The sequence below is a fragment of the Dasypus novemcinctus genome, chromosome 4, assembly GCF_030445035.2.
Source record: "Dasypus novemcinctus isolate mDasNov1 chromosome 4, mDasNov1.1.hap2, whole genome shotgun sequence".
In the NCBI taxonomy this organism is placed as follows: Eukaryota; Metazoa; Chordata; class Mammalia; order Cingulata; family Dasypodidae; genus Dasypus; species Dasypus novemcinctus.
In genome coordinates this window covers 120,964,569-121,036,657 of record NC_080676.1, presented here as the reverse complement: position 1 = coordinate 121,036,657, position 72,089 = coordinate 120,964,569, and positions in this window count along the sequence as shown.

The following is a 72,089-nucleotide window of genomic DNA, read 5'->3' as shown; positions in this document are numbered from 1 at the left end:
TTTTTCTGTTAGTTTAGCTAAGACTTTGTCAATTTTTTAAAATCTTTCCAAAGAACCACTTTTGTTTTTGTTAATTTTTCTAGTTTTTTTTAAATTCTCAATTTCATTTATCTGCTCTAATCTTTGTTATTTCCCTTTTTCTATTTGCTTTGGGATTAGTTGGTTATTCTTTTTCTAGTTTCTCCGGGTGTGCAGTTAGGCCTTGATTTTAGTTCTTTCTTCTTTTTCAATATAGTCATTATGACTATATTGAAAATTTCCCTCACAGCACTGTTTTTGCTGCATCCCGTAGGTTTTATGTTGTGTTTTCATTTGCATTCATTTCAAGGTAGTTTTTGATTTCTGAACTGTTTTGTTTAGCTTCCACATATTTTCACCTATTCTGGTTCTCTACCCCTTAGTAATTTCCAGCTTCATACTGTTGTCACAGTAACTACTTTGTATAATTTCAGTCTTTCTGAATTTGTTGAGACTCGTTCTGTGACCTAAAATGTGGTCTATCCTGGAGAATGACCCATGTTTGCTCGAGAAGAATGTATGCACTGCTGTATTTGGATGTAATGATCTGTATCTTTTTTTTAGGTTTAGACCCTCTAACATATTACTTAAGGTTTCTGTTTCTTTATTGACCCTCTATGGAGATGTTCTGTCAAATGGTGATAATGGTCAATTAAAATCTCCCACTATAACTGTAGAGCCATGTATTTCTCCACTTAGTTTTTCCAATGTTTGCCTCATGTATTTTGGGGCACCCTGGTTAGGTGCATAAAGGTTTGAGATTGTTATTTCTTCTTGATTGCTTGCTCTTTTTATTAATATATATTGCCCTTCTTTGTCTCTTACAATAGTTTTCCATTTAAAGTCTATTTTGTCCAATATTAGTATCATTACTCTAACCCTTTTTTTTTTTTTTGGTTATTGTTTGCATGGGAAATCATTTTCCAACCATTCAATTGCAACCTTCTTGAGTCCCTGGATCTAAGGTAAGTTTCCTGTAGACAGCATATAGATGGGTCAACTTCCTTATCCATTCTGCCACTCTGTCTTTTGAGTGGAGTTTCATCCATTAACATTTAATGTTATTACTGTCAAAGCAAAACTTACATTAACCATTTTTTATTTAGGTTTATATATGCCATATGTCATGGTTTTTTTTTAGATTTATTTTTTATTTATTTCTCTCCCCTCCTCCTCCCAGTTGTCTGCTCTCTGTGTCCATTCGCTATGTGTTCTTCTGTGACTGTTTCTACCAGCGGCACTGGTAATCTGTGTTTCTTTTTGTTGCATCATCTTGCTGTATGTCAGTTCTCCGTTTGTGTGGCACCATTCCTGGGCAGGCTGCACTTCCTTTCACGCTTGTTGGCTCTCCATATGGGGCGCACTCCTTGTGTGTGGGACTCCCCTATACAGGGAACACCCCTGTGTGGCACAGCACTCCTTGCATGCATCAGCACTGTGCATGGGCCAGTTCCACACAGGTCAAGGAGGCCCAGGGTTTGAACTGTGGACCTCCCATGTGGTAGGCGGCTGCCCTATCCATAGGGCCAAGTCTGCTTCCCTATATGTCATGTTTTTTTTCTCTTTTTAGTCATTCTTATTAATCTTCCTTTCTATACTTTTCTCTAACACTCTCCTGTTTTTTTCTTTCAACCTACAGAATTCCCTTTAATATTTCCTGAAGAGCAGGTTTCTTATTGACAAACTATTAATTTCTGTTTATCTGTGAATAATTTTAACCTCCCTCATTTTTTAATAGCACCTTTCCTGGATACAGAATTCTAGGCTGGCAGTTATTTTTTTCTTTCAGCGACTTATCTTTTCTGTTAGCACCTTAACTATCCTTCTCACTGCCATGGTTTGAAATGAGAAACCAGGCTTAATCTTATCAAACTTCCCTTGTATGTGATGTATCCCTTTTGCTGTTTTCAGTATTCTCTCTTCTTCTTGAGTATTTGACAACTTAATAAGTACATGCCTTGCGGTAGGTCTGTTAAGATTTATACTGGTTAAAGTGTGCAGTGCTTCCTGAACATGTACATTCATGTCCCTCAGAAGAGTTGGGAAATATTCTTCCAAAATTATTTGCTCCAACAATCCTTTTGCCCTCTTTCACTTCTCTTCTCCCTCTGGGATTCCTATATTGCTTTTGTTTGCGAGTTTTGTATTGTCATTCAAATTCCTGAGCCCCTGCTGAATTTTTTCTATCTTTTTATCTATCAGTTCTACTTTCTGGGTGATTTTATATGTGGTGACTGATTTTTTTCATCTGCCTGTTCAAATCTGCTCTTCTGTGCTTCCATTATATTTTTGATTTCTTGGATTGTGCCATTCATCACCACTAGATAGGTTCTTTTTATGTATGTTTACAAATTCTTCACTAGGTTCCCCCAGTGTCTTCTTAATATCTTTTACTTCTTATTTCAATTCATTAATTTCATTAATGATATTTGTTTGGACATTCTAGATTAGTTGTTCCACATTTTGCTTCTCCTGTTTTTTAGTATTTTCATAAGACTGTGTCATGTCTTCCTGTTTCTTAGCATGGTTTGTAATTTTTTGCTGGTGTTTAAACATCTGCATTTCTTGATGGGTTTATTCAAATGGTAAGCTTCTCTTCCTACTCTAGAGTTTTATTTTGTTTTGTTTTGTGTCAATTTCCATCTTTGACACTTGGTTCTACTTATTCTATATCCTAGTATTTACTCATATTCCCTAGAAAATAATACTAAGACAATAGAAAATGAAAGAGAAGAATAAGAATTAAAAAGGTGGAATTTTAAAAAATGAAAAAAAAAACCACAATGGAATAAAATAAAAGACTGGAAACAGAGGGAAAATGACAAAAAAAAAAAAAGAAAGAAAAGAAAGAAAAAAGAGGAGGAGGAAGAAGAAGAAGACCATACAAGAGAAAGTAGAATGAAAGATAAGCAATGGGAGAAGAAAAATGAAAGAAAGAAAAAAGAAAGGAAGAAACTAAGGAGAAAAATGAATGACAAGAAAATAGGAAACAAAGAAGAAAAATAAAAATTAAAAACCCATGAAAATAGCCTTCCCTTTTAGGCCCCTAGGAACCATCTCAGCCTGTCAGTGCTCATGAATCAATTACCCTGCAGCCTGCTCTCCACAGGTAAGATAACCTGTTTTAGAGAATAAAATAAAGAATGGAAAAATAAAAGAAAATCATAAAAGAACAATAAATATAAAATAACATACAAAAAAAAATTTCAGTCTACAAGTTCTTTTTCATGAGATACTTGCTAAGTACCTGACAAACTTCTGGACATTCCCTGTATCCTTTCTCTTACAAGGTACTGGGGACCAAACCAGGAAACTAGTATATGTGAGGCAGGTGTTCATGTGCTGAGCTGCACTTACTCCACAGGTTAGGTAGGATTCTGAAAGCTTATCTGGCTCTTACCACCCTCTTTCCCCTCAGGTGAGGTAGGCTTGTAACCATTTGCTGGTTATCTCTCCTGGCTTCCTTCTTTGCAGGACTATTAGTCAGCTGGCCACCTATCTTATCACATATAGGTCCTCTCTCTCCCAGGGCAGCTGGGTGTGACAACTTGCCTGATCAGATGTTGCCTTCCCTCTCTATGGAGTTGCTTCAGTGCTGGGTGGGTCTTTCTTTTATCCTCTGTTCCACCTGCTCTATTTCCCCTCACTGTTACACTGCTCTCTGAGTTTGCTAATTGCCAGGCCCACACCTATTTGTCTGTCAGCTCCCACATGGATATGTCTGTCTCTTTCACTCTCCACTTGCTGGGCTGGCTAAGGCAGAGATGCAAGGTAGACTCACTTGGCAAAACTCACCTGAAGAGAAACAACTTTCCACTTGCTGCCAGAATCCTCTTCCTCCCACAGAAGAAGACTTTCTTTCCCCTCTCAGTTGGATGCAGTGAGCCAGGGGTTTTACTGAGGCTATTTGTCTTGATGTTGGGATGTATGTGCCATTACCAGCTGCTGGAATAAGCAACTCACAGTTTTCATTTGTCCTCTTTGTCTCTCTATCCCTCTCCTTCCTGGATGATTTGCTGAACTTTCCCAGTCTTCATTTCTATGTCTCTCAGACAGTTCGATATCAGAATGTATGGATAGGTTGTTTGAGCTTTATTTTATAAGTAGTGGTTTGCTATAAAAATGCAGTTTGCAAAATTTAATGATGAAAGTATTAGTTCAGGAAAGTGTCTTTGGAGTAGAGGGATGGGAATGGATAAAGCAAGTATGAATGGTTCTCTCAATAGGAAATAACAGTATTTTATAAGTGATATGGTATTAAAAGTAAGTGAAATTATTAAATTGATAGAGTATAGTTGATTACTGGCCAAGGATCTAAAGAACCTTGTGGATTCTTCTTAAGCAAATCATTTAAACATTTTGAACCTGTTGTCTCTTCAGTAATATGAAGAAAATAAAACTGCCTGTGATATCCCACAGCTATTGTGAGGACAAATGAAGACTGTGATTAAAAAGTCTCTTGGAAAATAAAAGTTCCAATAAAAATCAGCTGTCATTATGAGTTATAAATGTTATTGAACACTCGTGAATCTCTAAAATTACTATAACTGTTATTTATGTAATAAAACCAAGTTGCATTTTTCTTTTGAAACCTCATTCACTTTGTTTTCTTTTAATATGAAAAATGAGCATATGGTGAGATTTTCCTTTGTGACATCTACATGCTCATGAATATACACATACACACATATGCAGAGTTTTCTCTGACACATTAGTTGCCTTTTTTCTGGAACAACACACTTTTCAATTATAGTTATTCTTATCTGAGTATTTTTAGTCTCTTCATGGTCACCTGAATGACCCTGCCTTAAAAGTCTAGTGACATACTCTAAAGCAAATGAATAAGACCAAGGAACATGTGGACCACTGGTAAAAATAGTTTTTAAATTTCAGTAAATCTGCTTGCTGCATTTATTTCCACTGTGTTAAGTAAAGCTTTCCACTATGGTCATTAATCAATGTGGATGATGTATTATTACACCATGGCTATTCTGACATATGAAAGATTCCATATCCAATTAGCTGTAGAGGTTATGTCAGATCCCAAGATCTGGGCTTCTGTCCTTCTTCAGTTGTTAACAGACAATGTGACTTTGGGCAGGACTGTCACTCTCAAACTCTGTTGTCTTTCAGATGAAACAAGAGAATCAGGATAGAATAATTTTCTGATCTTACTAGCTTTAACATTTCATTTGTTTTATAGAATGTTATTTGTTTTGAATTCAAATCCTTTTCTTAACCTCTAGAGAACATAGAAAATCCTGGCAATATATACTAGAGGTCATTTGATTGTGAATTCCCAAACATTGACAAGGTCATGGAACTTATCACAAAATCACGTTCTTATCAGAGTGGGAAAGCAAAGGTAAAAACAAAACTTGAGAACCAGATCCTCTGATTTTCTAATCAGAGAAGGAAAATAGAGCTTTGAGAAGGGGACAATGAGAGCTTAAGTGAAAAATGTGAAGTATGTTCATGCATTTCATATAACTCTGTGCCAGCTAGGATTGGCACAATCTTAAAATCCATTGTCTTCTAGGTAAGACTATAGAAATCAAATGTTGAACCTAAGAAGAATTACAGAGAAGATTGATTGCACCTAGAAGCCAAGGTCATTTCTGATGGCATTTTAATTTTTTAAAATATAATGTGACTTTTTAAATTTTTCTTCATTTATTGAGACTTCTTTCTTTTCACTAATCTGTAGCCTTCGAAAAGTTATCCTATTCGTACAAGCACTATAAAAACATTAAAATGAATGACAGTCTTTCTAAGTGAATGGTGCCTGTCCAAAATTGAAGAGGGGCAGCAGTGGTGTTTTTTTCAGTATATTGGTGTTCTCTGTGGCAGGGCAGGTATTATAATTTTCTTTCAAACCTCTGATATGCAGTGATGTAGCACTTCTTAGATCCTTGTTTATAATGGAATTCTAGAATAGTTTCCTGCATGGATGTCAAGTCAATAATATGCCTTAAGCAATGATTTTCAATTCAAACTCAGTTGAATCAAAGTAGAAAGGCTCATGAAAGTGTCATCAGGATTGGAAATCAAGGGGGTTGGGGGTTAAGATGAAAAGTTTTGAAATAGTAGAAAATAGAGGGCAGGAATGAAATGGGGAACTTCTTACTCCAGAGCAAGGAAGATGTGTTTTTCATGTGGATCTTCTGGACACTTAAAAATGCTGTAAGAATTTTAAGACTACAGACTTGAACATACTAAAAATAATTTCAATTTTAAAAATATTTAAAATCTAAAGTAATATCTATGGAGTTCTTTGTTATTTTTTATGAATATTTAATATTCACAATTGTTTAAAAATTTTAGTCATTTTGCTTTTCATGGCACATTACAGTGGCAATGGTATTTATATATAATATATATGCATATAGTTGATTGAGCTTTGTATCATACCTACCACACACACACACACACATACACACCTCCTTCTCCAAAGAAAAATAATCAGTGCATTTTCAGACAATACATGCTTCAAGAGAGAATAAAAAAGTAAAAAGAAAATATACTGCACAACTCTTCTTTCAAAGTGGTTATAAAATATAATATTTTTAATTATCCTAAACCATTGTTTCAAACTTTATTATCAAATGTGAAGTTGAATTCATTTATTATTTCTATTTTGCAAACTTATTATAAACCAATATGAAAATCTTGCATTTCAAAAGCAGGAATAATGTTAAATTAGATCTTATGAATTCTTCATGAGATTAAATTTAATGCAATTATTTTTAGGATTGCTATTTGGCAAATATGTTTTCTTAGATTTTCTAAGTTGTTAATATAATAAAACAACAACTCTACATATTTATTTTTTAATCAAAGATTTTTAAATGGTTATAGTATTTGAAATTGAATACTATAGCTTTTTTTTGCTAATATAGTCAAGATATTTTGGAGTCAGCTTTCAAAAAATGCAATGATTTAATTGGTTATTTTAACAAGCATTGACTCTCTTGATAAATAACTATAAATACATAGAAAATGTATACATATAACATATGCCAAAAATAGCAATTAATATGAGATACTTACCTATAAATATTCAACATAACGTATATAAAACTTGGATCCAAAAACCAGTATTCTTTTTATGAAATATTAATATCAAAAAATTTCCTGTTACCATTATTCCTCATATAAGTTGTATATTTAATCGTTATTAAAATATTTTCTACAATATCTTTCCTCCTTCTTTCACCTCTCTCTCTCTCTTTCTCCTTAGTCTACAAACACTAGGGTATGTATTATTTTTCTTCCCAAGAATTATCTGGTCATCCAGAAAATACATCTTTTGCAATTTAAATATAAAATCATCCATTTTGATTTTATAGCTATTATTTCTTTGAATTGATTTTAAAGATATAAAGGAAACAAAGTTTCCTAATTAGAATATGAATCTTTAGCAAGGGTTTGATACTTCAATGCATTATAAAACCACAAATATGAAAGCATGTTTGATTACAAATAGAAAATATTTTAAAATATTAAAAAATTTCAATCTATTATTATTCTTGGCTTTGTCAAATATTTTCTTATTGTATATTTTGTTACCATTGTCCCATATATTTGAATTATTTTACTCTCATTTTTTTTCATGACTGTTTTTCTCTATTTCATGGACCATGTGGAATTCTTCAAGTAAATAATCCCTTAAATATAAATTTTTCTCTTTTCTCAGATATTCCACAGCATTTCCTCTGTCACTGCTTCATACAGATATTTTTTCCCTTACATTTATTCAAATTTATATATTCTCTTACTCAGCGATAACCTTTTTCAGAGATGTATATAGTTGATTAAGTTTTGTATCCTATTAGTAACCAAATAGTTTCTATAGATCAGGTGCCCAAACCATGTGTTACTAAATAAATAAATAAATACATATTTGTATGTTTTCATTCATTACTCCTCGAGGCAGAGAGAAAATATGGACTATTTTTCCAATCTTTCAGTGTTTGTTGGTTTGTTTTAAAATTAGTAATGCCATTTAGACGTGAATTAAACAGAAGATAGGAAGGATGTGGGGAACTTCTCTTTACTCCAGAGCAAGGAAGATGTGTTTTTCATGTGGGTCTTCTGGACACTTGAAAATGCTGAGAATTTAAAACCACTCAAGATTAAAGAGTCAAAATGTTACTTGTTCTTCAATTCCATGGTCATGCCAAACAAACTTTGTGTTAATTTGAATTTAGAGAATATAACCTCTCATCTTCTTTTTCTTTTGTAACAGTAGAATTAGTTTTAATGCTCTAAGTAGCAACTTAAAAGAAATGAGTGGTACATCTATTTACCAGTATTTGCACCTCATTTCTAGAATTTCCCCTGTATTTGAATCAGTAGACCTAGAAAATAGGTGTATTTCCCTAAGAATAAAAGGTTCCAACATTGACATTTTGCATGCAATTGTAAAAGAGCTTGCTTCTAAAATGTACTCAATTGCAGTTTAAATCAAATGCACGCTGTTGGGTGCATTATATAACTATTCCTGATAGTAGGATATGAAATATTTGCATCATCAAGTGGCTTACACAGTATGACAGGTATTAGATGCAATCCCATGGAAATTTAGTGATAAAATAAACATGGATTTCATTCATTTTCTCAGTTTTAAACTTTAATCTATGAAAGCCGAAATTCTGATATTTGGAAAATAAAAATAATTTTATAATTATAAATTATGCTAGTGGAAATATTTTGGCAATGTGTTATTCTTGAACCCAATGTGTTGCATAGCCATTTTGAAATAGCCATCAGCAGGAAGTGGCATTTGAAAACATCAATATGACAATGAAAGTTTCATAGTGTTTATTTTGTTATCCAGGTAACACTGACAGAAAAAGGAAGTTTACAATAACACAAAGGATGAAATTGATAGGAAAAGAGTTCCAGTTCTAAAAATAGAAATGTATATCCCCCCTACAAATAATGGTGTGCAGCTTTTATAAATGCCCTTGTGACACTTTAGAGCTAGTGAATATTTGGGCTGGGATTTCATTACCTAAGGTGGCAAGCTCAGATGAAACTCACTTGTACTTTTCTATTTTTGTGTAAAATAAAAAATGCAGGTAGGAGTAAAAGTAGCATAAACAATAGATACATAATGTTGTCAAGAAAAGCTATAATTTGTGATTTTGAGCATTGTTCCACTCACCATACTTACACACTTTAAGTAATGAACAAGTTATATTGTTCAATTAAGTTAAGCATATTATTGAAGCCTCTGTAGGGTTATTATGTGTATATATATATATGTGAATTCTATCTAATGTTAGGTTCATAAAAACTACTTACATGCATTAATTTGTATGATTAAAATAAATGGGAACTTACAAAGTCTTTCCTATTTGATTCTCAAAATGAGGAAGACAAGGAGAATAATCGCTGTTATTCATACTACCAGCTAATCTAATGAGCATATTTATAAAATGGATCCCTAGATGAAAAAAGACAGTAACTGATCTGTTCTTAATCAAAATTATGAATTACATTCAATAAATTATACTATAAAGTTTAGGTGCAATTCTATTTATTTGATTAAATAACAACTAATGCAGAGAAAAAAGAATTGACATAGTAATTATAACACTCACGAAAATTATCAAAGAATTTGGAAATATAAAATAGGCAGTCTATTCCACCTCATAATTAGGAAATACACTTGTATGTATATATATATCAACTTTCTATTAATTGTATAAAATTGTATATTCTGCCATATACATGTGAGGTTTTGGAATCTACTTAAATAACATTGCATGATATGTTAAAACTTATATTTAGTGCTGACAATTGTCAAGATATTTTTGGGCACTCTTTCCTATTTAAAAAGGTAATTTAAATATATGGGCCATATTTTCAAAAACAAAGTGAAGAATTTATGCAATATAATAAAAAACACTTCTCAAATGTTGTTTTATGATTGCTTTATTTTCTGTCCTAGAAAACTAATATTATTCAAAACACTTTTAGAGGTGATTTGATATTATTCCATTTTGTCTGTAGTATTTAAATAAACTGACAACAAAGTACTTTTATTTTTTCTTTTCCTTGATATGGATTTTAGATGCGAAAATATCAAAACAGCTCAATAATACCTCCACTGTGCTTTCTTTGTTACTGTTTTAAAAATTTGAAGATAAAGGAAATTTTCATTTAGTATAGACAAGGTGCACTTTTATATTGTAATAATTTAAAAAAGAACTTACTTTGTTTTATATTTTGTGTGATCCAAAGTATAGTTTACAATTTTAAAAATTAAAGGAGGTGAGTAATGAAAGGAAGCTTAGAGCTCAAACAGTGTTTGCACCATACAGGCAGAAGTAAAAATTAGGTTTTAAATTCTCAAGCAAATTTTATTTCCTAATAGGATTACCTTTAAGCTATGCAACACATTTTTAATGAACATACTTTTCAGAAATTGAAAAAAAAATGCGGAAGTACTTCTCATGGGTTGTCAATATTATAAAATTAATATTTAGTTTATTTACTGCCCAATGTTTGTAAAAGGTTGTTGGATCTATCTGCATAAAATATGACTACCAGTCAAGCATGTCAAAGATTCAATTTAGGTTTCTAAATTAAACATAGAGTAATTTACTACTAGGGTCATGTGGAGAAATTTCCCTTTACCAATATGATTAGAGCGTTTTATTCAAATTCACTCTCACTGTGTATATTTACAAATTCAATAAAAGACTCAAATAACTGATAATTAGTGTAATCCATATAATCATATATATGACTAACAAATATAAACCTTTATCATAAATATCTACCAATAATATATTACCAATTTAATAAATCTTAAAAATAAATCATAGGATGAACCACTACTTAAAGAAGCTGAGGTTGATATATGCAGTTCTTCAAATGGGAGAAAATTTTATACTTGTGAATTTAATTGCAAGGCATTAATAGCAAGCTAGTTTTTTAACTAATTTGTAATGAATGTTAATGAGGAGAATGGGCCTTTACTACTAAAATAAGTCTTTGAGGATTTTAAAATTTTATTAAAAATACATGTAATGGCAACTTCTCACCAAAAGTATTGTATTCCCACATTTTTATTGATTCACTTATTCAGTGAATTTCTAACTTATTATCATAATTCCAATAAGAAAAATGTCTTTAGATTTAAGTATCAAATTTTCATTTAGTTTTTAGTATAAGCTTTTATTCTCCAGTGTTTATCATTATTTCTTTAAATGAAATGTCCTTCAAAAGAGCAATATTCCATTTTATTTATTTTGAGGAAGACTGAAAATCTCCAATTTATACCCTTTTGATTGCTATATTTACTTGGTTTCTATTTATAACTATACCTCATTGGATGACAGGTAGACTATCTTGGGATTTCAACTCTCTTCAGTGGATGCCACTTTGCAATTTCCTTCATTCATTACATATTAATGATGAAGTTAATCTTTAATGAATCTAAGTTTGACTGAAAGGTAATAGAACAACAAGTGAATGTCTTCTAACTTCAATTATTTCAACTGAGAGATGTGTAAATAACAAAAGAAAAAAATCTATATTTATGTAGGAAAAATGAGACCTAGGTGAAAAACAGAGTTTGACTTGACATTACATAGTCAGGAAGATTGCTTGGTCTATAAAGAGTTGTAAAATATGTAGACATAAGTTTACCCCAAATCTAGATAAAAGAAAAAAAGTATCAATTTTAACATCCTTGGAAATGTTTGCAGTATGGGAGTAATAAGATATCTTACCAGAAATAATTAAGGTGTAGAACTGAATTCCCAAAATCAAATCTTATTTTAAAAAGTCTGCTCAAGTCATTCTTCCAGGTCTTCAATATTTCAAATCTAAGATTGAGCATTGGATTTCCATTATTAGTTACTGAGACTTCCTTTTGGTTATTTCTCAAAGAGATTAAAAAACTGTGCAGTTCTTTAGTCTTAAGTATATTTAATTATAACCATTGATTAATTTATTAACAAGTGTATTATTCTGGAGACATTCAATTACATATTCCAGTACAAGCAATTTTTGATAGTATAAAGTACATTTAATTCTAACTGATGATAAGTATATTAACTAATCTATTTTAATGAAATTAAAATTATGCTTAATATATATTTCAGTGCAAGTGATTTTGAGTGCAGAAATGATCAGTTTTATGAGTAAGCATTATAATATTAAAACCGTAGAAAATGTTAAAAAATAGGAAAGAAATGTAACATATAGTCTATGAGTTTTTGTAGTTGTATAGATCATATGATGGAGTATAAGTGGTAAGTTTTTGTTCATTTCAAAATAACATTGAATAGGGTATTAGTAAAAACTAAGTGGAGAAGAGAGAGAAAAAATAGGATTTGCTTAAACAGCTCTAAGTCAGTTAGAATGGAATTACCAAATCATCTAAAAGAACATCAAAACAATAAAAATGATTAAAATTTTAACCAACACCTATAAATTCTGTGATGGTGGGAGAAGTGAAGTGACAAAAAAAGTCACTGAAGCTGCTCCAGCAAATAATGTTAAACTCTTAAAAGATATAAAGACAAGTAATTTATATAAGTGACAGCCTTTCAAATAGCAACAATTTTTTAAAAATTTAAATGGTAACACATTTTTCAAAAATTTGTTTGCTGTACTGAAAAGTTTGCTTTATTTAGTTTATAAAGTACATATTTAGTTTTAATTTAGTTTCCTGGCTGCTAGAGCAAATGCCGTGCAATGGGTTTGCTTAAATAGCAAGTATTCATTGGCTCACAGTTTTGAGGCAGAAACCCAAAAGCAAGTCATCATTAAGGCAATGCTTTCTCTGAGAAGACTGTCATTCTGGGGCAGGCTGCCAGAGAACCTTGATCTTTAGCATTTCTCTCTTAAGGCAATGCACGTGGAAGCCTCTCCCGGCTTCTTTGTTTCTCTTCTGGGGTTCCCATTCCTTTGACTTCCAGTTTCTGGCTGCTCCCTGTGGCTTTCTCTCTCTCTTTTTACCTTCCCTATAAGACCTTCAGTAATAGGATTAAGACTCCTCCCGATCCAGCTGGGGCACAGATAAACTCATCGTAAGGCCCTGCTTTGAATGGGTTCACACCCACAAGAATGGATTAAGTTTAAAGACATGTTTTTCTGGGGTATATAGCTCCAATACCCTACAGTCTCTTTACAGATATTTGATTTAATGCTATCCTGTGCAAGAGAACCTGTTGTACTAATTTCCAGGCTAAAGAAACTCATTCATGATTTGTGGATCAAAAGGGGGTGTGGTGGGGTGGGTTATTATTATTTCTTGCTTAAGCACTTTCAACTCCCTTGGCATTTGATTCATTAGATACTTATACGATCCTATAAGTTACTTTCAAATCTTTCAAAGTTAACTGAACTCTAACTAAAGTCAAAAGCATTTGTACACTCCTCTTTTACTGAAATGAAATATTAATCACTGGATCAAATAGCCTCCTATATTACTTATAAGCTTTGAAATTTGCTATAAAATTGTCACATTGTTTATTGCAATATAATTATATTTTCCATGATTGAAAATTCATTCTTCTTCAACCGGTTTTAGATGTCTTAAATTAGTTTTCCTTTCTTCTATAATATACAATTTATTTTTGAATAATTTTATATCAAAGACACAAATAAATGCAAATAACAACCAACACTGACCATAAAAAAATAATAGGAATAGAAAAAAGAACCTAAGAAAAATTATTAAATGATGTCAATACTTTTCAGTGCGCCAAAGATTTTTCTGAAAATGTTCTTTAACCTTATATTGTCCCACTCAAATTGTTCCCCTATAAATCTAATGTTCAGACCAGTTCTTCATGATGAAGTAACAAGGAACAGATATAAAATAGAAAAAGGCATAAATGAAACAACAGTTTTCAGACATTGGATATCAGGCAGCAAGGATTAGTATCTCCAAGAGAAGATAAGCAAGAATGGCAATCTCTAAAATAACCACTCCTTAATGCATGAACAGAGTTTCCAGGATGTGATGCAGGGAAAAAAACAAGTAGTCTTTCTGAGTAGAGACACAAAGTTCATAATTCAAGGAGACCAAGAGGGGTAAAAATTCCCAGGGTAGAATACTGGAAAGAAGAGAACTTCACATAAAAAGAAAGAGCTCTGGAAATTTAAAGGTTTTTTTCCTAGGCTTCAGCTGAGTACAGATCAGTGCATGCATATAATTAAACTACCCAAGGCCATGGAAAGACCATCACAAAGGATCAGGAATATGAACCTCTAGAAATCACACAGGGTTGGGACTAGGTAATTTTCATACTGGTCATAGTGGAAAGACCCCCAGAATACAGGGTAGAAGTTCCTACACAAATTAAAATTAATAGCTATAACCGAATTTTAAACAATACTATAGGGTACATTTGACAACATCAGTGGAGAAATTCCTTGAAAGATATAATCACTGAAGCTAAGCCAGGAATAACAAGAATAGACCAGTAACTATTTTTAAAAATTGAATTTTTGGTTAAAAAAATTTTCCATAAAGAATAATCTAGACCCAGATGAGTTTCCTGCTGAATTCTATCATATATTTAAGAAAAATATAATGCAAATTTTACATGAATCATTCCAGAAAATAAAAGTGGTGGAAATTTTCCCAATTCAATTCATAAGGCCAGAATTGCCCTGACCCCCAAACCAGATATAGACAACCCAAAAGAAAGAATATAGATACAGAAAGTCTTAACAAAATTTTACCAAATGGAATATAACAATAAAACAGCAAGACCAAATATGTTTTCTACCAGAAAAGCAATTTTGTCTAACATTTGAAAAAAATCACTGATTAGTGATTTAAGTTTAGCATATATGGAGAACATAAAATGATAAATTAAGACAGCACAATAAAACATTTAGACTGAGAATATGAATTTTAAGTTTGCTACAAATACTTGTTAAAGAAAATAGACCAGGGAATAAAAAGTCATTTTTCAATATAAACCTCAAACAAGTTAGGCATTTTTCCTTCTTACACCAGTTTGAATAAGTTCAGGTAGAATTGCAAGCAAAAAGCAACTATATCCATTGTCCGCAGGACTATAAATAATATGTTGACCCAAAAGGTTTGAAAATAAAAGCAGTACTCTGGAAAAGACATATTAGAAAATTACAAACAAAAACAAATTGTGTATCAAATTACTATCAGACAATATAGAATTTGGGGGAAAATCATTAAACAAAACAAGGAAGTCACTTTATTACTACATTGTCATCTATGGATCAAGCAAAGTATAATCAATATTCAAAAATTTAGAAAAATACAGGAAAAAAAGAAGAAATTGATTCAAACATATTCTTAGTAGAAAATATTACTTCAACTCTAAGTTCATAATAAATTAAATGGATAAGCAATGAATAAGCATATTGAAGTCATTAATAAAATAGTAAATGAGACAAAGTGAAATATATATTCCCAAATATTGTCTACTGTGATGGTTTGAATTCAGTGAATCCCAAAGAGATTTTTTTTTTTTAATTTATACATTGCTGTGGGTGTGAGACCCTTTGATTGCATTAGATTCTGTTAAGGGACCTTGACTAGCTCACCAGATTAGATTGCTTTGATTGTACTACTTCAGGAGGGTGTGACTCAGTTTGTGTCTCTACCCTCTTGCTGGGCATTGTGGAAAAGACAGAGAAAGGACACTGTCAATTGGACCCTGCCATGTAAGAGAGAGGATTGTAGGAAAACAGAGAACTCCCAAGAGGCTATTAGAAGTCCCAGAGTCTAGAATCAGTAGAGTGCAGAGGCATGGAAAGTGAGGAACTGGATGCACAGAGCAATTCAAGGCTGAGGAGATGAGTCATATGCCTGATAGCCCACGATAGAACTTGGGAAGAAATTGCAGCAGCTGAGACTGAGAAAGGAAGACCAGAAAGAGACAAACACAAGCCTGGTTGCCCACACTTATGTTCTGGAAGATGATAGATTCTAGAGGGGAAGGCAGGGCCCTAAGCAGAGATTGGCCACCATCTTCCTTCACCATGTAGCAGGACAACAGGATCACCAGTAGCTGATTTTGGTAAGACATTATTTCTGTTGATGACTTGCTTGGACATTTCATGGCCTTGGAACTGTAAAAGTTCACCATAAATAAAATTCCTATTATAAAAGCCACCCCATTTTTGGTACTTTGCATATGCAACCTTTCACAAACTAAGACATCTGCAGAGGAAGGAGTACTTTGTAAGGCTGTGTTCCTTGCCTCTAGTGTCAAGAACCCTTGGGATCACTTTCGTTTGAGTCTTTGCTTACAGTGGCCATTTGTTAAATTTGCCTGAGACATGCATTAAGTGTAACCTCTGGAAGGACTTCCCAACTCACTTTAAAATCTCTTAGTCATAAAAACTCTATTTTCCTTAATATTTCCTCTTTTTGTTCAAGGTCTTTTTACAAAAGTATCACTCATTAATGCTTGGTAATAATCCTTTGGTGTCAGGGAAGCTCATTCCTGGTATTCATGTCCGAAATTATGTGTGTGTGTGTATGGGTGGAAGGGGAGTTAATTGTATGGGGGGAAGGGAGTTAATGTGTTTATTAGCTGAGAGTGAGACCGCATTTGCATAACAAGGTTTCCAGGGGATAATTCTTAGGCATTAATTGTAATTAGGCTAAGTTTCATTTTTACAGCAACAAGACTCATAAGTTCAAGCATTAAGATCAAGGGCTTGGCATATTGGTCTGTTTTCTTTTATTATTTACAGCTTATGTATTTCAAGGATTTTCATCATTTTATTCAAGAAAGTAATATGACTTCCCCAGGATGGAAGTTTAATATTTTTCAGGTACTGTGTGGATCTCTATCGATAATCACAACTATGATATCTAGAATACATGTATATCTCACAGTATTCTTTAGATGCATTTTTCCCTTATATTACCCAACTATCAACACCCTGCACTAGTGATGTACCTTTGTTCTAGATCCTGAAAGAAAATTCCAATATAACATGTTTATACTAATTTGTAATTCCTCTGATCATGATTCTTCTACTCTTTATATTTGAACTTATAATTTTCAAGATACCTGTTAAATATATCTCTCAGTGACTTAATCTTTGAGTTATTCAAATGTTGGTCGAGCCCTGAGTCCAACAGAGTTTCAGCCAGCATCCACTCTCTAGTTCTTTGGACTTACCCTAGACAACTACCAAAATAATGATGATAGACAAATCCCATCCTCAAAATAAGGAGTATCTACAACTATAAGCAAAACTATTCCTTCCATGATGATATCTAAGTCCACTCTCAGCTTGAAGCAGAGTGGACATCTTGTCAAATCCCTCAAAACTGAGTAATGAACAAACATAAGCTGGAGTGTAACAACTGACCAAAGATTTATTGTTATTTTAGTTATTATCTGTGTTAATGGAGTAACCTATAGCATTAATTAAAAAACAATAGTGGTTGCAACATTTCAGAGGGGAGGAGGGGTTGAATAAGTGAGATGCAGGACATATTTAAGACAGTGAAACAGTTCTATATGATACTGTAATGCTGGATGCATGACATTATACATTTGTCAGAGCCTATAAAACTCTATAGCACAAAGTGTAAACCATAATGTGAACTATAAAGTTTTGTTAGTAACAATGCTTCAATAATGGTTCATCAGTTGTAAAAAATGTGTCACACTAATGTAAGATACTAATAATAAGGGAAACCATGTATGTGTGTCTGGAAGTATTATATGGGAACTCCCTAAAATTCTGGTTTCTAAAACTTCTTTAAAAATAAAGTTTATTATTATTTTAAAAAGTGAAATATAACTAATTACAAACCTTTAAAACAGAGAATTCACCACTTTAAATAGAAATGAAACCATAAGTAAAAACAACATAAGCAAACAAAAAAATTGTAAGTAAAGATATGAGCTACATATTTGGAAAATAAATAGACAAACCTTCAGCTAATCCATGCAAGGACAAATGGAAAATTGTCAGATACACAAAAGTGAAATGAAAATTAGGAAGTAACAACAGAAAAAAGTAACTAAATTTTACAACTTTAGGCAAATGAATTTGAGAGCTTATATAAAATGAGTGATGTGTTTGAAAAATATAAATGAACAATCCTGGCACATAGAAAATAAAATTTAGAAAAATGGAGATAACATTTACTTATGAATATCATAGAAAAAGTTTAAGGAAAAGGTAACCAACAAAATCTAGGAACAATTTAAAATAACAACACAACATAATTAAGGTTTCTTGTAAGAATGAAAAAATTATTAACATAAAGAATCCTATTAAGATAAATCAAAATATTGACATATAAAGAAAAGAAGCAGATGATCACCTTTATATATAATAAAAGAATAAGTAAAAGAACCAAGACCTATTCCTATTAAAATGTTCTTAATAAAAGAGTAATAGAGTAATGACTCAACATCAAATGATCCACAGACTGTGTTAATTGACTATGAAAAATGTTTTCCATTAAAGAAAGGAAAAACATAAAGATGTGGTAATTCATTAGCATTAAATAATAATATTAAACATCAGAAGGGAGTAGCCAAAGCAATCAGAAAAGACAAAGAAAAGCTATAAATATAGGAATGCTAGATGTAAAATTATCATTATTTAGAGAAAATATGAGTGTTTCTAAGGAAAATCTGAGGATCAACAGAAAAAAGTCTAATACATATCTATAAAAAATCAAATTATTTTTGTGTAAAAAGATAATATTTAATTAATTTCTTAACAAACAAGCTATAAAGGGAATAGATACCCACTCAAATAGCAACAAAATGAGAAAAACAAGGAAAAATAAAAATATGTGAGATTTAAATCATTAAATTTGTAAAAAACTAACAAAAATTGAACAAATATTGAAGTATTATGTGATTGTGAACATGAAAAAATATTATAAATATGTCATGTAGTGTAAAAAAATCTATAAACATAAAATCAAAAATAGAATTTTAAAGGATTAAGTGATGAGTCAGGTTATTCTAAAATTAGTAAGGAAAATAAAGAATAACATCAATAATGTTTCATTGGATAGATTATAGAGGTTGGGCTAGTCTTATGAATTATTTTGAGTTTTAATGCTAAAGTAATTAAAGTAATGTAGAAGTCAGTTGTCTTGAAAAAAATATATAGGTATTTCTGAATACATTAAAAAAAACATCTAGACTATGAAAATAAGGAAACACTGTAAAAAGTGTCAAAAGCCACAGTACAAAAAATGAAATGTTCATAATTCATCTAACAGAACAAAGTGCTAGTTTCCTTAGTATATAAAATTACTGAAAACTAGTATGAAAAGTGCTTACAATCTTGTAATAAAATAAATTATGAACAGATGTAGCAAGTGAAATATACATATTTCTCAAATATGAAAACTGCTATGTGGATGACATACAAAAGAAAAATAGTATTCAAAATAATGAAAACCATATTTCATTCATAGGTTTTTAAAATATTAAAAAGTTGTTAAATCATTGAGTTACTGAAGGTTTCATGAAAAGGAAAATCTTCATTTGAAATTGCTGATGAGAGTGAAAACTGAGCATTTCTATGGAACAGTTTGGAAATGTCTATCTTTCAACAATTTACTGAAAATTTATTGTACAGTTATAGATTCTTGTGTGAAATGTCATTCTATCTGTCTCACATTTCCATACTTCTTGTGAGCAAAGGCACTGACAACCTTTTGTTACACGCTGTCTTTTTAAGAAAATTCATATAATGAACAAACAGCCTTTCAAGACAGAGATGATGGCTCCTTCCAGATCAAAAGGCAAGCTTGTTTGCTCTCCAGTACAATAAAGATAATTCCTCCCTCAGGGACAAAATTCAGGCAAATATTCTGCCCATTAAAAAAGATTTGGGTTCACTAAGCTTAGGGCTCCTCTTTTCTAACACCACCCATTGAGAATTTGCCTGTGTCACCTGGGCCTCTTCACATCCGTCTGTGGGAACTGGATCTCCAGGAACCATTACAAATGTTGATACTCTGACTACTGTTATTGTATGTGAGTAATGAAATTCTTTCATTCTAATCAAGGAAGCTCATGTCTTCTGTCAGGATTCTTAAAATGGTGGCAAACTTCATTTTTAGCATCAAAGTTGGGTCAAGCTTTAGACACTTTATAGTTCTTGATGGGATAGTGAATTCAAAATTGTTTGCAATATGAAATTTTGTTGCTACCAAAATGTCCAGCATAAGTAGAGAATACATAAATTATAGTATATCTAAAAATGTAATATTCTCAAGTCATTAAAAAAGTCTTAGCTTTATACTTGCTGATATGTTTTGAACCCCAAGCCAAGATATATAGATAGATAGTTAGATGGATAGATAGATAGATAGAGAGATAGATAGATAGATAGATAGATAAAGCTAAACATATTTGGAAATTGGATTCTAAGTGTACAAACAGAGAAAGAGAGCTAAAGAGAGATAGATAGTGTACATGGATTTTTTCCTTTTATTATGTAGATTATATCTTAGAAGCAAGTAAAAATTGCAAAACAATGTATTTCTTTGAGTAAAGAAAGTGATTAGCAGTTTGTTTCTTTTAATTTTATAGCATGTTCAATTAAACCTAGTCAGAAATTTAAAAAGTAAAATAATGATTAACAATTTTTACATTCATATATCAGAATAATAACAGGTAGTTTCCCTTCTTTCTTTCTAAATCTAAATTTTCTTAAATTGTATTTGTACTACTTATATAAAAAATTGGCATTAGTTTTGAATTTGGGGAAAGGAATAAAATTTTTATAATTTTTAATTAAAAAATCAATCTGCAATAATACATTTAATGCTATCAGTTATACAATGTACTGAAAAATATTAATTTCAAGCACTTCATATATACACGGTGTTAGGAAGGTTTAAATACAAACTTGACCTCATATTTTTTTTTGATTTATTTATTTTTATTGATTTTGTAAAAATATTACATTAAAAAAATATGAGGTCCCATTCAACCCCATCACCCCCACCGCACCCCTCCCTCCCCCCCAGCAAAACTCACTCCCATCATCATGACACATCCATTGCATTTGGTAAGTACATCTCTGGGTATCTCTGCACCTCATGGTCATTGGTCCACATCATGGCTTTTTGCGAGCTATGTATCTTTAAAAAAAAAAAAGACAATCAAAAATTAAAAAAAAATAAGTATTTACTAAATGAATGAATGGATTTACAGAAAATCAAAACAACAACAACCATAAACACAAACTTGAATATGAAAAACTGTTTTATTCATAATAAAAATTACGGTATAGAAACACAAATCTGAATAAGACTGTAATAAGGGATATAATATAAACATGTATAATATATAAATGTTACTATTTATTATATAATTATATAACAGATAAAAAGAAATAAGTACAACTTGAGCTATGTTGGAATGATTGTATCTTTAAAGATAATTTCAACAGGGAATTGAGTGAGAGTAAAAAAAAATCAGCCAATATAAAAAGGAACAGAAATAAACAACTTAATAGTGTGAAGATAGGAAAAATCATGATATGTATAGGGATTTGAGGTTAAATTCTATGGAAGGATGTGTAAATGTCTAATATTGGTAGTTGAATGGAGAATGAATTATAAGAGAAAGAGGGGAGGTAAGAAGAACAGTTGAGAAGCTATTTGTAGTAATACTTTGTGTGAAAGGTAATGATGGTCTGAAAAAATGGGAAATTATTGGAAATAACAAGAAAGTGAACATCATTCAAGTTTCGATTCTTGATAATTTACATTAGGAAATATAAGTGAATGCACTAGTAGCAGGGTAACTGTTGAGCTCAATTTTACAAATGTTGAGTTTGCCAAAACCTCAGCACATTCAAGTAGCTATGTCTAACATAAAACTCTAAATATAAGGTTGGGGGATCTGAAACAATGGTGTTAATAGGAATATTAAAAATAATAATAGGAGTTAAAAACCTTAAATAAAATATGTTAAATCAAGAGAGAAAACATAACTCATAATTTAAAAAAAAACAACAATGACTCTTTCTGGATACCTACATATTAATATTGGACACAGAAGAAGGATTATTTTGAGGACAACAGATAAGACCAATATAATTCAGTATTCTAGCAACAAGAAAAGTGAGAATTTCAAATAGAAGGACAGGTAGTCTCTTACATTGTACTATGTGATTTTAAAATATTTGAATTAAGAAGAGTTTCTTATATTAAAAGTGATGGAGAGGGTGTCCAGTTATTGGTGTAAACCGAATTTCCCTTCTCTTATCTGCTAAGCATAAATATAGACCCTGAAAATGGCACAAAAGAAAAGTAAAGGAAAACTCTAAAAGTTGGCAAGAAGAAGGAAGAATGTGTTTAGACCTGAAGATTGGAGGAACAGCACTGTGTTTAGGGCATTTTGCATTCCCTCACCCAACTGAAGGACACTCATGATTACATGCACAATCAACTCAGGAGATCGTGTTCATCAATGAGAGTAGTCTCATTTAATCATTTGAAGGAAGGTCTTAAATGGAGTAGATGATTTTAGCACTCTTGAAGGAAAAATTTCCATCTACTTCAGCCAGCCAGTTTCTCCTGGAAAATTCCTCAGAAACCTTTATCAAAGTTCCCAAATCAAGGCCTGCTCTATGGAATTGGGACTTGCCCATCCCCACCCTACAGTTTCATATGCCAATTCCTATAATAAATCTCATTTTAGTCACATTAAATATATATACACATTATATATGCACATTATATAAATATTTATGTTGTATAATGTATAATCTATACTAATATATAACATATAACACATTGTATATAGCATATAACATGACATGAAATATAGTATATAAAATATAGAAATATAAATTACAAAATATATAATATATACAGCTGTGTTGGTTCATTTTCCTTGGAGAACCTTGACTGAACAGTAATACAAAAGCCTCTCACTACAGAACTTTCACTATTTAAAAGATATTATATATCTTGCCATAACCTACAGAATTGGGTGGGAGAGAGTGTAAATTTGAATCCACACTTAGTGACAATACTTCAAAATGTGTTCATCAATTGCAATGAATGTACCACACTAATGAAGGATGTCATTAATGTGAAAGTGTGTGGGTGGTATGGGGGTGCAGCATATGGGAGTCCACTATGTTTTTTATATGACATTTGTATAAGTGTCTTTAAAAAGAAAAGATATTTAGGGAATACTATGAAGAACTATATGCTCATAAATTTGATGACTTAGATGAACCAATTCCTCAAAAAACACAGAATATTAACTCAACCAAGATGAAACAATCAAGGTAATAACCCTATAATAATTAAGTATATTCATTTAATGATTAAAAACCTGCCCAAAAAGACATCTCCAGGACCCACCATTTTCATTGCGTATCACTACCAGTCATTTAAATAATTAATACCAATTATACACCATCTCTTCAAGAAGTTAAAAGGGAAGGAAAAACTTCCTGGCTCTTTTCATTGATCCAGTATTGCCTTATAGGCAAAAAGTCAGTAGGATTGAAGAAAACTATAGGAAAATTTCTTTCACTGATAAGATTCAAACACTCTCAACAAATGTTAGCAAACCTAATCTGGAAATGTACAAAACTAGTTAAACATCATGACCAAGTGGAATTAGTCCAGATATGAAAGGTTCTTTCAATTGTAGAAAATCCATCAGGGTAAAGTACCATATCAAGTAAAAGCATATAATCATATAATTAAGGCAAAGAAAGCATTTTTTTAAAGTTAAAACACACACTCCTGATGAATATTTTCAGCAAACTAGGATTAGAGAAGAGTTATCTTAATTTCATCTAGAACATCTAAAAAATCTTATAGCTGAAGTTATGCAAAAAATGAAAGACTAAATGCTTTCCATATGAGATTTAAACAAGGCAGGCTGTCTTCCCTCATTACTATTATTCATCATAGTAATGAAAGTTCTAGTCTATGCATTAACCCTACCCCCAAATATATTGACAAAAGCAATAAAATGAACTCTTATTGGATAGGAAGGAATAAAATTATCTTTATTGCAGATGATGATTTTCTATGTAGAAAACTCCAAGGAATGTACAAAATTCTTCTAGAACTAATAAGTGAGTTCAGCAAGGTTACAGAATGCACAATTGAAACGTAAAATCAATCACATTTCTGTACACTAACGAAGGATATAGAAACACTGAACTTCAAAACATAGCCATTTGAAATCCCTTCAAATTAAAAAAAAACACTTAGATTTAAATTTAAGATACAAGGGATACTTGTGTTAACAATTAAAATGTGCTGATGAAAACAATCAAACACAACCTATATAAATGGAGAGGCATGCTGTCTTCATAAATGAAAGATGCAGAAGAGTTAAAACAATCTTGAAAAAAGAATAAAGTAGGAGAAACCACACTACTGGATATAGCTTCAGAAATAAAGACAATGTGGTATTGGCAGACAATCAGATAAATAGATCAATGGAACAGAACAGAAAACCAGTTATAGACCCATACACTTATGTTCAACTTATTTTTGATGAAGGTGAAAATCTATTCAATGGACTAAGGATAGTCTTTTTAACAAGTATTGCTGTAACAATTTTACTTCAACAGGCAAAAAAATTAATATCAACATAAAATTCACATCTTATATAAAAATTAACTCAAATTGAATCATAGAGTTAAATGTGAAACTAAAAGTTTCAGGAAAAAGCATAAGACAAAATCTTCTCCCTTTTCTAAGTCTAAGAAAAGATTTCTTAGACTTAACAACAAAAGCACAATTCATAATAGGATATATTGGTGAAATGTACAGAATCAAAATGAAAACAAAAACAAAAAAACATTTATTCCATGAAAGCCCATGTGAATAATAAGAAGAGACAGACTGGGATGAAATGTTTGCAAATCACTTATCTCACAAAGGATTAATATCTAGAATATATTAAAAACTCTCACATCCAAGAGCAAAAAAATATCAGTAAGAACATTGGCAAAAGACATAAACATTTCATGAAAGGTAATAACAGGTGGTAAATAAACACATGAAAAAATATTCAACATAAGTAGCCATTAGGAAATATAAATTAAAGCCTCAATGAGATGCCGCTTCATATTTATTAAAATGACTAAAGCAAAAAGCATAATGAAAAGGCTAAATACTGGTAAGGTTGTATGGAAAGTGGATCGGATTGTTAGTGGGAAAGGAAAAACGTTTAGTAGTTTCTCATAAAACTAAACATTCAATTACCATATGACCCAGTAACTGCACTCTCATTTATTTTCCCTAGAGAAATGAAAACTGTGTTCAGCAGAGAACCTATGCCTGCTGTTCATAGCAGCTATATTTATAATAGTCAAAAACTGCAAGTGGATGTATTTCAACAGATGAATGTTTAAACTAATTATGGTACATAGATATCATGGAACACTGCTAAGTCAAATATAGGGAAAGAAAAAGAAAGAAAGAAAGAAAGAAAGAAAGAAAGAAAGAAAGAAAGAAAGAAAGAAAGAAAGAAAGAAAGAAAGAAAGAAAGAAAGAAAGAAAGAAAGAAAGAAAGAAAGAAAGAAAGAAAGAAAGAAAGAAAGAAAGAAAGAAAGAAAGAAAGAAAGAAAGAAAGAAAGAAAGAAAGAAAGAAAGAAAGAAAGAAAGAAAGAAAGAAAGAAAGAAAGAAAGAAAGAAAGAAAGAAAGAAAGAAAGAAAGAAAGAAAGAAAGAAAGAAAGAAAGAAACTATTAATTCCTACAACTTGGATGAACACCCAGGGAAATACACTGGCTGAAAAATGCCAACCATAAAATATTGCATGCTGTATAACTCTATTTATATAATTTTTGAAATAATAACCTTTTAGAAATGTAGGGTAGATTAGTTATTGAAAAGAATTATGCACAGGAGTTGGATACCAAGGGAGGGAAGGTGTATCAAAGGTTAGAAAAGGAAGGATCTTTGTTGAAACTGTTCAGTATCTTTACTGTGGTGGTGACTACACTACCTAAACAGGTCATAAAATTGTGTAAAACTTAGGCACACATTGCTTTATAAATGACTAAGAAACATCAATTGGTTATTTAAATCCTACAGTTCCTTCATACTCCCCATTTTAACCTCAGCTCTGTAAGTATTTGTCAATAAAGATATTTATGTATTAAAACAGAGACAAGAAAAAAATAGAGTGAAGAGGAAAATTATTTAAACCATGTAGACAAGGGAACAATATTAAAAAATCATATTTGATTGACTCAGTTTTAATGTCTAATTACCAGCTGAAGTCTTCTACTAGGAAATGGAGGTAATTATGGATGGTGCTACTAAAAGTATGGTTGTTTGATGATATGATTTAGGTTTTATGGGAAGAATATAACAAGCAGGAAAATTAATTAAAATTTAAGAGTAAGACAAGGAAAAAAGAGAACTTTTGGCATAAAATGGTAGAAAATATAAAAGTATTGAAATTGGTAGAATTTCAAGAATTTGGGATATCAAGCATGATGTAATTCTGGGTGATTGTGGACTCTAAAGAAGAGGTACTTTTATGTATGATTGAATTGGAAAAGAGCTGAAAGACTGATTTAAAACCATTAATTAATCAGGATTAAGAATTCTGAATGTAAATGTTAAAGAATCATCATCTCGATTCTTTTAACAAATGCAATTTTCATTTCTCAAATGCAGTATCAGATGAGTTCAGATATAGCCTTCATATATCTTTCAAAATGCATAGATTCATTCTTACCCAGGAAAAAAATGAATACATCTATTCTGTTAATCTTAGAGGGGGAAAAAAGTGCCCCTGTTTAATTAATCTCTGGTAGTATTGGCACAGTCTCACTCTGAGGGAATTGATGAATTTAGGAGCAAGTTCTGGCTGACTGCCCCTGGCTTTTGTTTCCCATGCCCTCAGTGAATGATAGCAAAATCTTTCCTTCACAGATTTGGTCTTGTTCGTTTTGTCCTTTTAAAAGATTCCCTAAAAGACTTGGCCATAGTATTTTCTAATTCTCTAGGGTCATTATTACACTATCTCTCTTTCACCTTTCACTTATCATTTCCCATACTTCAGGAATTCAATCCAGTTTTCTGCAAGCTGTTAAAACTCTGAGAATGCAGATCTCCAAAAACTGACTTTCTGGTTTAACAGTAGTTTTTATTCCATCTACAAAATATCTAAAACATACGCAGCTAGCAGAATATTTTCTCTCTGAATCTTCCGAACTGCCTAAATTAGTTGAATTGAATGAGTAAATGAGTGCCAGCTGTGTTTTTTATCCTAACCCCCTTTGTGCTAATTGTAACATTTACTTAATTGAATATTATGTAATTCTATAATATGAGTTCACATAAAGTTGTCAATTTTTTTGTTTCTATTTCTCATTTTATTATTATGAACAGAAATTTTTTGCATGGATGTCTACAATTATGTCTGATGTTAATATTGCCACACTGGTGGTCTTTGATTAATATTTGTTAATTATACAAATATATATTTTGTCTTTATTTTTTAATATTACATTAAAAAATATGGGGTCCCCAAATACCCCCCACCCCCTTCACATCACTCCTCCCCCCATAGCAACAATCTCCTCCATCATCATGAGACATTCATTGCATTTGGTGAATATATCTCTGAGCACCGCTGCTCGTCATGGTCAATGGTCCACATCATTGCCCACACTCTCCCACGTTCCACCCAGTGGGCCATGGGAGGACATACAATGTCCGGTAACTGTCCCTGCAGCATCACCCAGGACAACTTCAAGTCCCGAAAATGCCTCCACATCTCATCTCTTCCTCCCATTACCCACCCCCAGCAGCAACCATGGCCACTTTCTCCACACCAATGCCACATTTTCTTTGAATACTAATCACAATAGTTCATGAATAGAATATCAGTAAGTCCACTCTAATCCATATTCTATTCCTCCATCCTGTGCACCTTGGAATGGTTGTGTCCTCTCCACATCTATATCAAGAGGGGGCTTAGATTACACATGGATGCTGTGTGCAATCCTCCTGTTTTCAGTTGTAGGCACTCTTGGCTCCGTGGTGTGGTGGTTGACCTTCTTCAACTCCATGTTAGCTGAGTGGGGTAAGTCCAATAAACCAGAGTGTAGGAGCTGAAGTCTGTTGAGGCTCAGGGTCTGGCTATCATATGGTCAGTCCAGAGATTCAGGTCCACTGGGTATATATTAAATCCCAGCAGCAACTACAGTTCTGGTAAAAGTAACAGGAGAGGCTTGTGAACAAAGATCACATCTGAGTCCAGCTCCATCACACAGAAACACAAACTCCAAAGATGGGCCAACTGGCATGGCACTGAACTCCATCTGTCATGTCCATAGAACCTGTGGGTCTCTGTAGCCCTCAGAAGAACCAATACCCAGGGTTGTATTTACTTTATCTGTCTCTGGGACTCTGCTGATATATGTATGCATAAGGGTAACCCCTCTGATAACCTCCTGGCTCTTTTTGGAGATTCATAGCCATATAAACTCATTTGTCCTTTCCATTTCCCCCTTGAATCAGGTCAAAATGCATTTTTAACTCCCGGTATTAAATGTAGACTGAGATAGTCTGGTGGTCTGAGTTGACCCTTTTTTTCAAGGTCATTTTCTGGTTACATCATCAGCTGGTACTTGGTAGTAATCCCTCAGTGCCAGGGAGGTTCATCCCCGGGAGTCATGTCCCATGCTGGGGAGAAGACAATGCATTTACATGCTGAGTTTGGCTTCGAGACTGGCCATATTTGAGTAACATGGAGGCTCTCAGGAGGTAACTCTTAGGCACCCTGCAGCTCTAGGCCTTGTTCTTATTTCAGGTGCACAGACTCACAAGCATAGCCATTAGTATCAAGGGCTCATTGTTGGACCTTCCTTCTTTTTTGGTCTTTTCCATTGCACTTGGGGGATTGTTGCTGTTCCTTTAGGGACTGTGATAGAGCTCCCCTGGCTAGAAACTCAGCACTCCATCTGTTGTTGTTTTTAATTGTATCCACTATGAAAATAGCCAAACATTTTTATGTACCCTGGATATATGTCCTGCAGAACTCCCTGACAACCATGTGTGCCCTATCAATAATATCCTACACCAGTATTCCTCCGCTGTCATTGTTGAACCTCTCTGTGATCCAAAACATCCTGAAAAGTGAAGCCCAATATATTGCCAGATTCCATTAATAGTAAAATGGAATATAGCAATGAGTTTAAAGGTTAGATATAGAATACATATTAATTTGGAAAAATTATGGTAAAAATAAATTGGGGTATCAAAAAATTAAATAATGAAAAAGCTTTGTTTTTGATGGTTTGCCTTCCATCACTGCAATAAGTGTTGCCCTGTATGCAAATTGGCAAGGCAACTACTTTTCCTTTTCCTCAGTGTCTACATCCTATCTTTTCCTTTTCTTTTTTCTAATTATTAAGCTTATCTTCACAAGAGTTTTAGATCACAGTAATTCTTTTATACAATATACAGTACTCCCACATATCCAACATAAATCCTTTTCCTTTCCACACCAATAATCTTTTAACATATTCATACCATATTTACTGAAACTGATGTACAGATATTGAGACAATAGCTTTCAAACAAGGTAACATTTGTGTTTACATGTGGTTTATATTTTAGACTATACAATTTTCTAAATTTTCAGTTATCTTATATTTTACATTATGATTTACATTTTAGCCTATCAGACCCTATATATTTTTGGTGTAATTTTAAATGCCTTATATCCATCCTTGCGTACTCTTGTGGAACACTTCTATTGCCCACACAGTTACATTGGTTCCATCTGTTCAAAACTTCTTTCCCCCTACCCTTAGGGCCCACAGTGACAGTCAATCTTCATTGCTTGAAGGGTCATGTTCAGAGATACTTGCAACAGTGTTGAGGGCTTGACATGCTCAACTGCCCTGGGAGCCATCATTTCTCTTGACAGATACAATTCCCTCTATTTGAGGACATCAGTCCTCCCCAGTCTGTGGGTATACCTTCACTCTCATTATATAGGTCTCTATCCAATTATATAACCCACTATGGCAAAATGAGCATTCACATATTTGCTAGGAGCCTATCTTGCATCAAATTATCCCTTTTAAGCATCTTAAACAGGTAACTTTCCTTATTATATTTTTGAAAAGGTTTTCTAAGCATTATACTCTCAACCAAATACCTGACAATCTCCTATGTTCGCATGTTGCCACACACTCCCCCCAATTTCTTGATCAATATTACCCATCCTCCATTCCCTAGCCCCCTCAAGCCCACAAAGCCCCACCCAAAGGTAACCTTGTGCCCCCATTTTATCCCTTCCTTGTACAAATACTTACCTCCAGCTTATCATAGATTTCACCCATGTAGGTGCCAGCTTACAACCTTCTTCTACCCCCCAATTGCCTATAAACCTATCATCCAGTCTCTAGCTCTCTGAGGCAGTGTGGTTTACTTATTTCATATCATTGAGGTCATGTAGTATTTGTCCTTCAATGCCTGGGTTGCTTCACTCAACATAAGGTTCTCAAGATTCATCCATGTTATCACGTGTGTTTGTAGCATATTTGTTCTTAAAGCTGAGTAGTATTCCATTGTATGTATATAACACATTTTATTTATCCATTCATCTGTTGATGGGCATTTGGGCTGATTGCAACTTTTGGCAATAGTGAACATTGCTATGAACATTGGTGGGCATATATCGGTTGGTGTCCTTGTTTTCAGTTCTACTGGGTATATACCCAGCAGTGGAATTGCTGGGTCATATGGCAAATCTATGGCTAGATTTTGAGAAACCGCCAAACTGTCCTCCAGAATGGCTGGATCCTTCTGCATTCCCACTAGCAGTGGATGAGTGTTCCCATTCCTCCATGTCCTCTCCAGCATTTGTAGTCTTCTGTTTTTTTTCATAGCTGCCAAACTTATGGGAGTAAGATGGTATCTCATTGTAGTTTTGATTTGCATTTCCCTGATAGCTAGAGATTTGGAGCATTTTTTCATGTGCTTTTTAGCCATTTGTATTTCTTCTTTGGAGAAGTGTCTGTTTAAATCTTTTTCCCATTTTTTAAATGGATTGTTTATCTTTTTATTGTCAAGATATAGGAGTTCTTTATATATGCAGGTTATGAGTCTCCTATCAGATATATGATTACCAAATATTTCTCCCATTGTGTAGGCTCTCTTTTCACTTACTTGACAGACCCCTTTGAGGTGCAGAAGACTTTAATTTTGAGGAAGTCCCATTTGTCTATTTGTTCTTTTGCTGCTTGTGCTTTTGGTGTGAAGTTCATGAAGCCATTTCCAATTACATGGTGTTGTATATGCTTCCCTACACTGCTTTCCAAAGTCTTTATGGTCTTGGCTCTTATATTTAGGTCTTTGATCCATCTTGTGTTGATTTTTGTACAAGGTGTAGGATGGTAATCCTCTTTCATTCTTTTACATATGGATATCCAGTTCTCCAGACACCATTTCTTGAATAGGCCATTCTCTCCCATTTGAGAGGGTTTGGTGTCTTTATCAAATATTATATGACTATATATATGAGGATCTATATCATAACTCTCAGTTTGATTCCATTCGTCTGTGTGTCTCTTCTTGTATCAATACCATGCTGTTATTTTAATTTAATTTTATTTATTCATTTTTGAAAAAAATATTACATTCAAAAAATATGAGGTCCCTATTCACCCCCACCACTCCCCCCACAGTAACACTCTCCCCCATCATCATGACACATCCATTGCATCTGGTGAGTACATCTCTGGGCATTGCTGCACCCCATGGCCTGTGGTCCACACCATAGCCCACACTCTCCCATGTTCCAACCAGTGGGCCATGGGAGGACATACAATGTCTGGAAATTGTCCCTGCAGCACCACCCAGGACAACTCCAAGTCCCGAAAATGCCTCCACATCTCATCTCTTCCTCCCATTCCCTACACCCAGCAGCCACCATGGTCACTTTTTCCACATCAAAGCCACATTTTCTCAATTATTAACCACAATAGTTCATGAATAGAATATCATTGTCCACTCTAATCCTTACTGTATTCCTCCTTCCAGTGGACCTTGGCTTGGTTGTGTCCATTCCACATCTATGTCAAGAGGGGGCTTTGATTCCAAATTGATACTGGATGCAATCCTCCTGCTTTCAGTCGTGGACACTCTAGGCTCCATGGTGTGGTGGTTGACATTCTTCAACTCCATGTTAGCTGAGTGGGGTAAGTCCAATAAATCAGAGTGTAAGAGCTGAAGTCTGTTGAGGTTCAGGGCCTGGCTATCATATTGTCAGTCCAGAGATTCAAATCCCCTAGATATATCTTAAACCCCAGCACCAACTACAATTCCAGTATAGTAGCATGAAAGGCTTGTGAAAAGAGATCACATCTGAGTCCAGCTCCATCACTCAGAAACACCAGCTCCAAAGAAGGGCCAACTGACATGGCAGTGAACTCCATCTGCCATGACCATAGAACCTGTGGGTCTCTTTAGCCCTCAAAAGAACCAATACCTGGGGTTGTAACTACTTTATCTGTCTCTGAGACTCTGCTCAGGTGTGGGCAATCCTTCTGACAACCTCCAGACTCCTTTTTAGAGACTCACAGCCATATAAACTCATTTGTCCTTTCCATTTACCCCTTACTTTAGGTCAAACAGCATTTTTAACTCCTGTTATTATATGTAGACAGGGATATTCTGTTGGTCTGCGTTTAACCTTTAATTCAAGGTCATTTTCTAATTACATCATCAGCTGGTACTTGGTAGTGATCCCTCAGCGCCAGGGAGGCTCATCCCCGGGTGTCATGTCCCACACTGGGGGAAAGGCATTGCATTTACATGCTGAATTTGGCTTTGAGACTGGCCACATTTGAGTAACACAAAGACTGTCAGGAAGGAATTCTTAGGCACAGTGCTGCTCTAGGCCTTGTTCTTATTTCAGGTGTATAAGCCCACAAGCATAGTCATTAGTATCAGGGGCTCACTGTTGGACCCTCATTCCTTCCTGGTCTTTACTGTTGCACCTGGGGGACTGCCGCTGTTCCCCTAGGGACCACGACAGGCCACCCCCCAGCCAGGAACCCAGTACCCCCCAGCTGTTGTTTTTAATTGTTTCCACTATGAGTATATCCAAACATTTCCATGCACCCTGGACACATGCCTTGTATAACTCCCTGTCAACCATATAGTGCCTGTCAATAACATTCCATACCAGTATTCCTCTGCTGCCATTGTTGAACCACTCTGTGATCCAAAACTTCCTGAAAAGTGAAGCCCAATATAAAGTCAGGTTCCCTTACTAGTAAAATGGAATATAGCAATGAATTTAAAGGTTAGATGTGGAATACATATTGATTTGGAAAAATTCTACAGCCTATCTTTTTCTTTTCTTTTTTCCTAATTATTGAGCTTCTCTTCACAAGAGCCTTAGATCACAGTAATTCATATATACAATATACAGTACTCCCACATATCCATTATAAAACCTTTTCCCTTCCACAGCGATAATCTTTTAACTTATTTATATCATATTTACTGAAACTGATGTACAGTTATTGAGACAATAGCTTTCAAACAAGGTAACATTTGTGTTTACACATTGTGGTTTATACTTTAGGCTATACAGTTTTCTAAATTTTTTAGTTATCCTATGTTTTACATTATGGTTTACATTATTAGTCTGTCATCACCTATATGTTTTTGGTGTATTATTACATGTTTTATATCCATCCTTGTGTACTCTTGTGAAACACTTCTTTTGCCCTCACATTTACTTTGGTTCCATCTATTCAATATCTATTTCCCCCTCCCCTTGGAGCCCACAGTGACAGTCAATCTTCATTTCTTGAGGAGCCATGTTCAGAGATAATTGTAACAGTGTTGAGGGCTTGACTTGCTCAACTGCCCTAATGCCCTGGGAGCCACCCTTTCTCTTGAGAGATACAGTTCCCACTATTTGATGGCATTAGTCTTCCCCAGGATGTGGGTTTACCTTCACTCTCATTATATGGATCTCTACCCAATGGTATAACCCACTCTGGCAAAATGAGCATTCAGGTATTCACTAGGAGTCTGTCCTGTGTCAGATTATCCCCTTTGAGTATCTTAAACAGTTAACTTTCCTAATTACATTTTGAAAATGTTTTCTCAGCATTATACTCTCAACCAACACCTGACAATCTCCTAAATTCATATGTCGCCCCACCCTCCCCCCAATTTCTTGGGCAATATTACCCATCCTCCCATCCCTAGCCTGCCTCAAACCTGCAAAGCCCCACCCAAAGGTAACACTGTGCCCCCATTTTATCTCTTCCTTATACACATACTTACCTCCAGCTTATCATAGATTTCACCCATGTAGATGTCAGCTTACATCCTTCCTCTACCCCCCAATTTCCTGTAAGCCTATCTTCCAGTTTCTAGCTCTCTGAGGCAGTTTGCTTATTTCATATCATTGAGGTCATGTAGTATTTGTCCTTCAATGCCTGGGTTGCTTCACTCAACATAAGGTTCTTAAGATTCATCCATGGTATCACGTGCATTTGTAGCATATTTGTTCTTAAAGCCGCATAGTATTATATTGTATGTATATACCACAATTATTGATCCAGTCATCTGTTGATGGGTATTTGGGTTGGTTCCAACTTTTGGCAATAGTGAACAATGCTGCTATGAACATTGGTGTGCATATATCAGTTTGTTTCCTTGTTTTCAGTTCTGCTGGGTATATACCCAGCAGTGGAATTGCTGGGTCATATGGCAAATCTATGGCTAGTTTTTTGAGAAACCCCCAAACTGTACTCCAGAATGGCTGGATCATTCTGCATTCCCACCAGCAGTGGATGAGTGTTCCCATTTCTTCACATCCTCTCCAGCATTTGTATTCTTCTGTTTTTTTCATACCTGCCAATCTTATGGGAGTAAGATGGTATCTCATTGTAGTTTTGATTTGCATTTCCTGATAGCTAAAGATTTGGAGTATTTTTTCATGTGCTTTTTAGCCACTTGTATTTCTTCTTTGGAGAAGTGTCTTTTTAAGTCTTTTTCCCATTTTTAAATGGGTTTTTTATCTTTTTTTTTTTCAAGATATAGGAGTTCTTTATATATGCAAGTTATAAGTCTCTTATCAGATATATGGTTGCCATATATTTTCTCCCATTGTGTAGGTTCCCTTTTTGCTTTCTTGACAAACTCCTTTGAGGTGCAGAAGGCTTTAATTTTGAGGAAGTCCCATTTGTCTGTTTGTTCTTTTGCTGCTCGTGCTTTTGGTGTGATGTTCATGAAGCCATTTCTTATTACAAGGTCTTGTAGATGTTTCCCTACATTGCTTTCCAAGGTCTTTATGGTCTTGGCTCTTATTTTTAGGTCTTTGCTCCATCTTGAGTTGATCTTTGTATAAGGTGTGAGATGGTAATCCTCTTTCATTCTTCTACATATGGATATCCAGTTCTCCAGGTACCATTTGTTGAATAGGCCATTCTCTCCCAGTTGAGAGGGTTTGGTGGCTTTATTGAATATTATATGTCTATATATATGAGTTTCTATATCAGAACTTTCAATTCGATTCCATTGGTCTGTGTGTCTCTCCTTATGCCAATACCATGCTGTTTTCACTACTGTAGCTTTGTAGTATGTCCTGAAGTCAGGTAGTGTGATTCCTTTAATTTCATTTTCTTTTTCAATATGTCTTTGGCTATTCAGGGCCTCTTACCTTTCCAAATAAATTTCATAGTTAGTTTTTATAGTTCCTTAAAGAAGGCTGTGTTGATTTTTATTGGGATTGCATTAAATGTGTAGATCAGCTTTGGTAGGATAGACATCTTAATAATATTTAGTCTTCCTATCCATGAACAGGGAATATTCTTCCATTTATTTAGGTCTTCTTTGATTTCCTTGAACAGTCTTGTATAGTTCTCGGCATATAAGTTTTTTACATCTTTAGTTAAATTTATTCCTAAATATTTGATTTTTTTATTTACTATTGTGCATGGTATTTGTTCCTTGATTTCCTCCTGATCTTGTTCATTACTGGTGTACAGAAAAACTACTGATTTTTGTGCATTGTTCTTATAACCTGTGACTTTACTAAACTCAGGGTTTTCTATGTATAGGATCATGTCATCTGCAAATAATGAAATTTTGACTTCTTTCTTTCCAATTTGAATGCCTTTTATATCTGATTCTTGCCTCAGTGCTCGAGCAAGCACTTCTAAGACAATGTTAAATAGAAAGGGAGAGAGTGGGTATCCTTGTCTTGTTCCTGACTTTAGAGGGAAGTATTTTAGGATTTCTCCATTCTAAACGATGTTGGCTGTAGGCTTTCATATATACTCTTTACCATGTTCAAAAAATTTCCTTGTATTCCAATCGATTGGAATGTTTTTATCAAGAAAGGGAGCTGTATTTTGTCAAATGATTTTTCTGCATCTATAGATATAATCATGTGATTTTTTTCCTTCAATCTGTTTATATCGTGTATTACATTGATTGATTTTCTTATGTTGAACCATCCTTGCATACCTGGAATGAGTCCTACTTGGTCGTGGTGTATAATTCGTTTAATGTGTTCTTGAATACGATTAGCAGTATTTTGTTAAGTATTTTTGCATCTAGGTTCATTAGAGAAATTGGTCTGCAATTTTCCTTTCTTGTGGTGTCTTTGTTTGGCTTTGGTACTAGGGTAATGTTGGCATCATAGAAGGAGTTAGGCAATGTTCCTTCTGTTTCAATTTTTTGGAAGAGTTTCAGCAGGATTGTTGTTAGTTCTTTCTGGAATGTTTTGTAGAATTCACCTGTGAAGCCATCTGGCCCTGGGCTTTTGTTAGTGGGGAGGTTTTTAATGACTGATTCTATCTCTTTACTTGTGATTGGTTTGTTGAGATCATCAATTTCTTCTTTCGTCAATATAGGCTGCTTGTGTATTTCTAGGAATTTGTCCATTTCCTCTGAATTGTCATTTCTGTTGGAATATAGTTTTTCAAAGTATCCTCTTATGATAGTCTTTACTTCTGTGGGGTCAGTGGTGATATCTCCTTTCTCATTTCTTATTTTGTGTATTTGCATCTTCTCTCTTTTTTTCTTTGTTAGTCTCGCTAAAAGTTTGCCAATTTTATTGATCTCAAAAAAACAGCTCTTGGTCTTGTTTATCTTTCCAGTGCTTTCTTACTTTCTATTTCATTTAGTTTTGCTCTTATCTTTGTTATTTCCTTCCTTCTTCGACCTGTTGGATTACTTTGTTGTTTTTGTTTTATAATTCCTCCAAATGTGCAGTTAGTTCTTCAATTTTTGCTCTTTCTTCTTTTTTGATGTATGAATTTATGGCTATAAATGTCCCTCTCAGTACTGCTTTTGCTGCATCCCATAAATTTTGGTATGTTGTTTTATCATTTTCATTTGTTTTAAGGTAGTCGTTGATTTCTTTTGAGATTTCCTCTTTGACCCATTGTTTTTCTAAGAGTGTGCTGTTTAATTTCCATATCTTGGTGTGAAATTAGGGCCTCTGGCCCTTGCAGATTTCCAGCTTCACTCCACTGTGGTCAGAAATATTATATTGTATGATTTTGATATTTCTGAATTCATTAAGCCTTTCTTTGTGGCCTAGCATATGGTCTATCTTGGAGAACGATCCATGTGCACTTGAGAAAAATGTATATCCTGCTGTGTTTGCGTGTAATGATCTGTATATGTCTATTAGATCCAGCTCCTCTAATATACTGTTCAAATATTTCATTTCTTTAGAGATTCTCTTTTGAGATATTCTGTCCAGAGTTGATAGTGTTGTATTAAAATCCCCCACTATAATTGTAGATGCATCCATGCTTTCACTTAGTTTTTCTAGCATTTACCTCATGTATTTAGAGGCACCCTTGTTAGGAGCATAAATATTTATGATTGTTCATTCTTCTTGACAGATTGTCCCTTTCACTAATATGTAGTATCCTTCTTTGTCTCTCACAATTGTTTCACATTTAAAGTCTATTTTGTCTGATATTAATATAGCTACTCCTGCCTTTTTTTTGTTATTGTTTGCTTGTAAGATTCTTTTCCAACCATTCACTTTCAGCCTCCATGAATCTCTGGGTCTAACATGTGTCTCTTGAAGACAGCATATAGATGGGTCATATTTCCTTATCCAATGTCCCAGTCTGAATCTTTTGATAGGTGAGTTTAATCCGTTGACATTCAGTGTTATTACTTTCAAAGAATTATTCATGTTAGCCATTTTTTTATTGGACTTGTGTTTGTCATATTTTGTTTGTTTGTTTGTTTTTCTTCTCTTTTTGTCTTTTTTGTTGTTCTTACACTCTCCTCCAACTCTGCCTGTCCTGTTTTATCCTTTCTTCCTGCAGGATTCCCTATAGAATTTCTTGAAGGGGAGGTTTCTTGTTGGCATACTCTTTCAATTTCTGTTTATCTGTGAATATTTTGAACTCTCCAACATTTTTGAATGCTAGTTTACCTGGATAGAGTATTCTTGGTTGGAAATTTTTTTCTTTTAGTACATTGACTATATCAAACCACTGCCTTCTTGCCTCTGTGGTTTCAGATGAGAAATCACACTTAATCTTATGGAGCTTCCCTTGTATGTGATGGTTTTCTTTTCTCTTGCTGATTTTAGAATTTTCTCTTTGTTTTGAGCATTGGATAATTTGACAAGTATATGTCTTGTGGTTAGTCTGTTGGGGTTTATGATGTTTGGGGTACATTGTCCTTCTTGGACATGTACATCTGTCTCTTTCAGTAGATTTGGGAAGTTTTCAGCCATTATTTCCTGCAACACTCCTTCTGACCCCTTTCCCTTCTCTTCTCCTTCTGGGATGCCTATAATACGTACGTTTGTTTGTTTTGCATTGTCATTCAGGTCCCTAAGTCCTAGCTGGATTTTTTCTATCTTTTTATCGATCAATTCTACTATATGTTTGATTTCCAATGCACTGTCTTCCAGATCACTAATTCTCTGCTTTGCCTCTTCTAATCTGATGCTATTTCCTGAGAGTGTATTTTTGATTTCTCGAACTGTGGTGTTCATCCCCATCATATCTTTTATCTTTTTGCGTATGTCTGCAATTTCCTCTCCAAGTGTTTTCTTCAGATTGTTAATTTCTTCCTTTACTTCATTAAGTTGTTCTCTAATATGTTTTGAGATCTTTAATTACTTGTCCAATGTTCTGCTCCACTACCTGGTTTTTAGTTTGTTCATTGGATTCTGCCATGTTTTCCTGATTATTGGTTTGGTTTGTAGTTTTTTGTTGCTGTCTTGTCATCATTTTATCTTGATGGGTTTAATCAGTTTCTTAGCTTCTTTGTCTAGTCTTGGGGATTAATTAGTTGTTGTTCTTGCATAAGTGTTATGTCTTCTCTTTGTCAAGTTGTTCTTCTTACTCTATTTTCTTGTTTCTGGCTAAGTTCAATTTGAAGGAAAATATTAGGGCCAGGGAAAGAAAATGAGTAAGAAAAGTAAATGTATAAAGTACTATTGGTAATAAATGTTAACAGAGCAACAATGTGAGATTTTGGAGAATGGATATTAGACTCATGTAAGTTGTGAAGAGGTATAGCAGTAAGTAGAGTACCTATAATGAGACAGTCAACTGAATATAGGGAGGAATGTAGTATGAATTAAAAAGCCAGTGTTTTCATGAGAGAGGGAAAGAGAAAAGAAAGACAATAATATCAAGAGTGGATAAAAGACAGAAAACAGAGCAAAGGTATTAGAAATTAAAAGTCAGACAATTTAGGGACCAAAGAAAGGGAGGTGGAATGTAAGAGAAACAGTAGATGATGGAGGAAAGCAAGATGTGGGGGAAAGGGGATAGTGTAGGTGGCTAAAATCGATTCACACAGAAAAGAGGAAATGGAGGATGAGGAAACACAATCAATGTGAAGTGCTCCCTGCAGCACCTATTATATAAAGAAAATAAAATAAAATAAGAAGAAAAAGAGAGAAAAGAAAAAAAAAGTGAAGAAAAATGGGGTGGGCAAAGAAAAGACAGGGAAACAAGCAAGAAAAAGAAAAGGAAAAAAAAAAAACTACATAAATGAAAAAGGACCTTGGGGGATAAAATGGGAGAAAAGACCAGGAGACAATGAAATATTAGCAACCAAGACAAAAAAAAGAAAGAAAATAGAAAAACACAAATGCCAAGAGCTAGGGTAATCAAGGACCTCAGATGGACCTCAGGGCGTGGTGGATTCAGGCATGGGAAGTCTGTGATATTACAGATGCAAGGTGTGTGAGTCTCTGGAGCGTGGGCTACCAGGCTTTAAGGGACACAGACCTGGGAACCATGCATCTGGTTAACAGCGGGCCTGGGAGCACTGCAGTGCAACACAGCCTTCAGGGATCCCCACAGCTGGGCGCCAGCCCTAGGGGGAGGAGTCCCACCCACAACCTCTGACCTCTGAGCCAGAAACCCAAAATTCCACCTCTCACAAGAATCTCTTCTGTCACTGTCTCACCAAATCGACATCCAGATACCTCCTGCCCTGCAAACCCCCAAAACAGCCTGCTGGGGGCTCCGCTGCACTACAAAGAGTTCAGGGACCACCTCTGCGAGCTGCCAGCCCTAGGGGGAGGGGCTCCACCCTGAACCTCTGACCTCTGAGTCAGAAACCCAAAATTCCGCCTCTTGCAAGAATCTCCTCCATCACTGTCTCACCAAATCGACTTCCAGACACCTCCTGCCCTGCAAGCCCTTGAAACAGCCCACTCAGAGCTTGGGAACTCCCCAGCAAGCAAGGTCTTTAGGAATCGCTGCTGCCGGGCCGCCCGCCCCAGGGGGAAGCTTCCCATCCACAACCTCAACCTCTATGAAAGAGACCCAAAATTCTACCTCTTGCAAGAATCTCCTCTGTCACCATCCCACCAAATCGTCGTGCAGACACGGCCTGCCCTGCAAACACTTGAAGCAGCTTGGTCCAGCAGGACTCCATCCCTACTCAGCTGCTTCTTTGCAGGAGAGATTATAAGATGTACTTACTCAGATGCCATCTTGCCCCGCCTTCTAAATATTTTACATCTCTTTACTTTTACCTTTCTTTTGTATGTCTGTATATGTATATATATAGTGTGTGTGTATATATATATGTATATATATAGTGTGTATAGTGTGTATGTGTATTTAAGTATGTTTTTATAGACCCAATACATTTTTAATATTTTTCAAGTCACTAAAATGAACAATGTAAGATATGAACTGCTTTGAAAACAACTGCCTGAACCCCATGGCTTAATTCTTTTCAAAAAGTCAACACTGATATCTGCCTTTTAGAGCTTCTCTAGCAACGTTGAACAATTTTCTTATTACTAAGTGATTCTTACTCGGTCCCAAATGTCATCACTTACCTTTCTTCAGAAGTGGAAACAAGTGTCATGTTTCTTCTCACTTAGTCATATATATTAGAAATTCCTGCCACATCACAGATTTTCATATTTAACACCTGATCTAACATGGTCTTCAGTCAGGAATTAAAATGGGAACATATTTTAAGTGTGGAGTATGGCATATGAAAATATATAGTGGCTTAGAAGGATGAAAGAAAGACCCATTCAGGAGAAGTACATCATTATGGAATTGAACTAGGCAGTGTTCTTAGACTTTGTTAGATTTTGAAATGCTGAATGCCACATTTCAGTGATATGACTATGGAAACATTACTAACCACTCTTTGCTTCAATTTCTAATCTATACAATGGGATAACCATAGTACCTGCTTTTGGCAGATTAAGGTGCCAGAGTTTGATTCCAGATATGTAACTTTAGGGGATCTCATTTTTCATTAAAGATGGAAGTATGTATGTATGTTCATACATATTTGTGTATGTATGTAATCAAAGTTAGAGGTTTAAAATAAACCAAAAACATGCACCATTGGTAATAGTAAAGTTAAACCGAGATTTTTATATAATGAAACCCATACTCTCTGGTGCAATAAAAACTAATGATCATTTTTTATATGAGATAATATTTTACTAGATCAATTTCACAAATATTGACATTCAACTGAAAATAAATACAGTAAATTGAAATTGCTACCTATATAATCCTACTTAAATTTCTATTCTATTTATCTTTAAATTATATAATTTTTATTCCAAAAAAAATTTCAGCATAACATTTTTTCTTTTCACAATTTATTTTAATAACTGCTCATTTAGTTCATGTAAAAGCAAAAAAAAAGCTAATTTAATGTTAATGCACATGAATATAACTGATTTATATAAATTATATAAAATATTAAATAAGAGAAATCTACTCAATGATAGTTAAAATATTAACACCATTTTCTAAGTACTCTTTAAGTATGTGTGGGAGACAGAAACAGAAATAGAGAGAGAGAAAGTAGGAGAAGAGTGAGGGAGAATAGAAAAGAAAGGGAGGCTCATTCCTCAGAATAACTACATGAGGTGGTGCTATTTTCATCTCTATTTTATAGATTAGGAAACTGAGGAGCAGAAATATTAATCAATTTCCCAAGATCTAAGTATGCAGTCTTATTAAAATTATTTCTTTCTTTATGAGAGAAATTTTAAGTTCTTAAGCTATATTTGTATTTTCTGAAATTTAAAGTTATTTTCATAGTCATTTCCTTCTCTATCTCAAAGGAAGATTTATCTTCTCATCAGTTTTTTCCTGAACCAAGAATATAACATTTGAGGAACAGATTTTTAATGATTCTTTAAAATAAAAATGCATGGATGAACACTATTATCAAAACAAATTAAACACATTTAAAATACAAACAATATGGTCATTTACTTAGGGGAAAAGTCAAGATGCATTAATAGCATTCACCTTGAATTTATTTCAAAATAGAGTTCCTAATGTATAATACTGGAGTTCTTGTCCTTTCCTTTTCAGGAAAAATTGTGCAGATGGTATAATCCGTATATTGTGCTAAACCTTAGTTTTGAAGAAGTGCTTCTTAAATTAGAATATAATTCCATAAGATCTTGGAAGAAAGAAGAATATTTTGAGAATTGAGTAAATATATATTTATGTATTATTTAATTAGTCATTAACTAATTAAGATTTTATACCATCATTTTACTGGTATACGAAAGGTATTTGGCTAATCTACCAGAAATATTTTTCATTTTTAATGAGTTTTTATTACATTTTTCCCAGTCCTTCTTTCTTTGTAAGAATTTTTCCTCATGAGTTTACTATTATGTCTTAAATGGTCATTTTAAACATTCATATTGTGTTATCTCATAAAAATTATCACCACCTATAAAATACCCTCCAGTTTTAACTTATTTAAAGCAACTTTTAATAAAGTTTCTTTGGTACTGACCATAAGAAATGTGTTTTCATTTAGAGAGGGAAATTATAGAACAATCCCTGTTACAATAACTCATAATATAAGGAGTGGGTTTATTAGACAAGTCTACCAATTAAATACTATTAATAATATAGACATTTTATGACCTAATTCTTACCTGAATATTTATTTTGTTAAAATAATTCCATTCTCTCACACACACAATTTTGTATATTAAGAATGTTAAAATAAGAAAGTAGAAATTTTTTCATTACAGAAACAGAGATATCATCCTAAAGTAACTACTCTTACTTTTATATATCAGTTCTTTGCTTTAGAATATAAATATGTTCAATCACTTCTGCTTTTGGTGATGACTATATTTATTTATTTAACTTCAAACAGCAGTTTCCCCAGGTCTAGGGACTGATTAAATCATATTTAAGACTTTGATTTGTGATTCCAAGTAAATATTAATTTCAAAAATATTCCTGGACTTATTTCTTGGGTGTTCTGCCAGTTTGTTGATATATGCACAGGATATCTATTTTATTCAATACTTCTTTTACATCTCTCAGTAGAATTCTATGCTTTTCTTTTTTATTAGCTATTATTTTTTTATTTTTTTCTACTTTTTAAAGAAGCTTAGATTACATAAATGTTACATAAAAATATAGGGGATTCTCATATGCCTCACCCCCTCTGACACTTTCCCACATCAACATCTTTCATTAGTGTGATACATTTGTTACAATTGTTAACCTATATGGAAGCATTGCTACTAACCATGAACTATAGTTTACATTATAATTTACACCCTATCCAGCACAGTTTTTTAGGTTATGACAAAATACATAATGGCTTTTATCTGTCATTGCACGATCAAGCAGGACAATTCCAATGTTTCAAAAATGACCCCATATTACACCTATTATTCCCTCTCCTCCCCTCAGAACCTCTGGTGGCCACTGCATTTATATCAAAGATAAAATTTCTTTCATTGCTAAAATAATAATAAGTTTATAATAGATAACAATAAGTCTACTTTAGTCCATTGTTCATTCCTCAATCTAGAAGATTGGGGACAGTGATGCTCACTTTGTTTCTAATTAAGAGGGGGGTTAGGTCCCTGGGGCAGATGGGTGGAAATATCTTGTTACAGTTACAGACACTGTTCCTTGGGATGGGTGTTGTCATGCATTAGTCTTGTTAGCTGTCCTTTGTGAGTCTAATGTACTGGAGACTTCTTTCTTTAAAAGTTGATCAGTCTCTCCTCTTCCTTCTCTCCTGCCTGCTCTTGTTCCTTCTCTCCTGTCTTCTCTCTTCATAGCCAAATTTGTTAATTGATTTCACTGAAGAATCTCCTCCCAGCACTCCCAATCAATTGCTTTTGCTAAGGTTACTGATGAGCTCCCATTTCCTTATGTAATGGTCATTTTTTTTTCTCTACCTTTCTAGATATTTCTCCTGCATTTGATCATTTTTCTGCAAACTCTCTGCCCTTTTTGGTTCTAAGGCACACTGCTACTAGTTCTCTCATTTTTCTGAACATTAGCTATTAATATAGAGACCCTTGTGGCTTTGCTCCTGATCCTGTGCTGTCTTCTCACCTTCCATTCACTGAACTCATATTTTCCCAAGAGCATAATAAGTAAATGTAATGAATCTCCAGCTCTGGGATATCCTTGACTTTCACACTTGTGTATTATTTATTGTCTGTCTTAGTTTTCCAGAGCTGCTATGACAAATACCATTCAATGAGCTCATTTAAATAGCATGAATCTATTGGCTCATGGCTTTAGCAACCATAAGTCCATATCAAGGTGTTTTCCAGGCAAACGTTGGGACACTTGCCTTGTGTCTCTGCCACTGTCACATGGCAATGTCTTTGGTATCCTTTTGTATCTTTCTCTGGCATCCTTTTTTGAATTTTCCAGTACTATGGTTGAAAGCACATCTTGATTCAGCTGGGCCACACTTAAAAAGGATCTTAGAAGACCCTGTTCCCAAATGAATCCAAATGATCCTGTTTACAAAAGAGTTCACACCCCAGTAATGCAGATTTAAAGTAAGAACATGGCTTTCGTTGGGTACATGATTCAGTCTACCATACTGCCCCATGTATATCAAGAACTGAATAGGGTCTAATGGAAAAGAATCATTTTCTCTTCAAACTTTCTCTTCACCCCTTTTATCTTCCCATTTTGTAACATTTTCCTAGTCCCCAGGACTAAAATCTGAATCAGCGTTAAATGTGCCTTTCTCTTATTTCCCATATTCAGCCAGCTACAAAACACTGTAATTGGTACCTCAATAACATTGTTCACATCCATAGCCTACTATGCTACCCTTAATGAAGGTGTCTTGATAAAAAACCTTAAAATTTATTGTTTGGGTCACTTTCCCCCTCTAACCTCCTCTTTTCACACTCCATGTAAAAATAATTGTATTTTAATTTCCTTATATTTCCTTCTTATGACTATTGACTTTCAACATAGCACATACAAACTTTTCTTGTTTTTCATGTCCTACTAGTACTTTTCCATTTACTAAGTTTTTAAGGCATGGAACAAGTTGATTCATTTGCCCCAAACTTGCTTACAGTATATGTTTGTCTTACCCTCTAAATACTGAACAAACACTGCCCACAATCTGTTGTTATATCTCCATTCCAAACCCAATTATCATATACCAGATCACAATGTTCTCTTTTCTGGATTACTACAATAACCCACAAATAGGCTTCCCATCCTTATTAATAGTTCCTATCCATACTGCAAGAAAGTGTCTCTTTTGTATGCAGATATGAAGATGGCAGTCTTCTAGTTCATTGCTTTATATAGTTTCTAATTTCTTTTAGAATAAAGCCCAAACTCCTCTTCAAAACTTATAAGAATTTCTGGGATCTAGACTTTTTCATGTTCCTGTTTCATCTGACCCTTTTTAACTTTCCATTTTCACATTTTTTCCAGCCATACTAAATGTGTTATAATTCTCTGAAAGTTCCACACTTTCTTTGATCTTGTTCCTTTGCACATAACAGCCCTTACTTATAATATCTTTCCTTTAGTCTACCCCGTACACTTTGCTGGCAAACCTACTCCACTGTATGAAATAAAATCTCCCCACACTAAGCCTTGTTCAAGTCTCAGGCTCTCTCTTTCACTACAAAAGTGGTGTGGCAGTTTGATATTATTTATGAATCCAAAAGGAGATATTATGTTTGTAAACTGGTCTGTTCCTCTGGGCATGATGCACTTTGATTGTGTTAAATTCAAAGGCTTTTATGTTTGCTTGACTAAATTAAGATTAGGGCTTTGATTTGGCCACAGCAGTAGGGCAAGGCCCAAAGTTGAGTCCCCGCCCCCTTGGTGGACTGTATAAATGGACACTCACACAGAAAAAACACCCAGAGGAAGAGAGCTCCATAGACACTGAAGAAGAGAAAGCTTTGATCCTGTGGCCCCAGGGAGAGAAATGAGCCATTCACATGATAGTTTGGACCTGAAGAGAACAGAACAGCTGAGGCCTATACCAGCCTACAGCGGCGAGTGGAAGAAGATGGGCCCACAAAGCCTTAAGAGGGAAGAAGAAGGCTGAACCCTCACAGATATTGCCTGCCATTTTGCTTCAATATGTGGCAACAAACTTTGGTGAGGAAGTAACCTTGAGATGGACTCTTTAGGGTCTTGTAAATGTAAGCTGCTACCCCAAATAAACACCCTTTAAAAACCTTTTATAAAATGCCCTTTATTCTGGTACTTTGCAATAGCACCCTTTTGACTGACTAATATAAGAGGTAATCAACTAATATTAGTTTCCCAAACTTTCTAGGCTGTTGCACATAGGTATGTCTTCAAACAGACATCTTATTTGTATTGCAGTGCTTACTTTCAGCCTGTTTCTAAATTTTTATCAATTTTATTTTCATTTGATATTCAGCATAGGTGCCCTGTTCTTTACCAAACCTCATATTATTAATTCATCACTGCTTAATTATCTTCTCTAAGTGCCTGGTATGTCCACCTGTAGTAGGTGCTCTTATAAAACTCTATTGTCTTAGATATTTACCTATGTTCCCCAATCACCAAAGAACTTTTAAGGACAGGTATCCTGTCTATAACTCAGGTCATTTTCACACTCCCTGACAACTAAGAGACAATGAATAAATGTTTCTTAGATGAATAATATATGTCATATACTAAGACTGTTGAATGAATGTGTTTCCACTGCCTTTTTATAAAATGCTAATTCTCTTCTTCAAAAACTGGCAAAATCCTACATATTCTTAGTATTTCAGTACATGTGTTCTTTCCCCTTTTTATTATCACCTTAGTCATCTTTTTATGCCACTCATGAAAGGATGATTTGAAGTTTCTCACAGGGGCATTCCTCACTCTTGATTTGTATTAATAAACAACATAGTTTTATAATTTTACTGCAAATTCTGTGAGGGCTAGAGTATGGCCCTATTCATTGTAATCTCCCTAGCACACATGATGTCTTGCACATGATTGGCCTACAATGTTTTACTTAATTGAAAGTAGTCATTCTTTTTCTTCAGGATATATTACCACAAATTTTAGATATACAGCTCTTCTTTAGAGAATGAGTGAACATGTAATTGATGAAACCAGAATAACAGATTCTGTTCAGAATTAAAGACAATATATCTTTTATTCCATATGCAGGGAATTATAATCTGACTCAGATCCCATGGCAGGCTCATTGCACTAGAACTCCTCATATGGATTGCTTGATTTTAATTTTCATTATGAATACAACTTGCAACAACTGACCCTCTTGAATTTAATTTTCTGGGTGGTATTTTCCATTAGAAATGGAAGTTACATTTATAAAAAATAATATTAACTTTCTAAGATTAAGCATTCTCTTATTTTAATTGTTGGAAAATATGAATCCAAGTTTTTAGACCTTACTAAATTTCAGATAAACTTAAACAGAAAGGATTTAAGCCTTATAATAATGAGGAGCCCTTGTCAAATTTCAGAGAAACACTGCTGAAATGTTGAATGGTTACAAGCCATTAAATTTTCCACTTTTCTGTGCTACAGCTCAAAACTAAAGTATTCACATACAAAATTAAATAATCATTCAGTGGACCCTGAAATTCTCTTTCATAATTATTCTAAAGAATACCCCATTTAAAGATGTTAGTAGGGAAGTGGATTTGGCCCAGTGATTAGGGCGTCCTACCACATGGGAGGTCCGCAGTTCAAACCCTGGGCCTCCTTGACCCATGTGGAGCTGGCCCACATGCAGTGCTGATGCGAGCAGGAAATGCCGTGCCATGCAGGAGTGTCCTGGTGTAGGGGAGCCTCACGCGCAAGGAGTGCTCCCCATAAGGAGAGCCATCCAGCATGAAAGAAAGTGCAGCCTGCCCCGGAATGGTGCCGCACTCACAGAGAGCTGACACAACAAGATGATGCAACAACAAGAAACCCAGATTCCCACGCCACTGACAACAACAGAAGCAGACAAAGAAGAACACGTAGCAAATAGAGAACAGACAACTGGGGTGGGGGAGGGAAGGGGAAAGAAATAAAATAAAAAAATAAATCTTTAAAAAATAAAAAAAATAAAAAAGATGTTAGTATAAGCAGTCAGTAAGGTGATACAAGGTGGTCTTTTACCTGACAGAATTTCAGCCCAATTAGAAAAGAAGAATAAAATTTACTCTCAGAGAAAAATCTGAGTCAACTTTTTACAGCTATTTCCTAGAGCACAGGTTCTTAATCTTTTTTGCCAGTCAGATACAAACCACAGACCCCTTACTAAGTCCACACTATATTGTGTAATATTTAATATATATAGTATACTCACACCAACACATCCTCACAAGAAAAACAGGCTTTCCAAATTTCAATTCAAGCTCACAGAACCATTGTTAAGAAACTCTGCCCTATAGGTTAAGAAATAAACTGAACACGAACATTTCCATGCAGAAAATTGTTTGAGTTGGCTCAATCCTTCACTGAAGCACTACATTTGTTTTCCTTCCATTTTTTGTAAGCCCATGTCTTTAAATGAGCCATGCTTTAATAAGGTATTTCAGGTATTGAGAAGAAATTTCAGCTTCTCTTGGATATAATTGCTTCCAAATCTAGGTTAGGTAAAAGAATGTTTAATGATCAGGGCAAGTTGCTCTTCCTTCTCTAAAAATTTATCATTGGCATAGTTCCATTGTTGACTCAGCTAAAACAAGTATAAATCAGTAACTCTATTATATATATATTTAGTAACAGAATATAAAACACCACCTGAAATAAGGATTTACTATTCAAAAATATTACTTGTTCCATTGTTATAGCTGTTAATTTTTCATGTTCCTGGAATATAGTTTTACTTGTATAACATATACCAAAATTAGACCATACCTAGATGAGATAAGGCCAGTACAGCATCATGTTATAAGTGTCCTACATACACATTATTTAAAAAATACCATGATGTACAAAAATAAAGTTTTCTTGGGTACTTGTACATTTCCAAATATTTTCATCTTAAAATTACTATTATTACCACTTTAATATATGGGGTCACAGTCTAATTTGACATTGGTTTTGTAAAATATTATTTGCTATGGCAACATTGTTTTAAATACACATGCATAGACAAGTTGACAAAGGGGAAGTGTTCTGAATTCATGACATTGAGAATGAAGTTAGAACAAAATCAACAAAAAGTGTATTTTGGTGTCATAGTTGGAAATTTTCCCCCAAAATAATCAATTAAATGATTTTCTAACATCAAAATAAATTTAGGAAAGATAATAAAAATATTATGAAGTTTTTGCAAATTTATGACAATTTATAATCCTTGCTCTCATGAATATACTGTAAACTTAACTTAAACTTACATGAATCACATTATATTTACTTTCTTCCACAAGTAATAATTCCTTAAATTATTCTGATGGTTTAACAATTATGTATATAAAACAGTTACTTAAAATTAATAAGTAAATTCTCTTCTACAGTGCCTAAACCTTATAAAATAATTTTATGCATATATATGTTTAAAATAGTTTTGAAAATGCTCCAACTTGTAATTGAGTTTATCAAGTTTTGGGTGTAATGACATCTGTCCCTTAGAAAAGATCTTCCATTTAGCATTATTATAGTAAATACATATTTTACATTTTATTGGATATACCTTTATTACATAATGCATATTTATGATAAATAATGAATTTAATGAAATGGTATAAAAACTGAATTAAAGGAAAGACTACGCCATATCTATGTAAAACAGAAAGAAGGAAGGAAGGAAGGAAGGAAGGAAGGAAGGAAGGAAGGAAGGAAGGAAGGAAGGAAGGGAGGAAGGAAGGAAGGAAGGAAGGAGAGAAAAAGGAAGGAAGGAAGAAAGGAAGAAGAGAAAAAGGAAGGAAGGATACCTAGACCTAATATTGTTTCCTTTTAATTCATTTTGCTCATTGCAGAAAAAATGTTCTTTTGAATGGGACTTCCATCATACTGATCCCTTCCTCAAATAGTGTACTAGTTTCCCAAATCTATGTTTAAAATAAACCCTCTTTCTTACTTTAAAATCTTTATGCAATTCACTTAACCTAGACTGGCACTTACAGTCTCCAGGGAAGATAAGGAAGAAGAGGCAGATAAATTACAGTAAATAACTAAATTGCTTTCCATGCATGATGACTACTTGTGTCACCATACCCCCATTCTTGCAAGAGACTGCTGCAGGTTCCAGTCCCTGGTTACCTACTGGTGACAGAAAGGTACAAAAATCTCCTCATCCCCAAGAGCAGGGGTGATCATGACTGATTGATGTTCTTGGGACTGATTAGTGAGTTCTTATCACTGGTTCCCAGCTCTGAGGGCAGCTATTGTTTCAACCTGGCCTGAAAAGGTAGCAGTAGCCATTGTTTCAACCATCCTCAGGGATGGGCAAGATAGTGGAGATTTTGAGATGTAGCACTTCCTAAGGGCTGCAGAGGAATGGTAGCTGAAGGACTGCATTTGCTGCAAAGGCCAGGAAAGTTCAGCTTTAGGGTCCTGCCAGAGTAGAATTGAAGCCTTTCTTGATCCGCTCTCTAAGGCACTTTAGAGCTGGCAAGCACCCTGTCCATTGGTCCCTGGATCTGTTTTGGCTGGGCAAGTCTGATTTAGGAAAACTATTTCAAAGATGATCTTCCTTCCAGAATTTTCCCTCCAGGCAAAAGGAAATGAGACTATGAAAGGAGTGTGAAAAACTATAGAGGCAGACATTCTGGGACAAAGCCCTGCCGGGGTCAAATACCTGGGAGATGCAAGTCTTTCTCTTGGGCAATAGAGGGGCCGTCCAACCCCCTGTAAACAGGATAACTTCAAACAACAAGCAAAAGCCCATGACAATACAAAGACCCAGAAAGACAGGAAAATCCCTGAATACATTTGCCTTAAGCAGACCTTTCTGATATGAGGGCTGAAGCTCAAGAAAATCTCTGTCATATTAGTTGGTTACAAAACTAAGAAATGAACATCCTTGGGGGTAAATCCCAGATTAACATTTTAAAATATTAGAATGTAGAGTGTGCCACAAAAGAGTACAAGACAAAGAAACAGGAAATAATGGCCCATCCAAAGGAAGAGAATAAATATACAGAAAACACCACCAATGAAGATGAGAATGTGAACATACCAAACAAAGCTTGTAAAAAAATAATCTTAATATGCTTAATGATATGAAGGAGCATAATGGGAAATAACTAAATAATACCAGGACAATAATGAATGAACAATATAAGAACTTAAATAAAGAGATAGGACTTTTAGAAGGGAACTAAACAGAACAACTGGAGCTGAAGACAACAATAACTGAAATTTTAAAATGCCCAGGAAAATTTCAAGAAGAGATTGGAACTAGCAAAATAAATAATCTGTGAACTTGAAGGCAAGACACTTGAAACGAGGGATGTAGAGGGACAGAAAAAAAAAAGAAATAAACATTGAAAGCAAAAATATACTAAGACAGCTTCAATATACCATCAAGTACACTGATATATGCATTATGGTTGTCCTAGAAGAAGAAAAAGAGAAAGGGGCAGAAGGAATAGTAAAAGAAATAATGACAAAAAATTTCCCAAACTTAGCAAAAGATGTGACTGTGTATATTCAAGAAGCTCAGAAAACAATAAACAGGATAAACATGAAAAAAAGACACCCTAACATATATTGATTACTCTATCAAATGCAAAGGACAAGGAGAGAGTTCTGAAAACTTCAAGAGGAAAGCAACATGTTATGTACAAAAGAGTCCCAGTTACATTGTATAAAGATAACAAAAACCAGAAATAGAAAGGTGGACATTACAATTGACACTGCTGAAATAAAAAGGGATATAAGAAAATACATGAACAAATGTATTCCAATAAATCAGATAATCTAGATAAAATGGATAATTTCTTAGAAGCACACAAACTATCTACACTGACTTAAGAAGAAATAGAAGACTTCAACAAACCAATTACTAGAAAAGAGAATGAATCAGTGATCAAAAACATCTCCACGATGAAAAAAAAATAAAAAACAAAAAACTAAAAACAGGACAGATGGCTTCACAAGAGAATTCTACCAAACATTACAAGAAGACTTAACTTCAATTCTGCTCAAACTTTTCCAAAAAGTTGTAGAGGAGAAGCACTCCCTCTCTAATTCATTCTATGAGGCCAATCCTATCCTCTTACCAAAACTGGATAAAGATGCCACAAGAAAAGGAAACTACAAAAAAAAAATCTCTTTTCAATATAAATGTGAAAATCCTCAGCAAAGTACTAGCCAACTGAACACAAAAGCATATTGAAATAATTATATTTATTAAATTATATAACAATAATTTTAAAAATATTATGCTAAGTGAAAGAACCAGACACAAAGTTCTACATGTTGTATGATTCCATTTATATAAAATGTAAATATAAATAAATCTATAGAGACAGAAAAAGATTAGTGGTTACTTAGGACTGGGGTTGGGTAGAGGGATTGAAAGGTAACGGCTAAGGTGTATGATATTTTTCTTTTTGAAGTAATGAAAGCATTCTAAAATTAATTGTGCTGATGAATGCACAACTCATTATATTAAGTGTCATTGATGGTACATCTGATATAGATTCTACGACATATGAATGTATCTCAAAAAAAACTGCTTTAAAATAAAAATAAAGAATTGTATACCATAATCAAGTGGGAATTATCCCTGGTATGCAAGGTTGGTTTAATGTAAGAAAATCTAATATTATACATCATGTTAACAGAATGAAGGGGGAAAAATGATAATTTCAGTTGATGCAGAAAATACATTTGACAAAATACAGCACCCTTTCTTGATAAAAACACTTAAACCCTAGGAATAAAAGGAAACTTCCTCAACATGATGAAGGGCATGTAGTAAAAGGCCACAGCTAACATCATTCCTTATGGTGAAAGACTCAAAAAATATTCCTAATAGCTGAGATAAGGAACAAGACAAAGATGCTTGCTGTCACCACTGTTATTCAACATGGTACTGGAAATTCTTACCAGAGCAATTAGGCAAAACAAAGAAATAAAAGGCATCCAAATCATAAAGGAAGAACTAAAACTTTCCTTATTTGCAGATATGATCTTATATATAGAAGATCCTTGCGTAAAAAACATACCACAAAACTCCTATAGCTATAATGAATTTGGTAAATTGGTGGGTTACTAGGTCAACACCCCAAAATCAGCAATGTTTCTATACTTAAGCAATGAAAACTTAGGAGAAGAAATCAATTTTAAAAATCTATTCACAATAACAACTAAAAGAATCAAATATCTTTGAATAAATATAGCCAAGGATGTCAAGGATTTATACACAGAAAACTATAAAACATTACTAAAAATATCAAAGAAGACTTACATAAATGGAAGGTCACAGATTAGAAGACTAGATACAGTTAAGAGGTCAGTACTAACCAAAGCAATTTATAGATTCCATGCAATCCCAAACAATATTCTAGCAACCTTCTTTGCAGAAATGGAAAAATAATCCAATTTTATATGGTAGAGTAAGGAACCCCAAATATCTCCTTGAAAAAGAAGATTGAAGTTGGAGGACTCAAACTTCTCAATCTGAACACTTATTACAAAACCACAGTAATCAAAACAGCATAGTACTAGCACAAGGACATAGAGACCAATGGAATAGCACAGAGAGCTCAAAAATCAAGCCTCAATTTAAAGCCAACTGATTTACGATAATGTGGCAAAGACCACTCAATTGAGAAAGAATAACCTCTTTATTTTTTTATTTTTATTTTTTGTCTTTATGCATTTTTAAAAAATATTACATTAAAAAAATATGAGGTCCTCATATACCCCCCACCCCCTCACCCCACTCCTCCCCCATAACAACATTTTCCTCCATCATCATGAGACATTCATTGCATTTGGTGAATACATCTCTGAGTATCGTTGCACCTCATGGTCAATGGTCCACATCATAGCCCACACTCTCCCACGTTCCATCCAGGGGGCCATGGGAGGACATACAATATCTGGTAATTGTCCCTGCAGCACCCCCCAGGACAGCTCCAAGTCCCTAAAACACCTCCACATCTCATTACTTTCTCCCATTCCCCACACCCAGCAGCCACCATGGCCGCCACTTTCTCCACACCAATGCCATATTTTCTTCCATTACTAATCACAATAGTTCATGAATAGAATATCAGTAAGTCCATTCTAAACTATACTCTATTCCTCCATCCTGTGGACCTTGGATTGGTTGTGTCCACTCCACATCTATATCAAGAGGGGACTTAGATTCCACATGGATGCTGGATGCAATCCTCCTGCTTTCAGTTGTAGGCACTCTTGGCTCCATTATGGAGCCAAGAGAATAACCTCTTTAATAAATGAAAAAATGGTGATGGGAAACTGAATCTCCATTTGAAAAAAAGACCAAATTAAGTCACAGGATATACCATCCTCATGAATTGAAGAATATAAGGTTTCGAGGATCCTTATAATTCTTAAATTCTATGAGATCTCAAAAATAAGTCCAAATAGATTATTTTGAGTGTATTTGTGCCCTTGTGTGTGTATAAGAGAAAGTTGACAGATTCTAAAATCCATAGTTATCCAGACTTAAAATTTTAAATTATAAATAAAACTTTAGTATACTGGCATACTGACACCATTTATGTTACACACAGATTTTAAAGCATCATAGTTTTCCTTGCATAAAAGTATATTCCATTGATGTAGCATATACTTGTCAAGGTTGAAGCTCTAAAAGAGCAATAGTAAGAATCATAAGATAATATTTCACATATTCAAAATCAGAAGCCAAAGAATTATTTGAATATATTGAAATCCTAAGTTTTAATACATAGTAAAATAATATTACGAAGTAAAATACAGACAAATGGTTTATAACATATGTGACTCACAAGTCTTATTTCTTTTAAAAGTTAGTGTTCTTAAAATATTTAGAAAAAAAGATAAAAAGCTCAAAAGGAAAACTGGCAAAGATCAGAAATCAGGCATACATAAGAAATGAAAAAAGCAAGTAAGCATGTGAAAAATGTTCAACCATTCTCTTTTGTAAGTGCAGAAATAAATTTGTGAACAAAAATAAATACCTAAATATGAATATTTATTTTCAGTTTTAAAGAGTTCATAATTTCCCATGTTAGTGTAAGTATAGGTAAAAAATAACCTATTCACATTGTTAAAGAGAGCATAAATTTGTGCAGCATTTTTATAAGGTAATTTTGTACAATTTATGAAAAATTTAAAGTACATGAATTTCTCTTCAGTACTATCTATTCTAGTATTTTATTTTACTGGTTACTTTGCATGAATGTATATGTGACAAACTATCAGAGTTTCCATCAAAGATTGGTTTGATTAAATATGATGCAACTATAAGTGGATTGGATTGATATGAGTTAGAGATATATATGCCAATGTAGACAAAGCCAAATAAAAGTTATCAGTTGAAATGGAAATTGCTGAACAATGTGGGCCCATTTCATGTAGAAATTTTGAAAATTAATACCATACACAAAGCCATAAAATTGGTGGAATAATATAGGATATTTATTCAAAGAATGTAAATGTGTTTCTTGGAGAATTGATTTCCAATATTTATCATGACTTCCCTTAGGTTTTCCTTGTAAGTGCTCACTTTTCAAGCAGCCACAATTTTTTATTATTAACTTTTAGCATGGTAGTCTTCTTGGCACTTTTGCAGCACCATCTAGCATGATAACTTTCATACTTTGTGCCAGTCACTATTCACCACAATACAAATTAGTGGTAGCAAGAGAGACCAGGAGAGAGGAAACAGATGGGCAGGTGGTGTTCAAACTAAAGTATATTCCAGCAACGTGGCACTGGCATTAATTGGTTGAGAGTATAAAGTAGAACTCATCTAACCATACTATTGGACATTACATAAAATATATTTGAGTATATATGCTGTCTTTGTGTATGTGTGTCTGTGTGCTTGTGAATGTATGCATGTATATATGATGAAAGAACATTTCCAGACATTGTTACATTAGATATGTTTATGTAAATTTACCAAAGACACACTTCAGCCAGCATTTATTAAATTACTAAATTAAATTCTTTTGATACATTTAAGGTTTACATATTTAGATTGATTCCATAATCATATGTATTTACATATTTCCCTATTGTGAATAGTTAGTTCTTTATGCAATTAATGTGTATCCAAGTCATGTTTCTAGCCTACAAAATTTTTAGATAATATTTAACTCCTAATTCCATCTAAAGGACTCATTAGGAACAATGATTTCTTTTAATTCAAAGTGAAAATTAGTTTTATAGGATCATTTAAACAATTTTTGGAAATGTGTCAAATTAATTATTAATCTGTAAATTGCAAGCAGAAATTGCATAGGAAGTTAGGATTCACAAATTCCAAAGAATATTTCATGATTTTTCAGCATTTTGCCATTTGTATTTCACCAACCTCATATAGACACATAAAACAAAACAATGAAAATAATTCATGATGTGATTTTCCTCATTATTTTATTTACATTTAAGCTTTCAGGAAACATACAAAATTAAAAAGAAAAAGGGCAAAAACATTCTGAATGAATGAAAACTTTGGCAAAATTCTATAATAAATTGAGCATATAAAGAAAGGTTATTAGTGCCTGTCCTCTAGCCATTCTCCATTCTCAAATAAGGACTGTTTTGTTTTCCTATCTGCAAAAACAAATAACATGCTAGGGGTTGACTTAAGCAATGGGGATTTTTTGACTTAGTACTGTTGTTACATATACTCTGTTTCTTTAAAAAGGTACTTACATCACATAAATGTTACATAAAAAATATAGGGATTCCCATATGTCCTGCTCCTTACCCCTCTCACCTTTTCCCACATTAACAACATCCTTCATTAGTGTGGTACATTTGTTACAATTTGTGAACACATTTTGGAATATTGCCACATGGATTATAGTTTACATTGCAGTTTACACTCTCTCTAGCACAGTTTGTAAATTATGACAAGATATATAATAATCTATATCTGTCATTGCAATGTCATTCAGGACAATTCCCAAGTCCTAAAAATGCCCCAAATTACACCTTTTTTCCCCCTTCTCCCTCACCTTGGAGCCTCCAGTGGCCACTGCCTCCACATCAATGACAAAAGTTTTTCCTTTGCTAGAATCACAATAAGTCTGTAGTAGAATAAAAGTAAGTCTGCTCTAGTCCATCATTCATTCTCCAGTCCTGAGGATGCTGGGATGGTGATGCCCACTCTGCCTCTAACTGAGAGAAAGCTTAGCTCCCATGGGGAAGATGGATGGGACTATCTTGCTTGCAGTTGTAGATTCTCTCTGTTCCTTGAAATGGTTGTTATCCATCATCTCCTCCTTCTTAGTTGTCCTGGGTGAGTTGGATGAACTGGAAAGTAGGTGTTGCAACTTTGTTGAGATTCAGGGCCCAACTGTTACACAGACAGCTCAAAGATTTAAGTCTCTTGAACATCCACCTATAAACTCTAGTACTAAATATAAGTTCAAATAGAAGGGGCAGAAAATGCATGTGTAGGAAAACCACAATTGAGTCCAACTCTCTCATACTGGGGAAAATAAATGTACTAAGTGTTTTGAGGTTGGGGAAAGTTCAAAATTAAAGTATAATCAAGGTGATGCTCTCTCCCAGAAGTTTGTTGATCTGGGCCCTAGGCTTTTCTACCATATGAAAATGCACATGGCAGCCTCTCCTGACTTCTCTTTTCTCTTTTGGATGCTGTTGACTTCCAGTTTCTGGTGCTCACTGTTGGTTTCTCTCTGTGACCTTCCTTATCAGGATTTATTCTTAGGAATGACTCATCCTGATTCAGATAGGACACACCTTAACTGAAGTAACCTCATCTAATGGTCCTCTACACAATGGAATCACACCCACAGAAAGGGATTTAGTTTAATAACACATATTTCTGGGTTATCTAGGTCTAAATCCAGCCTCTGAACTACTCAAAGGCATGTTCTTCCCATGTGTAAAATACAGTCATTCCATCACAACATCCCAAAAGGCTTAAGTCATTTTGGTAAAAACGTTAAATACAAGGTCTCATCAAAATCAATTATACCTTTAGAGTAAAAACACTGAATGTTAATGTATTGAACTTCCCAATCAAAAGATATAAACTCATAGATAGAATGGCTAAAAAAAATATGAGTCATCTATATGTTGTCTACAAGAGACCCCCCTCAGATATAAGGACACAACCAGGTTAAAAGTGAAAGGTTGGAAAAGGTACTACATGCAAATGGTAACCAAAAAACGACCTGGAGTAGACTAGATAAATGTAAAATAACATTACAGTATATGAACAAGAATTACTTAGTGCAACTGGGAAATTGTTCTTGTGATCAGTATTCTGTAATATTTTTCGTACCAATAAACACTTGCTTTTAATTGAGGAGGGTTGGAGAAGAGTATATATATTTTGGATGATTCATTTTTCTTTATCCCTTTCTTATTCATACTCTTTAATTATGAAAATTTATCTCAATCAATAATGATTTTAGCATGACTACTGTTGAATAAGGTTTTGAGTTTTTCTGCCTCATAAAATTATGAGTTAGCAAATTATTTTCTGCTGTAATTCATTCCAATAAGATGTGAAAAATTACCAAATAGGAATTTGAGTATCTAGAAAGAATTATGGCCTAAGCAGAAATTAAATAACAATATCAATAATTTATTTCATTCTTAGAGATTATTATGCCCAATAGTTAGAGTTGTAATATAAAAATTAGAATTGTTATATTTAATCTCTATTATATTTGAATTATTACTTACATTTATAAAGGTTTGTTGCTATGCTATTTTTTATAATTAATATTAAATTTAATCTGACTTGCACTCTCCTCTAAAATTTGTAATTTTTTCCTATCTATTTTTCTATTTATTTTACAATTTTACAATAAAGGATTTCTTAAAAGCTAAAAAAAATACCATTGGTTATATGATTTGGATAGATATTATAATATGTGAAAATATCTAAAAAAACTACTTAATAAACAAATAAATACTTGTGCAAGAATAGCCAGAAATAGCAGTGATGTATAGCAGGAGAAACAGAGAGATTGAAACGTGAGGAATTTTATTGTTTGTCTATTTCTTGTTTATTATTATTATAGAAATAATGAAAATGCTTTACTAATGATCGAAGTGATAAATGCACAACTGTGATTATACTACATACCACTGATTGTACACTTTTGATAAATTATATGCTTTATTAATATGTATCAATAAAATTTATTTGTTTAAAAAAATCAATTATGGGTGTGTTCTTTCCTGATGCAGATCTCCCCCATCTGTGGACCTGTTAAAAGTAGAAAACAAGTTATCTGCTTCCAATATAAAATTCAGGAACATTCCCATTCTTATAGGGAGAAATTGGAAAGAAAACAAGGGTCACAGGTCCCGAACAAGTCCTGACTTCATTAGATATCAAGTACTGGGAGTTATCCATGGATCCATGTTTTATACTCCAGGCCAAATAGAGTGGCAGCCCTACCCCTTCCAATTTCTTGCACAGTAGCAATGCTCACTCTGAACAGTGGTGTGTAAGTCCAACCCTCTCTGAACATTGTGATGATAGCACTTTTCCTGAAAAATGTGTCAAAAGCCCCTCCCCCAAGTGATAGGGGAGATGACCTGCATCTTCTAAATGTGGGAATGAACTTGTCCTTTCCACATACATGGGTAGGCCTTCTCTCTTGGTCTGAGGAGATCTCTTGGCTCCCATGTTTCTTTCCTTGAACCTTTTTTTCATTCACTTCTTCCCCTTTCTTTCTCTTTCAGTCTAGGCTGGCAGTCATTCTATTCATACAAATTTTGCGAAAAAACTTGTCATCTTTGCATGTAGTTCACAGGGTTCCAAATAATCAGACAAAAGAACTTCCTATACATCCTTCCTGAGCATAACTGTATTTCCAACCCTGACTTCCACTAAAATGGCTGACTGGATCCATGCTCAGTTAAATCCTCATGTGGAACCCTATTCTCCAGGAATTTGCTGTCTGGTTGCTCAGAGAGGTCTCTTATAGAGCTGCTTCTGGCTCTAGTCTCACAGGATGCTATCTAGATAAGTTTAGAATTTTCCAAGCAATCAAGATTTCAAGTTTCTTTGTGTTTGAGTTCATTTCCTCTCACATTTCCCCATTTCCCTATAAGCTGTGAGGATAAACTAGGCTGTAACTTTCACATTTAGCTTGGAATCTCAGCTGAATACCCAAGTCCATTGCTTTCAAATTCTGCCTTCCTTCCAACATGAGAACTCAATTTCACTAAGTTCTCTGTCATTTAAAAAAAAAAAATCACCTCTCCTCCTGTTTCTAATAATACGCTAATCATTTCCTTTCAAGACATTTCTCAAAGTATGTTTAATGTCCATAATTCTACCAACATTTGTTCAGGATGAATTATGTATTCTCTAAGATAAAATAAAGTTTCTATACAGCTCACACTCATTTCTTTTTCACTTAAATTATTTATCAAAGTATATCATTCATAAGTAAATATACATAAACAGTAAGTGTATAGTAAAAGTTGTGAACTTACTAAACAAACATGCATAAGGTCTAGCGGTTGGGTGCTCTTGCATTAATTTTTGAGCCCTCACAATTCTCCCAGCCTCTACCCATTAACCAATTACAACGATGTTTTCACATTTTTAGCTATATACAATAGTAGCACCCCACTTTCCAGGACACAAATCTGTTTGGTTTCCTAGCTGCCAAAACAAATATCATGTAGGAAGTTGCCTTAAACAATAGGAATTTGTTGACTAATGGTTTTATGGCTAAGAGAAATCCAAAATCAAGGCATCATCAAGACGATGTTTTCTCCTGGAAGACAGACATTTTGGGGCTGGCTGCTTGTCAGTCATTGGCCCTTGGCTTTTCTGTCTCATGGTAGTGCACATGGTGACCTTTCTTTGGCTTCTCCTTTCTCTTCTGAGTTTTGTTGACTTAAAGATTTTGGCTGCTATCTATTGCTTTTTCTCTCTGTGATCTTTTTTATAAGGCCTTCCAAAATAGGATTAAGACCCATCCTGATTTAGGTGAGCCTCACCTTCACTGAAATAACCACCCAAAGTCCTATTTACAATAAGTTTTGACCCACAGAAATGTATTAAGTTTAAGAACATGCTTTTTGGGAGTAAATGTCACCACTGGCAATAACATTATTATTTTTCTTGCTGGGAGAGTTTGTTAGGAAATGATTATCATTTGATTCTTTGGTTCTATACTACATTGTGAAGTTAGCTATCTATAGCAGAGGTCAATTTTTGTGCTATTTGTAATGGCATGTACTAAAAAAAGTCTTATTTTTCATTAACCTCACAAAAATGTGATTTCTTATTTTAGGCTATTGAATTTTCAACCCAAGTAACAATGGCAGAGGTATGTACTGAGATGGTAGTTGATATTTGTTTAAACCTAAAATGTCTCTTCAAAAGAAAAAACTACATTTCAATTATCTTTTAAATAGAAATTCAAATAAAGGAATATAAGATACCCCTTGTTTGTGGGAACTCTTAAGGGCCCTTCAGCGTCTAATATTTTCCTTTATTACTTTCCAGCCGAATTTCAATTTTAATCAGTTAATCAACTTTTGCCTATTCAAGAGGGACTGACCTTTTACCTGGGTCAGGAATTGGTCCTGATTTGCTTGGTCTAACCATGATAATCATACCTCTCTTAGTGATTGGTTCAGAAAAATCAACTTATGAAAACGGACAGATGACATTCACTTGGAATTATTTGGTCAAAAAAATGGGCATATGACCTAATGTGACTCAAGACCAAAGTTTTTTTCAAGCCTAGTTGGGAAGGATTGCTCCTTCCCTCTTACTGGACAAAAAAAAAAACCAAGTTTTGCATTACCATGAATGAGCCCACAATGCAGTGAAAAGGTGAGCAGGAAAACTGAGAAATTGACCCAAGCCTTAATAACACTAGCCTGTAATGACCCTCCCTCCAAACATGTGAAATAAATTTCATTACTCAGGTTATGTCAGTCAGGATTTTATTACTTGTAGCAGGAAGCAAATATTTGATACCCCCATTTATTTGAAAGGCATGCTTTCCCATTGGAAGAGATTCATTTGCAATTTATCAGGCTGGGCCTGACATTCCTTACTAATTTATATTCTCTCTCTGGATCCTGAAGGCATTTTAGTTAACAAGCCCTGATCTAGAGAATTTGAAAGACAGATTATGCTTCAAATAGTCCTCCCCAAAGCACTGTGTATATGTGTGTGTTTGTAATGCTTTTATTACATATCCCCAAGATGTATTTTATGCATATATATATACATAAATATAAAGATAAATGTCAAACAGATATTTCATGCTATGTGTTAAACAAAGATAATAAAGTTTTCTAGTCAGAGACAATGGAATACAAGTATACTATATGTAGCTTGGTATTTGTACATGGCTGAAAAAAATATACTCTCAACACACAAGTTATAGTACAATGTGTTCCCTCAAAAATACATTTGAAAACTCTGTGAAATATGAATGGAAATTATTTTAGGTCAAATATTTACAATAGATTTTACAAAATTTTAAAATTTCAATGTAAATTACATATAGAAAGTTGATGTTTAAATAATTAAGACTTTATTTGTAGGAAGGTTCCTATGGGTAAGGGAATGGATTGACTTTTCATTGTGAAAGTATGGTCTTTTTTGTAAGAATCAGTAAGTTGAGGAATTATCAATAAAGCCCACTTCTAGTTCATGAAACTTCACACACACACAAATTTTATAGTCCTTTCTCTCAGGGACAAGGGGGAAGGTAAATGTATCCATTTCATCCTAAGATTCTATCAAAACATTAATGAACATGCTAAAATGAATAGAAAATAGATTTTCCATGGCTACCTTTAGTATTAAAATGAGATCCTATATGCATTAATATTAGGGATATGGCATAGATACATTTTTGTGTACCTGAGTATTTTAGAGCATTTGGGGTTATTCCCACCATACCATTTTCTAATTAAAAATTCTTTAAAAATTCATGTGCTCAAACAGATTTTATTTTTTGACTAATATTGCATAATAACGTTAAATCAATTAAATGGCACTGCCTAAATGAAGTCAAATTCAACTAGAATAGGGAGAAGAGGAAAATTACTTAGGAGCAAATACAGTCTTCCATTATAAAGAGACAATGGAGTTCTGTTCTAAATATTTTCATGCTGTGGGTGCAAAATTATTCCAAAAATAAAAACTAGTAGAATCACTTATTATAGAATATTGTATGATTTTAAAGTCTTACTCCAACATAGTTTATCAAAGAAATGTAAATTTTCATAGAAGGCAAATAAGTGGGGGTTGTTGAATTCTCATCTCAATATTTTAAAATGGGAATGTATCATGGACAGATACCAAAATATACTTTGAAATAAACCTCTGCTATGGTTAGAACTAGTTCCTTTGGAAATAATATTAAAATTGTTAGAGCCAATATCTAACATGAGTTAGATGAACATGAGTGCTAAATATTACCATGACTCATTTAGTCATTTTCATACTTCAGAAGTATTTATTAAAGTATGTTTTTATTGAGCAAGTAAATATTTTATAGATGGAGAAAAGTCATCAGATGTAAGCAAACACAAGTTCTTATTTAGGGGAAGAAAATTATGTTGATATTACTGACTAGTTAAAAGAATCTGTTAAGTAATTTAAGAACAGGCCATTTTCGAAGGACGAATTGATCAATTTTTGCTGTACTGATTGTTCCTGAAGACCATTCAAATACTGAATTATATTGAAATGTTTTAATATAGGAGAATTAGGAATTATATGCAATCCTTAAAATTGACAAATAAGAACTACATATGTATAAATATATACCCTGTCTATCCATATATGCATGTGTCCCTGTCTATCTAACTTTCTATATTTACCTTTACATGTGTTGATAAGGAACTCTTAATTGTGATTACCTTTAAAGAGGGCTATTGAGGTTTGGAGATTAATATTTACTCTTACACATCCTTTTGCATTGATTTTTATTATTTACATAAAATATGCCTCAATTTCATGTAGAAGAGATTAAATAGACTTAATAATATACAATAAAATTTAATAATTTATAAATTCAACTGGGTGGGAAAAATAAAATATGAATAACAATTTTTAAAGCTATTAGAGATGAGCATGGACTGGGAATAAAGACATAAATTGCCAACACAAATCATTCACTAATTTGATGTTTTTGTAAAGCAAGCTCTAACCTCTCTAAATTTAAAATCTTTATAATTAGAAAATAATTACATTCCCATTTCTAATTCACAAAAATGTTGTGAGTTAAATATCAAACAAGTAAAAAAAGTGTGAAAACTCTAAGATTAAGTTTGAAGGACTAATGATGTTTCTATTGTTATTTTTTTATTGAAATAACTCTCTAGTTAATGCCACTAAGTCAATGCCTAAATCAAATCAATTTCAGTCTGAATGAAAGAGGAACATTTTGTGATTCAATATCTTGTATAGTCAATAGACTTGTTTAAAAACTAAAACCACAAAATAGCAGCAGCAAAAGAAATAGCTGCAACAATGTAAGACATAAAACAATGACATAAAATAAATGTAACCTAGAAAGCAAGATGTGAAAGAAATGTGAGGTATACATAGTATATTGATTTTTTTTTTCCATGAGTTTGTTCATATATGAGAGTTAAGTCACATTGAAATGTCCCCCTTTAGGTATAGAGCAATACTAACCAGTGCTGCCACAATAGACTTTTACTACTATAGACTTGAAAAGACCTATGATTGCATGGAACAATTTCTAAATGTTAACATGTGAAGGAAAAATCTTTGGTATTTATCAGAGTTAAAGTGTTTCTGAGAATTGTGTTGAGCACATTTTGCAGTTTCAGACAGAGCATATCCTACTGAGTTCAGTGGGAGTAAAGTATATTGATTGGAATGTGACCATTATTCTCAAATATATGTATATTTTTAATGTTTTCACAGGTATTTTATAACCACCATGATTTTGCTGTGAAATAGAAGTAATTTATGCAACATACATACATCAATTCTTGTCTTATTCATTTGCAAAAAATAAAATAAAAGGGAAGTATAATTTCAAATAAATGATAACATTTCTGTACTTCAACTTTGAGAGGTAAAATAGAAGGTATGAAATTATTTAGTAATTGAGAAAAAAAATAAAGATAACCTAATACTTATTTAGCACCTCCTATATATCATGTATTTTTATCAGTGTTATCTCTTTTTGATTTGTTGGCTTTTTATTTGTTTCTATTTTTCTCTTTTTTTTTTTCACGTTCATGTGTTTTGTTATCCCTTTTAACTCTCAAAACATTATTAAGTAAAATTAAGCTCTATTTATTCCACATTTATTTCTATTAACTTTAGAATAATAGAGAAAATCAAAGGTAAAACAGCTAGTGGGTTTAGTTCTCAACAACCTAGGAAATTACAAAGGACAAATGATCAATGGTAGGGAGAAATATTACACAATAAAAACCACTTTAATGGGTGTATAAAAATTTTCTTTATGAAAAATGTATGACATAATTGTACAGCTCAATGAAAGTTTATAAAATGAAACTAGCAACTATATCAAGCAACACGATATTGCCACTGTATATACCTAGTGCCTCCTTTCTGACACTATCCTTTAGGATAACTCATATCATTGCTTTAACTTCACAGATTCTTTTTCTGGTTTTGAACTTTTATAATTGGAATCACAAATTATGTACTTTTAAAATATCTATTTGACTTAAAGTCATTTCTGTTTTAAAAAATCACATTGTGTTCAGAAGTAATTTTTGTTCATCTTCAATGGCACAATACATTTATCCATTTTAACATTGCCCAACAAGTATATTGCTTTGTCTTGGGGCTACTATGAATTAGTACTTCTATAAATAATCTTGTACATCTATTTCAGTGAATATATTCATGCAATTCTTTTTGGTTTACCTAGGAGAGGAATAGCTGGACCATAATATAGATATATTTAGCATTATCAGCAAATGTCAATTGACCAAAGTAATTGTCTCAATTTACACATCCACCAACAGTGAGTAAGTATTCCAGTTTTCCATCATCTTGCTCAAGTATTTTCTAACTTTTTGTTTTATTTTATTTATCCTTGTGAATATGAAAAATATTCAGAAATATCTTTTGTGGTTTTAATTTCCATTTCCAGAGTAATTAATCAAATTGAGCATATGTCATACGTTTACTGGCCATTAGGATATACTCTTTTGTGAATTTCTCTTTCAGTATTTTTCATATTTTTTCTTTTGTCATAATAAGTTGCCAATTTTTATGTTTTGTTTAAGAAATATTTGGCTCCTCTGAAGATATGGTGTTAGTCTCACATGTTTTATTCAAAAATCCTGTTTTACTTCCACATTTAGATAAAAAAGCCAATTGGCACTTGATTTTTGTATTTAATAGCTATAGCAGAGCTTGAAATTCAATATTTATGTTATCATATCACTTAGAACAATTGATTTAAAAATCATTATTGCTACTTTCATGATAGCATCAACTTTGTTATAAATCTGACAAGTCTGTATGGATGGATTCACTATTTAAACTTCTGTGTAGCTGTTTTTTTCTAAATTCTCTATCACTTGTGCAAACGACATAATTCCAGTCTTCTGTTATTTATAATTTTCTGTATAAACCGCTGTTTAATTTCTTTTTTATTGTCTTTTTTAAAAAGACATATAGATTACAAAAAAATGTTACATTAAAAAATATGCGATTCCCATATACACCCCCCCAATTTCTTATTTTAGCAATTTTAGTTCTTGGTTTAAAATATCCATGTAGTTCTTTTTTACTATTATATCACTATAGTGAATTTCACCGTTTTGAAGACTATTTTCTTTACCTTGCCCTCTGTTTTCATAATTATATTAATAAAAACTATTTGTAGGTCATATATGATAAAATGAATATATTTAAATCATATACTTACATGTCTCTTTTCTTGTTTTTAAATATTTTATCTTGTCTCTTATTTTTTCTGGAAATTTTTAAATTGAATGTGAAAAACCTGCATAAAAAACTATAGAGATCCTATATATTATTGCTCTTTCATATAGAGCAAGGGGTCTTAAACTTTTTTGTTCCACGGATCCCTTTGCCAGTCAGGTGAGAACTATGAACACCTTACTAAATCCACATTATAATCTGTATTTTTAATAAATTTATCATATCTGCACCAACAGGTCCCTACAAGAATAATGTTTTTATTTTCTGAATTTCAATTCAAGTTCACAGAACCCTTATTAAGAACCCCAGAAATAAGGTTTATCCCTTTATTTCCAGTCCAAAATTGTGGATGATGATCTTGTTTGTCCAATCACTGCCTAAAAGAACCATTTTAGGCTAATGTTTTGGGAAGACTATATAGGTGTTTAACTGCACTACTGAATTCTCTGGGGTTTATTGAGTAGTAATTGGGGTAACTCCTTTTCTTCTCAGAGTCACAAGTTCCCAAAATTCCACTGTGTTTCAATGAAGTTTTATGTTTCAATTTGTAGCCTCCATTTCCAAGTTACTTAATAATTTATCAAGTCTCAAAGGAAGACCCAAGATGTCAACAGAGTAGGAAGCTCTAACAATCAGCTTATCCCATAGCGAAGGTAATAAACAGCCAGGATATAGCCAGATTAACTGTTTGGAGGACTCTAGAGAGCAGAAGAACTCAATGCACCATCCAGGGAAGAGCAGGAAGAGGAGACTGACCATCTGTGGTGAAGATTCATTGCCCAAACCCCACTGGTTAGGCAGGCCACCTCTGGACCGACTCCTAGCTCTAGTAGAGGCTTCCTTTCCCAACAGAAGGGGAGGGGAAGTGGCCTGGCACCAACTACAGCTGTTTCAACTCAATCCCAATAAAACATTCAACAGCCTTTTTTTTTTTTTTTAACAAAATAGGAAAGGTCAATATCAAATTTATTTGGAAGGGTAATAGGTCCTAAATAGCTAAAAATAACTGAGAAAAAGAAGAATAAAGTTGGAGGATTCTCCTTCCTGACTTTAAAGCATATTACTTAGCTACAGTAGTAATGTATTGGCATAAAGAAAAACATGTTGGCCAATGGAATAGAATGAAATGTTCAGAAATAGGTCCGCAAATTTATGGCAAAGTGATTTTTGATAAGGCTGTCAAGCCCACCCAGCTGAGCCAGAACAGTGTATTCCCCAAATGGTGCTGTGAAAACTGGATATCGATATCCAAAAGAGAAGTTTTTGAATTAATTTTTGTATCCTTAACCTTATACAAATATTAATTCAAAATGGATCAAAGATTTGAATATATTTAAAAAGTATGATAATGAAACTCCTAGAAGAAAATGTAGGGAAACATCTTCAAGATTTTGTGGTAGGCATGGTTTCTTAACTACATATCCAAAACATTAACAATGAAAGAAAAAATAGATAGATGAGACCTCCTCAAACTTAAATACTTTTGTGCTCCCAAGGACTTTGTTAAGAAGGAGAAAAGGCAGCCCATTCATTGGGAGAAAATATTTGGAGACCATGTATCTGATCAGGGTTAGACATCCATGTTATATTAATATAAAGAGATCATACAGCCCAACAATAAAAGACAAGCCACCCAATTAAAAAATGGGCAAATGCCTTAAATAGACATTTCTCCCAGAGGAAATACAAATGTCTAAAAAGCACATGAAAAAATATTCGGGATCATTAGTTACTGGGAAATGTAGACCAAAGTTACACTGTGACATCATTTCACACTTTATAGAACAGTCATTATTACATAAACAAAACACTATAAATGCTGGAGAAGATGTGGAGAAATAGGAATACTCCCTCCCTGTTGGTGAGAATGCAGATTGGTATAGTCTTCATGGAAGACAGTTTGGCGGTACCTCAAGAAACTAAACTTAGAACTGCTGTATGATCCAGCAATCCCATTACTAGGAATATAGTCATAAGAACTGAAAGCAAGGAGAGGAACTGACATTTGCACACTCATGTTCATAGCAACATTGTTCATAATTGCTAAATTATGGAAACAACACAAGTGCCCATCATCTGGTAAGTAGATAAATAAAATGTGCTATATACGTACAATGGAATACTATTCAGCTGTAAGAAGAGATGAAATGACAACATGGATGAACCTTGAGGACATTATTTTGAAAGAAATAAGTCAGACACAAAAGAACAATTATTATCTGGTCTCACTAATATGAGCTAAAATGATGAATAAACTCATGGAGGTAAACTCTAGAATATAGGTTACTAGAAAATTGAGTTTGTTTTGAGAATGGAAGCTGATACTTAATAAATGTAGAGTTTTTAATAAGGTTTATGGTAAATGTTTAGAGGTTAAATACATTGTGAGTATAACTAACACTGCTGGCAATTACACACACACACTCTTGCTGAGATAGACAAGTTAGAGCACAAGAGGAAGGAGTTGAAGCCGGTATGTAACCTCATTGTCAGTGGGCTGCACAGGGTAAGGGTGGTCCTGGGGCTCAGGCATCCATGGAGAGTTCTGGGTTTGACCACACCATTGAAGAGTTGGCCCTTTGTTGTCCTCATTTGCACTGTTTGTCTTTGAGATAATTGAACATCAAGAACAAAAGATTGTCTTATATTTCATCATCCATCAACTTTCTTTGTTTCTTTGCTGGTCATAATACTGAATTGTATCTTTTGGTAGCATGCTGGAGCTTTTTTCCCCCAATATGAAAGGGTAAAGATGTAAAGATGAATTTATACTAGCATTTTCTGTAACTTTCCTTTTTGTAATACTCATATCCAAACTCTGGCCAGGTTTTCTTGTTGATTACTTTAAAGTAAATAAATATCAAAGTAACTGGAGTGATTAAAAAAAAATTATCCAGTCTCTTGAGGGAAAACCAGCAGTGCTGGGCTTCATTCTCTTCTCCTACTTTTTCATTGGAATCCTTTTTCTATAACTTCCCTTTTCTTTCCCTCTAGCCATGGAACTGCCATAAGTCTGCTCATTTATCTTTTCTGTCTCCTAGCAGACCCCATTTGCTTGACCTCTTTGCTTGGGAATTCACAGCCTCTTAATCTGCAACTGTTATTAGAAAATGGCTTAAAGAAAAAAGAATCTATAGAAATTGATAAAATTGCCTTATTTTTCTGTGCATGTCTGTCTTTTCTGAGATTTTTGCCTTTAAGTCTGATTGCCATAGCAGCTTTCCAACTTGCATTTAAATATTATTCCTATTTCTAATTGTATATGATAGATTGTCAGTCTCTACTTAATAAAAATGAAAATTAAATTTTGCTGTGAATAACAAGACAATAAATGTATTCATTTTTTCAGATTTTTATAATTTGTATTGATGCTTGAAATATCTTCTCACCTCCTCCTTCTTTCTGTCTTTTCCTTCTCCTTCTTTTACTTTAACTTCCTCATCTCTGTCTTCTTGTCATTCCCAGTTCTGTGTAAATTAAGTGAAATTTATCTATCTATCTATCTATCTATCTATCTATCTATCTATCTATCTATCTATCTACACAATAAGTTTATAGAGACTTATATGTAGGATAAATTGGGATTCATTGGAGGGGAAATAAGAAAAACACATGGAATAGCATATATTTATCAATATTCTATGAAATTCATTATTCTGCCCATTTTTGAAGTATTATGGAAAAATCATATATTCCCTTTTCAAATAGTTAATTCAAAAGTTAAAATTTGAACCCCCAAAATGTTATTCTAATTAGAATCTGAAAACAGTCTATAATTGCTTTAAATCATGCATATTTATTTTAGACTATGATATTTTTAGTGAGTCAAATTGTTAATTAAATCTCTATTATTGTACATATCATGGTGTTTACTTTTCAGATTTCTCTATCATATTGAGTTTCTCTGTATCTTTGTGTCTCTATTTTCTCTTTCACACAAACTTTCATATGTGTATATGTGTATATTTTATATGTATGTATATGTAGGCATATCATATTAGTCAGAGATCTTCACAGAAACATAAACTATTGGTTATGCAAATTTTGGAGCTAAGAATTCTGAACTCCATAGGGCAGACTGAAGGTGGAAACTCCAATGCCAATAAAGGTGATGCTGAAGTCTTCAGTCCAAATTACTCAGTGGAACCTGACTGCTTTCAATTTTGTCAAGAGCCAATACTGAAGTTGAAAAAGAAATTCTTCTGACCTGATATTCTCAATTTTGACATTTAATACCATCAAATGATTTGATGAAGAGACATCCACATTCCTGAGGGCAA